Below are 72089 nucleotides of genomic sequence, written 5' to 3'. Positions count from 1 at the left end.
CAACAAATAGAAATTAACAACACATCTTTTAATTCTAATAAGAGAATGCAGTCTTTGAAAATGAACCAAACATATCTTTGGCATCTAAGGCTAGGTCATATTAACTTGAGTAGGATTTAAAAGTTAATAGCCGATGGACTTTTGGGTTCATTGATGGTGGAAAACTTTTCAACCTGCGAATCTTGCTTGGAAGGAAAAATGACCAAGATACCTTTTAAGGCACAGGGGTATAGAGGCAAAGAAGTGTTGGAATTGGTTCATTCTGATTTGTGTGGGCCTATGACTATCCAAGCGAGAGGTGGTTTCAAATATTTTGTCTCTTTTATAGACGACTATTCGAGATATGAGTACATTTACTTGATACGCTACATGTCTGAGTGCTTTTAATAAGTTCAAAGAGTACAAGGCTGATATGGAGAAACGTCATGGTAAAAGTATCAAGACACTACGGTCAGATCGTGGTGGTGAGTACCTCTTAGGAGAGTTTAATTCTACTTATCAGAGGTCGGTATTCAATCCCAATTATCTGCACCTGGTACACCCCAACAGAATGGTGTGGCGGAACGAAGGAATAGGACTCTTATGGAAATGGTTAGATCGATGATGAGTTATTCAGAATTACCAAATTTATTTTCGGGATATGCTCTGGAAACAGCTGCATACACTCTGAACTTGGTACCTTCTAAGTCAATACCCTCTACTCCCACAGAATTATGGAATGGGCGTAAACCTAGTCTAAGACACATTCAGATTTGGGGTAGTCCAGCACATGTGTTGAAGGGAGATGCTGATAAGTTAGAATCACGTACAGAAGTTCGCTTGTTTGTGGCTTATCCTAAAGGAACGAAAGGTGGTTTGTTTTATAGTCCCAAAGATTAGAAGGTCATTATTAGCACCAATGCCCGATTTTTAGAAGAGGATTATGTAATAAACCACAAGCCCATGAGTAAAATTGTTCTTGAGGAAATAAGAGAGGACACGTCTAATTTAGTACCAACGGTACAAGATGAGATAACACAAGAAATTGCAGCGTAACACGTGTCACAAATGATGCACAATTACAAACAGTGTCTCGTCGTAGTGGGAGGTTGTTCAGCAACCTGATAGATTCAAGTTTTTGGGAGAGTCTTCAGACTTGATCCCTGGTGAACATGAACCTGATCCCTGGACATATGATGAAGCACTCCAAGATAAAGATGCAGCATCTAAGCAAAGTGCAATGAACTCTGAAATAGAATCTATGTATTCTAATCAAGTCTAGGAGCTTGTAGAACCACCAAATGGTGTAAAAATTATTGGATGTAAATGAGTCTACAAAAGGAAAAGAGGGACAAACTGGAAGGTGGAAACCTTTAAAGCGAGGCTTGTTGCGAAGGGGTACACTCAGAAAGTGTTAGAGTGTATACTGAAAGCCTAAGCTTTTGTAAACATTTATTTTGAATAAAGAATCACATTTGGTCAAATTGTCTACATTTTGTTGTAGTTGTTCAATTAATTTATATTATAGATAACATAGTATGTGGTGCCACATACAGAAGATGATGTTATCAGTACCTTATAAATTATAAACAGTAGCTCACGACCAAAATGGAAAGGAACAAACCATTGGAAAGTCGTAGTGTAATTAGGAATTAGTTTATCTTCACTATATAATTATACTAGTACACTTAGAGTGTATTGAGTAGGACCATTAGAGGTCGTTTCTTTTATACTGACTTTATAAAGGAACAAAGACCTCAGTTATTATGGAAGTGTGTGCTCTTAATCCTAATATAATAACAAGCACATATATTTGATATTTATTTCTTTAATTTATCAATGGGTGAGATTTAGTTCGATAAATCAATAAGCCCGATAAGTTGGGAAATGATATCACTTATAGTGTGTGTTGTTGATTATAGAAGGAAACTATGTCCTAGTAATCTAGGTTGATAATGTCCCCAAGATGAGCTCATAAGGATTGTCATGTTAAACCCTGCAGGTGGACTTAGTCCGACATGACGATAAGGTTGAGTGGTACTATTCTTGGATTAAGATATTAATTAAATGAGTTGTCAGTAACTCACTTAATTAGTGGGCATTCGACATCTTAAACACAGGGAGACTAACACACTCATAATAAGAAGGAGCCCAAAAATGTAATTTGGGATTGGTGCGATAGTTCAATAATAGTTCTCCAGTGGAATGAATTATTATTGATAAAATTAAGTTGTGTGTTCGGGGCAAACACGGGATGCTTAATTTTATCGGGAGACCAAAACCAATTCCTCCTCTCGGTCCCTATCGTAGCCTCTTATTTATAGAGTACTATACCCACCTTCATACCCATGATGAGGGGCCAAGCTAGCTTGTGGATCAAGCTAGTAAGCCTTGATTCATGGGTGGTCAGCCCAAGCTAAGGTGGCCGGCCCCCATTAAATTTAAAAGAATTTTAATTTTAAAATTTTCTTATGTGGAAGATATAATTTATTGGAGAGAATTAAAATTAAAATATCTCTTCTACAAAAGATTAAGAAAAGAGATTAGATCTCTTTCCTTATTTGTAGATAGGAAAGATATTTTATTTTTTCTCTTTGTAAATTATTCACATGTTAAAAAATTAAAATTATAGAAATTTCTTTTTATCAACCATGAAGGGATTTTAAAGGGAAATTTTATTTTTTAAAATTTCCGAAGACAAATAAGGAATTTTTAATTATTGATTAAAAATTATCTTGTTTGCTCTCCAAGAGGTGGCCGGCCATTACATAATTGATTAGGAAATTTTATTTAATTTTTCTTAATTAATTGATGACAAGGAAAATTAAGGAAATTTTATTGTAATTAAATTTCCTTATTTACCAAAGCTAAGGAATATAAAAAAGGGGGTTGGGGTGCCTTCATGAGATACAACCTCTATTATTCTCTCCCTCTTTTCCTTTGTGTTGTGGCCGGCCATCTTCTCTCCCTCTCTTCCTCTTTGTGGTGGCCGAAACTCTTCCTTGCTTGGAGCTTTTGTGGTGGTCGGATACTACTTGGAGAAGAAGAAGAAGAAGGAAAGAAAGCTTGCATCCCTTGGAGCTTAGTTGGTGGAAAAAGTTCTTCATCCTTGGATTTTGGTGCTTGGCCGAAACTTGAAGGAAGAAGAAGAAGGTGCTAGGTGGTCCTCATCTTGGAAGATCGTTGCCCACACAACGTCCGAGGTTAGAAGAGGAATACGGTAGAAGATCAAGAGGTCTTTCTAAAAGGTATAACTAGTATTTTTCCTTTCCACATCATACTAGTTATTTTTGGAAATAATACCAAATACAAGAGGCTTGCGATTCTAGTATTTCGAAATAGTTTTCGAATTTATGTTTTTTTTTGTTTTTCTTTTCCTTGTGATTTGATTGTTCTTTTCTGTTGACCTAGAGTTATTCAAGGAAATTAAATATTAGTTTTCCTTAAAAAGCTTTGTCTAGTCGGCGGTGGTTGTTCCCATATCCAAGAAGGTCATGTGCCTTGCCACGTCAGCACTGGAAATCGATTTTAGAAATTAATATTTAATGGAATTAATAACCTAGGTGATTTGGATCGAACGTGTTAAGTTCCGCAGGAGATCCAAGTCTAAACCTAAAAGAACAAATAGATTAAACTTTGAATCAAACGTGTTAAGTTCCGCAGGCGATCCAAGTTTAATTTAAAAGAACACATGGTAGCTAGGAAAAGGTTCAGACCTTTGTACAAAATTTTTGTACAGTGGAACCATTAGGTTTTCCGAGTAGCAACCAATAGAAAGAGGGAATCGATTATGAGGAAACCTTTTCGCCGATAGCCATGCTCAAGTCTATCCGGATTTTTTTATCTGTTGCTGCTCATATGGATTATGAGGTTTGGCAAATGGATGTCAAGACAACTTTCCTTAACGGAAGTCTTGAAGAAAACATCTATATGAAGCAACCAGAGGGACTCATTATGAAGGGCAAAGAGCATCTTGTATGCAAGCTCAATCGGTCCATCTATGGACTGAAGCAAGATTTGAGATCTTGGAACATCCGGTTTGATGAAGTGATCCAGTCTTATGGATTCATTTAGTATCCGGATGAGTCTTGTGTATACAAGAAAAGTGATAAAAATGTGATGGTATTTCTTGTACTATACGTAGATGACATTTTTCTCATTGACAACAATGTTAAAGTGTTGTCAGACATAAGGGTATGGTTGTCCAAGCAGTTTGATATGAAGGACTCGGGAGAATGTGGACATATTCATGGGATCAAAGTAATAAGGGATCGCAAGAAAAGAATGTTGTGCTTATTCCAAGCTTCATACATCGATACTATCCTAGCTCGTTTTAGCATGCAAAACTCCAAGAATGGTTTTCTACCTTTTCGGCATGGAGTACCTTTATCTAAAAAGATGTGTCCTAATACATCAAAGGAGATAGAGGAGATGAAGGCAGTTTCTTATGCTTCGATTGTAGGAAGCCTAATGTATGTGATGCTATGTACGAGACCGGATATCTGTTTTACCGTGGGCATGGTTAGCATATATCAAAGTAACCCAGGACCGAGACATTGGACTGCCGTAAAGCATATATTAAAGTACCTGAGAAGAACTAGAGATTATATGTTGGTTTACCAGGCAGATGATTTGTTCCCTGTGGGTTACACCGGATTTCCAATCAGATATAGACAGTAGTAAGTCAACCTCGGGGTATGTGTTTACTTTGAGAGATGGAGTCATAACATGGAGGAGTGTTAAGTAAAAATGCTTTTCAGACTCCACCATGGAAGATGAGTATGTGGCAGCCTCTGAGGCAGCCAAAGAAGCTGTATGGCTCAGAAACTTCTTGATGGACTTAGATGTGATTCCTGGTTTGTCCAAAATTATCATAATTTATTGTGATAATAGTGGTGCAGTAGCAAACTCGAAGGAACCACGAGCCCTTAAGGCAAGTAAACACATTGAGTGCAAGTACCACCTGATACGAGACATCGTAAAGCGAGGAGAAATTATTGTCGCCAAGATTGCTTCAGCAGATAACCTGGCAGATCCTTTTACTGAGGTCCTTCAGGCGAGAGCTTTTGATGGACATGTTGAGGGGATGAGAATCATATGTATGACATCATATATGACAACATAGTCTTTTAGTATAAGTGGGAGATTGTTGGGATGTATACTATAAGTCTAACTTTTGTATGAACATATGTTTTTGAGATATTTTGAAATGAGAATCACTTTGGTCAAATGTCTGTATTTTATATTTATATATATGTTGATGCAGTTGTCCATTTAATTTACATTGTAAATAACATGGTGTGTGGTATCACACAGAAGATCATGTTATCGATTTTTTATAAATTATAAATAGTAGCTCACAACCAAGATGGATAGGGACAAACCATTGGAATGGTTGTAGTGTAATTTGATATTAGTTTCTCTTGACTATATAATTACACTAGTACACTATGTGTGTATTGACCTGGACCATTTGAAGTTGTTTGATTTATACTGACTATATAAAAGAACAGAACATCTATTATTATGGATGTGCGTACTCTTAATCCCGATATAATAACAAACACATATACTTAGTATTTATTTCTTTAATTTATCAATGGGTGAGATTTATTCATTAAATCAATAGGCCCGATAAGTTAGGAGATAGTATCATTTATATGGTGTGTTGTTGATTATAAAGGGAAAATTGTGTCATATTTATTTAGGTTGATGATGTCCCCTTGAGGAGCTCATAAGGATTATCATGTAAACCTTGTAGGTGGACTTAGTCCAACATGATACTAAAGTTGAGTGGTACTACTCTTGGAGTTAGATGTTAATTAAATGAGTTATCAGTAACTTATTTAATTAACGGACATACAATATCTTAAACATAGAGAGATTAACGCACTCATGATAAGTAGGAGTCTATATTGTAATATAGGATTGGTATGGTAGTTCAATAATGACCTTTTAGTAGTATGAGTTATTATTGATGAACTTAAGTTGAGTGTTCGGGTCGAACATAGGAAGCTCAAATCCATCAGGAGGTCAAAACAAATTCCTCCTCTAGGTCTCTGTTGTAGCCTCTGTATATAAATTCTCGTATCCACCCTTCCATAACCGGGTTTGGTTTAACTTGGTTTGGTTTAACTTAACTTGGTTTGGTTTAATTTAACTTGGTTTGGTTTAACTTAACTTGGTTTGGTTTAACTTAACTTGGTTTAGTTTAACTTAACTTGGTTTGTTTTAACATAGTTTATTTAGATTTTTTCTAAACAAAATTTTGTTAATTTTTTTCCTTGTAATCGACGACAAGTCTATAAAAGGGAGTAGGATGTGGCTCCTAAAACCTAACTTTCTTATTCTCCACAATCCCTTCCCTCCTTGTGGTTGCCGCCCCCTCTCCTCCTCCTAGGGTCGGCGACACAATCCCCTCTTCTCCTCCTCCTTGTGGTCGGTGCCACCTCCACCAAGGGTCGCCCCCCTTCTCCTCCTCCTTGGGCGGACACCCCTTTCTCGTCCATCTTCTTTGTGGCCGGTGGCTTGAAGAAAGGGAAGAAGAGGGAAAAAAAAGCAAGAAGAGGAAGAAGAGAAAGAAGAGGAAGAAGAAGAGAAGGAAGAGATTTAGAAGGTGCCTCATCCTAGAGACTCCCTTTGTGGCCGGCGGTTTGGAAGAGAAGAAAAGAAGGGTGGTGTTGTCTTGGTAGATCGTCGCTCATATGACGTTCAAGAAAAGGAGAGGAATACGGCAGAAGATCAAGAGGTCTTTAGCTACGAAGAAAGGTATAACTAATGCTTTAATTCCGCTGTGTAATTGGTTTTGTTTTCTTCGTATCGATTTTGGATATCGATTTTGAATGCCAACACAAGAGGTCAGCGATCTTGTACTTCGATCAAGGTGTGCTTTGATCATTCAAGAACTTGCTTGATTGATCAAACACATGTCTAATCGAACGTGCGGGTTGCTATGAATAGTTATGTGCTCGTACAAATTTTTGTACAGGGGATTTACACAGAATAGAATTTCTAGCGCCAACAAGAGCATGCTCACTTATAACTCGCACTGGGGCGAGAGTCTGGAGCTCGACCAGGAGGTCATTAATCGCGAGAGCATGCTCGCTTATAACTCGCGCTGAGGCGAGAGTCTGGAGCCCGACCGGGAGGTCATTGGTCGCGAGAGCATGCTCGCTTATAACTCGCACTATGGCGAGAGTCTGGAGCCTGACCGGGAGGTCGTTGGTGATACTCCGGTCCAAGACCAGTTGCGATACTCTAGTCCAAGACCAGTGGTGATATTCCGGTCTGAGACAGGTGGCGATATTCTGGTCCGAGATCAGTGGCAATATTCTGGTCCGAGACCAATGGCGATAGCTCGACCCCGAACGAGGGAGATAACAGATCTGATAGCTGGTCCGAGACCAGTGAAGGCTACTCAACCCCGAACGGGGGAGATAATAAATCTGATAAGCTGGTTCGAGACCAGTGAAGACAGCCCAACCCCGAATGGGTGACATAAGAAATCTCATAAGCTGGTACGAGACCAGTGAAAACCGCTCAACTCCGAATGGGGGAGATAAGTCATGAAGTCCATTGAAGCAAAGCATGTAGTAATATGAGGGAGAACAACCTTTATCATACCTGATCGTGAAGTGATGTCGACCGACTGAAGATCTGACTTGATCCCTTGACTCCGAAATGCCCGTAAAGTCAGGGAGAGAAATAGTGTTGATCTCGTGACTCCCAAATGTCCGCGGAGTCTAGGAGAGAATAATCCTGAGCCTTGACCGTCAAAAGGAGTGAAGCTCATAGCAATATAAGGGAGTAGAGTCCGTAACAAGAGAAAGAAGCAGAGCACCGTAGGTGAAGGGAGTATGGCTTGTAGACATAAGAGGCTGCAAAATAGGTGGAGGCTGCAGAGCACATAGTAATAATAGAATGAAGCTCCTATAGCATTAATAGGATGCAGAACCCCATGGTGAAAGGTGTAGAGCCTGTAGCAGTAAGAGGATGTAAAGCCTGAAGAGTGCAGAACCTGTAGCAGCAAGAGGATGCAGAGTCTCATGGGGAAGGGTGCAGAGCCTGTAGCAGTAAGAGGATGCAGAGCCTCATGGCGAAGGGGCAGAGCCTAGAACACACATGATCGGGGAGCCGGGCCCTTGGTCCCTGATTGGAGAGTAAGACCCCTAGCCTGTAATCAAAGAGTGAGCCCCCTAGATCCTGATCGAGAAGTTGTACTACGAGTCAATGATCGGGGACCTGTGTCCCTAATGTATGAGCGGGGAGCTGTGCCCCTAATGTCTGATCGGGGAGTTGGACCCCTAGCGTTCGATCAATAATCGAAGGCCCTAGTATTTGATCAAGAAACTAAGAGCTTACTCTCTTATCAGGGAGCTATAGCAGCCATTATAACCGTAAAAAGGAAGCAAAACATGTAACGTACTTGATCGGGGAGTCGTGCCAACCGGCTAAGGATTTCCTCGGTCCCTTGACTCCCGAATACCCATGGAGTTAGGAAAAAATATAATAGAAAAACTAACCTGTCTGCTAGCTAAAGCTAAAGCTCCAACTCAATCCCTTGACTCCCGAATATCCGTGGAGTGAGGTAGAAGATAACATGCTCGTCGAGATCCTCCGGGACTGTGATAATAGCAGAGAACCTCCCGACGTCGTCCATCTTCACGTTCCAGAATAGGTGGAGAAGATTCCCACAGACGACGCCAAATTGATCCTGTCCGGAATCTGAGTCAAACGGACCACCGGGTGAGGTGGATGGAATGTTGACCGAGTCACGATGTCCCGAAGGGGGTGTTGGAATGTATACTAAAAGCCTAGCTTTTTGTATAAACATTTACTTAGAAATAAAATCATATTGGTCAAATATCTACATTTATAAGTTAAGTGTAGTTGTTCGATTAATTTATATTGTAGATAACATGGTGTGTGGTGTCACATACAGAAGATCATGTTATCAATTCCTTATAAATAATAAACAGTAGCTCACGACTGAGATGGAAAGGAACAAACCATTGGAATAGTCGTAGTGTAATTAGGTATTAGTTTATCTTGACTGATAAATTACACTAGTACACTCTGAGTGTATTGAGCAGGACCATTAAGGTAAGTTCTTTTTATACTGACTTAATAAAAGAATAAGACCTTTAGTTATTATGGAAGTGTGTGCTCATAATCCTAATATAATAACAAGCACATATATTTAGTATTTATTTCTTTGACTTATCAAAGGGTGAGATTTAGCTCGATAAATCAATAGACCCGATAAGTTGGGAAATGATATTACTTATAATGTGTGTTGTTGATTATAGAAGGAAACTGTGTCCTAGTAATCTAGGTTGATAATGTCCCCAAGAGGAGCTCATAAGGATTGTCGTGTTAAACCCTGCAAGTGGACTTAGTCCGACATGACGATAAGGTTGAGTGGTACTACTCTTGGATTGAGATATTAATTAAGTGAGTGTTGGTACGGGAAGCATCCGACGATCGAACCCAAGTTTTGATAATGGCAAAGGGTTCAAAGTTAAGTTTTGTTGTTATCTAACATGTTGAATGAGTGTTTTAGAAAAGTCCTAACTACGGTTAGGCAAAGGTGAAAGTCCTAGGGGGTGGTAACCCTAGGTGGAGGAAAGTCCTAGTTGTGGTTAGGCAAAGGGAAAACCCTAGGGGGGCGGTAACCCTAGGTCATAGGGGGTGGTAACCCTATGCGGAAAGTCTTGGCAGGTTGATGGCTTCAGGCAAAAGTCCTAGGGGGTGGTAACCCTAGGTGGAAAGTCCTGGTGTCGCGAACCAGGTGAAAGACTGGACTAGCCGGGGAAGCGGATGTCTAGCAGAAAGTCCGGAAGCATCGTCGATCTGGAGGATCGACTGGCAACAAGTAAATCTCCTGAGTGGAGTAGGTGAGGACGCGTTCCCCGCAGAGGGAACAGTAGACGTCGGGTCGACCTAGGGTTTCCGGTCGGAAACTCGAAGTCAGACTCGGACAGTCCGAAGACTGTCATTATCACATCTATTATGTTTTATGTGCTAACTTTGTGCTGCAGGGTATATTTGGGACTAATGTATCTTGCATGGACCAAAGTGCAAAGATTAACCTCGGATGAACAATGTCCGAGGCGCCTCCATGGAGTTTGGAGGCGCCTCGGGTACAAAAGCTGACCTGGCAGCGAAACAGGGTTGAAGGTGCCTCAACTGGCTCTGGAAGCGCCTTGGAAGGCGCCTTGAAGACCCTTGAAGGCGCCCTCAAAGGTGATAAGCGCAGACTGGTCAGCGCTCATCTGCACGGTGGACTCGGAACTATGAAGGCGCCTTCGGAGGCTTCTAAGGCGCCTTGGATGCCCTTTATAAGGGGACTTCGAGCAGCATTGAGGTACAACAACTTCCAAGCTTCCATTCTTCTATTTTCTGCTCAAGTATTGCTTCCGAAGTGCTGTTGCAACATTCCGACGACCCGGAGCTCAGATTTCTTTCCTACTACTGTTGTCGGTATAATTTTAAATTGCAGTTACATTTGTAATTAGATTGTAATATTCATACGAGCTTATAGTTGTTGCCCATGGAAAGCGATCAAGGATCGCGGGCTTCGAGTAGGAGTCGACCTAGGCTCCGAACGAAGTAAACGACCATGTTCTTGTGTTTATTTCCTTTATTCCGCTGCTTTAATTACTCTACGAACGTTTTACGATTCCGATAATCGAACGATTTAGCCGCGAGCGCTATTCACCCCCCCTCTAGCGCGGTCTCGATCCAACAATTGGTATCAGAGCGGGGTCGCTTTGAACTGGTGCAACCACCATTCAAGCATTTTTCGTGGCTTTGTCGTTTGTATAGGGTAAAAATAAAACCTTACGCCTTTAGTTTTTTCCCTCCAAAATTATTTTCGAAAAATTCATTTTCATCCTTTCACGGTTTATTAGTATTGATAAAATATTGAATTTGGCAAAATTTGAAGTTAAAAGTAAATTTCAACTTAAGTTAAATAAAAATAGATGGAGGATCCAGACTTGCTGGCACCCCCAACTGAACTACCCGACAGGGTAACTGAACCTAATCTACCCGAAATGGGTAAAACAAGAGTAGATTACCCGGAAGGGTAATTAAGGTTAGATCAAAACGGGCTAGGTTTAACTTGACCCACGGTACTGGTGAAGTTTTTGGATGATAGTACGTTAGGGAAGCTTGGGCATCGCATGTCTAGGAAGATATGGTTTCGACCTGGTGCATTTGGCCAAGTGGAATTGACCGAAGCTACCCTTAAATGAATCCTAACCAGTTAAACCAAGGTTTAGTATTAAGTTCAATGGGTAGGACTATTTGGAAAACCTCGAAAGCATGGTTACTTTAATGAGTTCCTTGTGACTCATCATAGCCTAGAAGTTTATCCAAAGAATGCTTACTTGTTGAACCCAAAGCTAAACCTGAATCTAACACAAAGTTAAACAAAACCCATAAATTGAACCTCAATTCATCTCACAAAAATTATAGGATTCCCTGATTGAAAATTTAGATTGGGTGAGATGACTAGGAAATTAAATTATTAAAATTGACATAACTTAAATCAAGCTAATTAAAAATTAAATTATTTTCACTTGAATTATTTTCAAATCTAAATTATTTTAAAACTCAGTTTCTAAATCATTCTAGATTGTCTAAAATTATTTTTCAAAGATTAATTAACTTTAAAATTATTTTTTTTAGATTAATTAACTTTAAAATTATCTTTCAAAAATTATCTATCAAATTCAATTAACTTTAAAATTATTTTTAAAATTACTTCAAAAAAATTTTAAACTCAATTTCAAAATTATTTTCAAAGTTACTTTAAAAGCCTTTTAAACTCAATTTCAAAATTAATTTCAAAATTATTTAAAAATCTTTTCAAAATTACTTTCAAAATTATTTTAAAATCTTTTCAAAACTTAATTTCAAAATTATTTTAAAATCTTTTCAAAATTAATTTCAAAATTATTTAAAAATCTTTTCAAAATTATTTAAAAATCTTTCCAAAACTTAATTTCAAAATCATCTTAGAATCTTTTCAAAATTACTTTCAAAATTTTTTAAAAATCTTTTCAAAATTATTTAAAAATCTTTTCAAAATTAATTTCAAAATTATTTAAAAATCTTTTCAAAATTACTTTCAAAATTATTTTAAAATATTTTTCAAAACTTAATTTCAAAATCATTTTAAAGTCATTTCAAAATTAATTACAAAATTATTTAAAAATCCTTAAAAAATTACTTTCAAAATCATTTTAAAATCTTTTCAAAATTATTTTAAAATCTTTTCAAAATTATTTAAAAATCTTATCAAAATTATTTAAAAATCTTTTCAAAATTATTTAAAAATCTTTTCAAAATTATTTAAAAATCTTTTCAAAATTATTTAAAAATCTTTTCAAAACTTAATTTCAAAATCTTTTCAAAATTATTTTCAAAATTATTTAAAAATATTTTCAAAATTAATATCAAAATTATTTAAAAATCTTTTCAAAATTAATTTCAAAATTATTTAAAAATATTTTCAAAACTTAATTTCAAAATCATTTTAAAATCTTTTCAAAATTAATTTCAAATTTATTTAAAAATCTTTTCAAAATTATTTAAAAATCTTTTCAAAATTATTTTAAAATCTTTTCAAACTTAATTTCAAAATCAATCTAAAATCTTTTCAAAATTAATTTCAAATTTATTTAAAAATCTTTTCAAAATTACTTTCAAAATTATTTAAAAATCTTTTCAAAATTAATTTCAAAATTATTTAAAAATATTTTCAAAACTTAATTTCAAAATCATTTTAAAATCTTTTCAAAATCATTTTAAAATCTTTTCAAAATTACTTTCAAAATTATTTTAAAAACTTTTCAAAATTAATTTAAAAATTATTTAAAAATCTTTTCAAAATTATTTAAAAATCTTTTCAAAATAAATTTCAAAATTATTTAAAAATATTTTCAAAATTAATTTCAAAATTATTTAAAAATCTTTTCAAAATTACTTTAAAAATTATTTTAAAATCTTTGCAAACTTAATCTCAAAATCATTTTAAAAATCTTTTCCAAATTAATTTCAAAATTATTTAAAAACTTTTCAAAACTTAATTTCAAAATCATTTTAAAATCTTTTCAAAATTACTTTCAAAATTATTTAAAATCTTTTCAAAATTAATTTCAAAATCATTTTAAAATATTTTCAAAATTAATTTCAAAATCATTTTAAAATCTTTTCAAATCTTTTCAAAATTACTTTCAAAATTATTTAAAAACTTTTCAAAATTAATTTCAAAATTTTTTAAAAATCTTTTCAAAAATAATTTCAAAATCATTTTAAAATATTTTCAAAACTTAATTTCAAAATAATTTTAAAATCTTTTCAAAATTAATTTCAAAATCATTTTAAAATCTTTTCAAATCTTTTCAAAATTACTTTCAAAATCATTTTAAAATCTTTTCAAAATTTATTTCAAAATCATTTTAAATCTTTTCAAAACTTAATTTCAAAATCATTTCAAAATTATTTGAAAAAAAAACTTTCAAAATCATTTTAAAAATCTTTTTAAACTTCATTTCAAAATTATTTGAAATAACTTTCAAAATCATTTTAAAAATCTTTTTAAACTTCATTTCAAAATGATTTGAAAAATCTTTCAAAATCAGTTTAAAAATATTTTTAAACTTCATTTCAAAATTATTTGAAAAATCTTTCAAAATCATTTTAAAAAAAGCTTTTTAAACTTCAATTCAAAATTATTTGAAAAATCTTTTAAAAATCAGTTTAAAAATATTTCAAAACTTAATTTCAAAATTATTTGAAAAATCCTTGAAAATCATTTTAAAAATCTTTTTAAACTTTATTTCAAAATTATTTGAAAAAACTTTCAAAATCATTTTAAAAATCTTTTTAAACTTCATTTCAAAATTATTTGAAAAATCTTTCAAAATCAGTTTAAAAATCTTTTTAAACTTCATTTCAAAATTATTTGAAAAATCTTTCAAAATCATTTTAAAAAAAAAAACTTTTTAAACTTCAATTCAAAATTATTTGAAAAATCTTTTAAAAATCAGTTTAAAAATCTTTCAAAACTTAATTTCAAAATTATTTGAAATATCCTTCAAAATCATTTTTAAAATCTTTAAACTTTAGGGCTCTGATACCTGATCAACACCAATTAGATAATTTGATTGTTATTTAAACTTAACTTATGCTTGGACTTAAGGACCAATTGAATAAACTTAACTCATGCTAAGTCCCTTTTTCACTTAAGCTATATTTTCAAAATTTAATGTTTGCAAAAGGCTCAGCTAAGTGACTCATATAGCAACTTTCAAACTTAGCCATCTTTATGAATTTTTGCTGAGTTACCTATTAGATTCATTCTATACTTAGCTAAAAGTATTAAAAGCATATTCCTTTACTTGCAAAATTTAACTCATGACTTTCAAAAAAAAAAAATTCCAAGTAAAAAGAGCCTTCAAAATAATTTGCCTCCAAAATTCTTTAAAATCTAGCTAAGTTTTTCTAAACTTAGTTACATATTTTTTTTCTCTTTTCCTCTAAAACCAACTAAGTTTACAAAGAGGCTAAAGCCATCCTTCAAGTCATCCATAAATTAGCCTTTTTAACTTAGGAGAAAAATAACTAACAAATTTTTCAGTTACTAGCTAAGTGTTTCACAAGCATTTTTCCAAAGACTAAAACTATTTTTTTCTAAAAACTTAAAACATGCTTTCCAACTGGCTTATTTTTTGATATATGGCAAAGGGGGAGAGTAGGAAATTCAAAATCATTAATTCAAAATCATTTAAAATCAAAAGTAAAAATCAAAAGTAAAAAGTGTTTTATTAAGGGGGAGAGTAGGTAATTCAAAAGTAAAACTTTATTTAAATTCAAAAAGGAAACCCTGTATTAAGGGGGAGCTTCACAAAAGTTTAAGTGTTAGCTTAAGTTAGACGTTCATTTGAATTTATGTACTTAAGTTTGCTCACTTAAAACTTTTTAACATACTTATGCATTTGTTTTTACTTAACTTTGAATTTGGGTTGCCATAATCAAAAAGGGGGAGATTGTTGGTGCGGGAAGCATCCGACGATCGAACCCAAGTTTTAATAATGGCAAAGGGTTCAAAGTTAAGTCTTGTTGTTATCTAACATGTTGAATGAGTGTTTCAGAAAAGTCCTAACTGCGGTTAGACAAAGGTGAAAGTCCTAGGGGGCGGTAACCCTAGGTGGAGGAAAGTCCTAACTGTGGTTAGGCAAAGGGAAAACCCTAGGGGGCGGTAACCCTAGGTCATAGGGGGTGGTAACCCTATGCGGAAAGTCTTGGCAGGTCGATGGCTTCAGGCAAAAGTCCTAGGGGGTGGTAACCCTAGGTGGAAAGTCCTGATGTCGCGAACTAGGTGAAAGACTGGACTAGCCGGGAAGCGGTGTCCCAGAGTCCAGGGGGTGGTGAAGGCAAAAGTCCAGTCGATCTGGAGGATCGTACTGGCAGCAGGTAAATCTCCTGAGTGGAGTAGGTGAGGACGCGTTCCCCGTAGAGGGAACAGTAGGCGTCGGGTCGACCTAGGGTTTCCGGTCGGAAACCCGAAGTCAGACTCGGACAGTCTGAAGACTGTCATTATCACATCTATTATGTTTTATGTGATAACTTTGTGCTGCAGGGTATATTTGGGACTAATGTATCTTGCATGGACCAAAGTGCAAAGATTAACCTCGGATGAACAATGTCTGAGGCGCCTCCATGGAGCTTGGAGGCGCCTCGGGTACAAAAGCTGACCTGGCCGTGAAACAGGGTTGAAGGCGCCTCAACTGGCTCTGGAGGCGCCTTGGAAGGCACCTTGAAGACCCTTGAAGGCGCCCTCAAAGGTGATAAGCGCAGACTGGTCAGCGCTCATCTGCACGGTGGACTCGGAACTATGAAGGTGCCTTCGGAGGCTTCTAAGGCGCCTTGGATGCCCTTTATAAGGGGACTTCGAGCAGCATTGAGGTACAACAACTTCCAAGCTTCCATTCTGCTGTTTTCTGCTCAAGTATTGCTTTCGAAGTGCTGTTGCAACATTCCGACGACCCGGAGCTCAGATTTCTTTCCTACTACTGTTGTCGGTATAATTTTAAATTGCAGTTACATTTGTAATTAGATTGTAATATTCATACGAGCTTATAGTTGTTGCCCATGGAAAGCGATCAAGGTTCGCGGGCCTTCGAGTAGGAGTCGACCTAGGCTCCGAACGAAGTAAACGACCGTGTTCTTGTGTTTGTTTCCTTTATTCCGCTGCTTTAATTACTCTACGAACGTTTTACTATTCCGATAATCGAACGATTTAGCCGCGAGCGCTATTCACCCCCCCCTCTAGCGCGGTCTCGATCCAACAATTGGTATCAGAGCGGGGTCGCTTTGAACTGGTGCAACCACCATTCAAGCATTTTTCATGGCTTTGTCGTTTGTATAGGGTAAAAATAAAACCTTACGCCTTTCATTTTTTCCCTCCAAAATTATTTTTGAAAAATTCATTTTCATCCTTTCACGGTTTATTAGTATTGATAAAATATTGAATTTGGCAAAATTTGAAGTAATATTTTTTTAGATATTTTTTAATAATATTTTATTAATATTTTATTATTCTTTCTCGAAACTGGTGAACTTCTATTTCTATCCTTCCATACCGCACTGCTAATCCAGGATCAAGTCCTGGTACTTTTTTTTTTGCTATTTTTTGTGTGCAAGGTTCTTTTAAAATGACATTCCAAGAAGGATTCTGCACTGTCCGACCGCCGCTCTTTTCTGGCGAGGACTTTGGATACTCGAAGAACCGGATGGAATACCACCTTAAGACGCAAGTCGAGATGTGGATCATCATCCAGATCGGACTCGAACTTCCACGTGACGACACCGAAGAACTTATCTCATGCATCAACTGGGATTCTAGCACAATGAAAAAAGTTGAAGCCGATGCCAAAGCAACCTGCATGCTACAATGTGGCCTAACCAATGAAGAACTGAACCGCATCGGCCCCTTCACAAGTGCAAAAGAGTTGTGGCAAAAGTTGATGGAACTACACGAGGGCACTTCCGACGCTCAAGTAAGTAAGCATAATTTAATAAATGATTTATTTGAATTAGATGAGCAGAATAATACTACTTCGGCCGAGGAAGGTATTACGATGGTTGCAGGTACAAGTAAGACAGAGGAAAAGATATGGTCCGAGTCTTCAGATGAATCCGGGTCCGACGAAGAAGAATCAACGAGCTTCCTCGCTCTACCAGTACTAGCAACCGTGGTGGAAACTGAGTCTGAGTATGAGACAGAAACCGAGAGCGAATCCGGGACTGATTCTGATCGAAGCCATAAATCCGCATTCATTTCCGAAGGACCAAAACCCACTGTAAGTTCACTACTCGCAGAATTTCAATTAGATAACTTGCATGAATTATTACCTTACTTAGTAAAAAAGTTGGCTAAATCCAACGTCCGGGTTAAGTCGCTCCAAAAGGAGGTAATAGCCCTTAAGGAAGCGACTGACTCGAGCTCTTTAACTGAGTCAGTTCAAATTGAAAGTTCAACTCAAGTCCAACAACTTGAGGAAGAAAATTCCAATTTGAAAGCTCAAATTAAAGAACTCAAGGACACGTTGGAACGGTTGTAACGCCCGAAAATTCTCAAAATAATTATTAGAAATATCCTAGTATTTTTCTGGAATTTTAGGATATTTTTACAGAATTTTTAGAGTAGTGGAAGTAGCAAAAATAAATAGAAAACGAAAATAGTCTACGCAGGAATTGAACCCGAGACCTATTGGGTCCTACGACTTATAGCGGACTCTAGTAACCAAGTGAACCCAGCAGGGCCGTGCTGAAAGGAAAGGGAATCAATTAAATTTATATTAGAGTTGGGCGAAATTACCCACTTAATATAAAAAGGGAGGAATTAAGTGAAGAGTTATTTTTTTAACGCAACTTCTCCTCTCCTCACCCTAACCTCACGTCGCCTTCTCCCTCCTCTTTCTCTCTCGGCGCACCAAGCCCCCAAGGGCTAGGGTTTCATCCCAAAGGCTCTAGGAGCATCTTCCGGTGACGACTCCGACACGAGGGCGCTCCCCTCCGCGAGAGGAACGCATAGACGCGAGAAGATCATTGAAGGGATCGTCTCCTCCGGAAATCTAGCGATTAGAATCGTAAGAAAATCCGAACAGGAGGTGAGAAATCCCTCACCTGCAATATAAGTAGCTCTCGTGTGAATTTCATGTAGTAGTTTAGTAATATGTAGACTACCGACACAGAGGATGTGAATTAGAGCATACCAAGTGTTCGATTTAATTTGTTTAGCATAGAAAAATGCAACCTAGGCATTTTAGTGGCTTAGATAAATGCAATAGAAGCATTTCATAGCTTATTGAGTCTTGCTCCAGCTTTTACAGGACCAGATGTCCAATGGGTGGGCTCCCACAGTCGCCTCTAGGTTTAGATAACCTAGTTCTGGGTTTAGACAACCTAGTAAAAGCAAGACAAGTATTATTAGCTTATGTTCAGTATTTTACTTTCTCAGTGGCACTGTACTGGATTAGATATCCATTGGGTTGGACTCCCATAGTCGTCCTTAGGTTCAGCTAGCCTAGTAACCCTACTAGATTCGGAATTTGCAACCCCGGGTTTAGTTAGGGATGCGCGCATAGCAAGTACAGTTGTCAGGCCCAAACAGCAGCTTGATTATTATTTTAATCTATTATGAATATAGTTTTCAAACATCACAAAATAGTTATGTGAACTCAGTACAGCTTCAGCATCAGATTAGTATTAGCTTAGCTCAGTTTTATATCGGTGTAGCTTTCTGTTGATACAACCTGATAGTTTATGATTAGCTCTATTACTATGATCAGTTTTGCTTTCTATGTGTTGTATGTCATGCCATGCTTAGCATATTTAGTATGTATTTCAAGTAGCATGTTTTAAAAACATAATATTGCATCGAATGCATGTTTTAGTGAGGTAGATGGTTTCTTACTAAGCTCTCAAGCTTACAGATACTATTTTCCTTATACTACAGATAAAGGTAAAGGGAAGATGGACTAGCGGAGGCTGGAGGATAATGCTGCAAAGATGTGTGTGGATGGAACTTGGAATAAAGATCTTAGGGATCTAGCAAGTTTTGTTTAAATCATTGGAACTTTTTAGCATTTTACCATGTTTCGCACTTTAGTATGTTTAAATTCCATGAACTAGTAAATTATGCACTCTACCATGCTTAGAACATTAGTTATGTGATGTTAGAATGTTTCCCAGTCATTTTAGAACTTGTATGTGTGATTGAGGCACGAAACAGTGCTGAAATCAGACTTCTGGTACGAAATCAGAAACCCCAATCGATCGGCTGATCGATTGGAGGCTTCTCAATGGATCAGCCAATCGATTGAGAAGTTCGTACCACGAACAGTAGGCCTCTGGATCGATCAGCCGATCGATCTAGCAAATTATGTCGTGAACAGAAGGCTCTGGGATCGATCACTGGATCGATTGGCCAGTCTGGATCGATCAGCCGATCGATCCAGAATATTGTCCGAGCATAGTAGCGTGCTGGATCGATCACTGGATCGATCCAACCTAAGCCCCACATACAGTAGCCACCTGGATCGATCAATGGATCGATCCGGCCATTCCAATCGATCCGTGGATCGATTGGGAGGCCTGATATCAGCAAGAAACTCTTAGTTAAGTTCCTTGACCATTGGGGGATGTAATATATGTCATGAATAGTTTAGATTACACCCCTTAGCACATGTAGAACCAAGAAATGATAATAGTTTAGCAAAATTTTAATTAGTACAGCTTCCGCACTTAGATTTAATGATGGTCATGGAATAGTTAGCACAGCATAATGTAACGATCGGCCTCACAGCCTAGTAGGGGGCGGGTCGTTACAGAGTGGTATCAAAGCAGTTTCCATACTTTCTACACACACATCAGCATTGAACCTGCAGCTTCCAAGTAAGAACACCTCTCACCTTATTTATGTTTCCTGTTTTCATGTTAGAAGTAAATGAAGCATGTTTATTTATGATAGTACCTAACATGATAACCATAGATATGCAGTTATGATTGTATTAGTTATGTATGTCCTCTATGTCTCTAGAATGGCACGAGGACGCCCAGCTAGAAGGGCACCAGCTACTGAGCCCCAGCATGAGGCAGGCAGTTCAGTGCCTCTCCCAGACCTTACAGCATTAGTGGCTCAATTACAGCAGCAGCTAGCTGAACAGCAACAGGAGATAGCCACCTTAAAGGCTAATCAGCAGAATACTCCCACAGTCACCCCGGAACCAAACTTAGCAACGCCAGTAGTCTTAGAGGTTCCACCAGCTCAGCATACAGCGAGCAACAGAGGCAAAGAGAGAAGTCTATCCGATCCAGTGGCAGAGAGTCAAGCCGAGAACTTCTCAGGCACCGGTGAACCATGGGATGCTCAAGCTGGTTCAAAACATCGGAAATACGATGGAGCTTCGGGTGGCGAACATGAGAAGGTGAAGTCGCCTCCATGCATCGGCGGAGATGCACGCATGTGGTGGGAGAGAATTAGAGCGAAGCGCCCAAAGAACCGGATGACATGGGTCGACTTCGAGAAAATTCTCGAGGAGTTCTTTCACATGGGGGTCACAAACCGCCACTCTGACGAGTTCACGAGTTTCGTCAGGGCAACCTATCAGTTGAGGAAGCCGTGAAGAAATTCATATGCCGGCTCGTCATGCCCTGAACTAGTCGCCACGAGAAAAGAACGAGTCCGGTTGATTCTCAAGATGCTGAGGCCGGAAATAGCGATGAATGTGGCTGGCGGCGTTCATAGGCCGCAAACCACCGAAGAACTAGTCAGCAGTGCTCTGACCACCGAGCACTACCAGAATAATATCAAGCAGCAGAAGCAAGTCCTCTCAGAGCCCAAAGGGCATGGAGGCTCAGGTACTCAGAAACAACCGGGTCGCAGCTCTAACTGGAAAGGGAACTCCAGCAACAAGCGCAAACCAAGGAGTTACCCAAAGGGAGGACCAGCCAGCAAACAGCCTAGTTATCCCAAATGTGCTACTTGTGAAAAATTTCACCCAGGAGTTTGTCGCAAGGGCACACGAGGATGCTTTGAATGTGGACAAGAAGGGCACATGGCCAAGCAGTGTCCGAACAAGGCCAGCTTTCCTCCACCACAGCTGATCCAGTACGAAGCCAAGCCAGCACAGTTGCATCGGATGCAGGCCGCTTTAGATGGTCCCCACATCAGCCAGGGCAGACTAGAAGCCCCTCCAGCTACGACCAATGCGAGGATCTATTCACTGACCAGAGAGGACGTAGCAAATGCCTCGACAGTTGTTACAGGTTAGATTAGTATTTTACAACAAAGTACAACTGTCTTATTCGATACTGGGGCAACCCATTCTTATATATCCAGGGCATTTGCAAAGAAATTAGCGATACCTCCAGAGGTACTCAGTAGTCAGTTTCTGACGACGTTACCTTCAGGAGAAATTATGGCATCCATGCACTGGCTCAGAGTAGTGCCAGTCATTATAGCAGACAGAGAACTCTTTTGTGATCTGATAGTGCTAAATATGACTGACTACGATGTCATCCTTGGAATGGACTTCTTGATCAGATACGGTGCCTCCATCGAGTGTCGTAAGCAGAAAGTTGTATTCCAACCTGAAGCAGAAGCACAGTTCGAGTTCGTCGGAGAACCAAAGAGAAAGCCCAAGAAATTTCTCTCAGCTATGAAGGCACAGAGATTAATGGATTCAGGATGTACGGAAGTTTTAGCACACGTAGTCAGTACCAGTCAGGACGAGGACCGACAGCTAGCAGAGGTCCGAGTCGTATGTGACTACCTAGCAGTCTTCCCTGAAGAGTTACCAGGCTTAGCACCAGACAGGGAGATTGAATTTGAGATAGAACTCATTCCCGGTACAAATCCTATCTCCAAAGCACCTTACCGCATGGTTCCAGCAGAACTGAAGGAACTTCATGAGCAACTACAGGAGCTGCTTGACAAAGGTTTCATACGCCCTAGTCACTCACCATGGGGAGCGCCTGTATTGTTTGTGAAGAAGAAGGACGGGAGCATGCATGTATAGATTGCAAGACCTGAACCAAGTCACGATTAAAGCAGTATCCTCTTCCGAATAGATGACCGCTCGATCGCCTAAAGGAGCGGATGTTCTCTAAGATAGACCTCGGATCGGGATATCATCGGTGAAAGTTAAAGAGGATATACCCAAGACATTGAGGACGGATCACGGACATTATGAGTTCGTAGTCATGCCCTTTGGTGTGACAAATGCTGACTACTTTCATGGACCTCATGAGCAGGGTATTCAGAGAATACTTAGATAAGTTCGTTATCGTATTCATCGATGACATTCTTATCTATTCAGAACTCGGGAAGAACACGAGCACTTGAAAATAATCTGCAGACCCTTGTGAGAACGGTTATGCCAAGTTCACAAAATATGAATTTTGGTTGGATCAGGTGTCTTCCCGGGTCACATCATCTCAAAGGATGGTATTATGGTAGACCCCGAGAAGATAGAAGCTGTGAGAAAAGACCCAAGAACGCTAAGCGAGATCATAAGCTTTACGGGATTAGCGGTTATTCGAGAAAATTGTAGAGGACTTCTCCAGATAGCCTCCCCAGCGGCTCTCACCGGAAGAGCAGGAAATATCGGTGGATGAGGGTGTGAGAGCGACTTTGAGTTAAAGAAGATTGACCAGTGCACCTATTCTAGCTCTACCCGATAACACAGACAGCTTTGATATTTATAGTGATGCCTCTAAGTTGGGACTAGGAGCAGTGTTGATGCAAGACGGCAAGGTGATTGCCTACGCCTCCAGACAACTCAAGGATTATGAGAAGAACTATCCTACTCATGACCTTGAGCTTGCAGCAGTGGTGTTCGCTCTCAAAATTTGGAGACATTACTTGTATGGAACTCAGTGCAGAGTGTATACAGATCATCAGAGTCTGAAGTACTTCTTCACTCAGAAGGATCTGAATATGCGTGGCTAGAGCTGGTCAAAGACTATGATATAGACATCCTCTACCACCCAGGAAAAGCAAATAAGGTGGCAGATGCACTTAGCAGGAAGTCCAGTGCCACCTTGCTATCTCTAGCAGCCATGTCACCGCCCCTACAGAAGGAGATCACAGAATTTGGTCTTGAACTCATAGTTGGACAGCTCTCTACTATGACGTTAGAGTCTACCTTGCTTGGTGATCTCCAGACAGCTCAGGAACAGGATCCTGAAATTCAGAAAAACAAGCAAGGATTAGCAGAAGCAGACAGTGGAGAATTCAGAGTATCCGATAGTGGGGTATTGTACTTTGGTGACAGATTATGTGTTCCAGATCAGGAGGAACTACGCAGGAAGATTCTAGATGAGGCTCACAAGACTCCTTATGCGATGCATCCTGGCTCCACCAAGATGTACCAGGACTTGAAGAAACGTTTTTGGTGGCCCGGGATGAAAAGAGACATCGCTAGATACATTAGCACCTGTCTGACTTGCCAGAGAGTCAAGGTAGAACATCAGAAACCAGGAGGAGTTCTGCAGCCTATCCAGATTCCAGAGTGGGAGTGGGAAGACATTTCTATGGATTTCATAGTGGGATTACCCAGAACCACGAATGGTTTCGATACCATCTGGGTAATAGTCGACAGATTGACTAAATCAGCCCACTTCTTAGCTATTAGGATATCCTACTCCATGGAATAGCTAGCACAGTTGTATCTCAAGGAGATCGTTAGACTACATGGACTCCCAATAACCATTATCTCAGACAGAGACAGCAGATTCACATCACACTTCTGGGAGTGTGTACAGTCAGCGTTGGGCACGAAGTTAAAGTTCAGCACAGCTTTCCATCCTCAGACAGATGGTCAGACGGAGCGAGTAAATCAGGTACTCGAAGATATGCTCCGAGTATGTGCCCTAGACTTCAGGGGAAGTTGGTGCAAATATCTGAGCTTAGCAGAATTTGCATACAACAACAGCTATCAGGCCACCATCGGCATGGCACCTTACAAGGCTCTCTATGGGCGGAGGTGTAGATCTCCAATCTGCTGATATGAGAGTGGTGAACAGAAGGAACTAGAACTTCAGACAGATCTAGTGGCAGATACCACAGCAGCTATACAATAGATCCGCTAGAGGATAGAGATAGCTCAGAGTCGCCAGAAAAGCTATGCGGATACACGACGCAGACCCTTAGAGTTCTCAGTTGGGGATTCAGTGTTCCTCAGAGTAGCTCCCATGAAGGGAGTAATGCGTTTTGGGAAGAAGGGCAAACTAAGTCCCAGATATGTGGGACCATACCTTATCAGCAGGAGAGTTGGCAAGGTAGCATATGAGCTAGAGCTACCACAGGAGATGTCAGTCATCCATAATGTATTTCATGTCTCTATGCTGAAGAAGCATATCCCAGATGCCACTCAGGTGATTGAGCCCCAGTCGGTACAAGTCCGCGAAGACCTCAGCTATGACAGTCGGCCTATTCAGATAATAGACTGAGCAGTTAAGAAATTGCGGAACAAGGAAGTACCATTAGTCAAAGTTATTTGGCACAGTCACACAGCAGAAGAGGCAACTTGGGAGACAGAAGTCAGTATGAGACAGAAGTACCCAGAGTTATTCTAAGTTCGAGGATGAACTTTTTATAAGGTATTGGGGATTGTAACACCCGAAAATTCTCAAAATAATTATTAGAAATATCCTAGTATTTTTCTGGAATTTTAGGATATTTTTAGAGTAGTGGAAGTAGCAAAAATAAATAGAAAACGAAAATAGTCTACGCAGGAATTGAACCCGAGACCTATTGGGTCCTACGACTTATAGCGGACTCTAGTAACCAAGTGAACCCAGCAGGGCCGTGCTGAAAGGAAAGGGAATCAATTAAATTTATATTAGAGTTGGGCGAAATTACCCACTTAATATAAAAAGGGAGGAATTAAGTGAAGAGTTATTTTTTTAACGCAACTTCTCCTCTCCTCACCCTAACCTCACGTCGCCTTCTCCCTCCTCTTTCTCTCTCGGCGCACCAAGCCCCCAAGGGCTAGGGTTTCATCCCAAAGGCTCTAGGAGCATCTTCCGGTGACGACTCCGACACGAGGGCGCTCCCCTCCGCGAGAGGAACGCATAGACGCGAGAAGATCGTCGAAAGGATCGTCTTCTCCGGAAATCTAGCGATTAGAATCATAAGAAAATCCGAACAGGAGGTAAGAAACCCCTCACCTGCAGTATAAGTAGCTCTCGTGTGAATTTCATGTATTAGTTTAGTAATATATAGACTACCGACACAAAGGATGCGAATTAACGCATACCAAGTGTTCGATTTAAATAGTTTAGCACAGAAAAATGCAACTTAGGCATTTTAGTGGCTTAGATAAATGCAATAGAAGCATTTCATAGCTTATTGAGTCTTGCTCCAGCTTTTACAGGACCAGATGTCCAATGGGTGGGCTCCCACAGTCGCCTCTAGGTTTAGATAACCTAGTTCTGGGTTTAGACAACCTAGTAAAAGCAAGACAAGTATTATTAGCTTATGTTCAGTATTTTACTTTCTCAGTGGCACTGTACTGGATTAGATATCCATTGGGTTGGACTCCCATAGTCGTCCTTAGGTTCAGCTAGCCTAGTAACCCTACTAGATTCGGAATTTGCAACCCCGGGTTTAGTTAGGGATGCGCGCATAGCAAGTACAGTAGCAGCTTGATTATTATTTTAATCTATTATGAATATAGTTTTCAAACATCACAAAATAGTTATGTGAACTCAGTACAGCTTCAGCATCAGATTAGTATTAGCTTAGCTCAGTTTTATATCGGTGTAGCTTTCTGTTGATACAACCTGATAGTTTATGATTAGCTCTATTACTATGATCAGTTTTGCTTTCTATGTGTTGTATGTCATGCCATGCTTAGCATATTTAGTATGTATTTCAAGTAGCATGTTTTAAAAACATAATATTGCATCGAATGCATGTTTTAGTGAGGTAGATGGTTTCTTACTAAGCTCTCAAGCTTACAGATACTATTTTCCTTATACTGCAGATAAAGGTAAAGGGAAGATGGACTAGCGGAGGCTGGAGGACAATGCTGCAAAGATGTGTGTGGATGGAACTTGGAATAAAGATCTTAGGGATCTAGCAAGTTTTGTTTAAATCATTGGAACTTTTTAGCATTTTACCATGTTTCGCACTTTAGTATGTTTAAATGCCATGAACTAGTAAATTATGCACTCTACCATGCTTAGAACATTAGTTATGTGATGTTAGAATGTTTCCCAGTCATTTTAGAACTTGTATGTGTGATTGAGGCACGAAACAGTGCTGAAATCAGACTTCTGGTACGAAATCAGAAACCCCAATCGATCGGCTGATCGATTGGAGGCTTCTCAATCGATCAGCCGATCGATTGAGAAGTTCGTACCACGAACAGTAGGCCTCTGAATCGATCAGCCGATCGATCCAGCAAATTATGTCGCGAACAGAAGGCTCTGGGATCGATCACTTAATCGATTGGCCAGTCTGGATCGATCCAGAATATTGCTCGAGCACAGTAACGTTCTGGATCGATCACTGGATCGATCCAACCTAAGCCCCACATACAGTAGCCACCTGGATCGATCAATGGATCGATCCGGCCATTCCAATCGATCCGTGGATCGATTGGGAGGTCTGATATCAGCAAGAAACTCTTAGTTAAGTTCCTTGACCATTGGGGGATGTAATATATGTGTAGAACCAAGAAATGATAATAGTTTAGCAAAATTTTAATTAGTACAGCTTCCGCACTTAGATTTAATGATGGTCATGGAATAGTTAGCACAGCATAATGTAACGATCGACCTCACAGCCTAGTTAGTAGGGGGCGGGTCGTTACAACGGTTCACCTTGGGCTCTAAGAATCTGGATCTGATTCTTGGAAAACAGCGAGCCGTTTACAACAAAACTGGACTTGGATTTAAAACTAAAATAAAATACAAATCATATTTATCGCTAGTTAATAGAAATAATAGAAAAATTATCCAAGCATGGGTGCCAAAATCCAACTTGGTTAATCACGTTGGAACTGGTCACTATTGGGTCCCCAAGGATCAAGTCGATTACCTTGATAGACCATATCGAGGCTATGATCCAGGGGGAGCTAATAGAAAAACAATATTAGCTGCTTTAAGGATCGCAGGCTATGGTCACTATTGCCCATGGAAAGCGATCAAGGATCACAGGCCTTCGAGTAGGAGTCGACCTAGGCTTCGAACGAAGTAAACGACCGTGTTCTTGTGTTTGTTTCCTTTATTCCGCTGCTTTAATTACTCTACGAACGTTTTACGATTCCAATAATCGAACGATTTAGCCGCGAGCGCTATTCACCCCCCCCCCCCTCTAGCGCGGTCTCGATCCAACAGTGAGTTGTCAGTGACTCATTTAATTAGTGGACATTCAACATCTTAAACACATTGAGACTAACACACTCATAATAAGAAGGAGCCCAAATGTAATTTAGGATTGGTGCGGTAGTTCAGTAATAATTCTTTAGTGGTATGAATTATTATTGGTGAAATTAAGTTGGGTGTTCGGGGCGAACGCGGGAAGCTTAATTTCATCGAAAGACCAAAATCAATTCCTCCTCTCGGTCCCTATCGTAGTATCTTATTTATAAAGTATTATACCCACCTTTATACCCATCCTAAGGTGGCCGGCCAAGCCTTGCTTGGAGCCCAACCAAGGGGTCGGCCAAGTTAATCCTTGGATGAACCAAGTGGTGGCCGGCCCTAGCTTGAGTCCAAGCTTAGGTGGCCGGGCACAATAAAATTAAAAGGATTTTATTTTTTAAATTTTTCTTATGTGGATTCCATGGTTTTAAAAGAGAGTTTAAAATTTAAATCTTTCCTTTTATAGCTTTTTACAAAAGATTGAGAAAGATTTGATATCTTTCCTTATTTGTAGATTGAAAGGAAGATTTTAATTTTGATAAAACATTCCCTTTTTGTAACCATGTTCATGATTTAAAAAGAGAGTTTAAAATTAAATATTTCCTTTTATAAGTTTCTACAAAAGATTAAGAAAAGATTTGATATTTTTCCTTATTTGTAGATTGTAAGGAGATTTTAATTTTAAAGATAACTTTCCTTTTTGGAAATCATCCACATGTTTTAATAGAGAAATTTTAATTTATATATTTCCTTTTATAACCAACCATGAAGGGATAAATTATTAGAGAAATTTTTATTTTAAAATTTCCGGAAACAAATTAGGAAGTTTTAATTCTTGTTAAAACTTTCCTTGTTTGGGATTATGAGGTGGCCGACCATATGATTTAAGAAAAGGAATTTGATTTTAATTAATTAAATTTTCCTTTTCATGGCAAAGAAAATAAGAAATATTTTATTTAATCTTTCCTTATTTGCCAATACCAAGGATTATAAAATAGGGGGTAGGGGTGGCTTCATGGCTTAGATCTCTATTCTATTTTCCTCCTCTTTTCCTTGGTGGTGTGGTTGGCCCTTCTAGTTCTCCCTTCTCCTTTTTCTTTCTTCTCCTTGGTCGAAACTCTTCATCCTTTGGAGCTTGGAAGGTGGCCGGATATTGCTTGGAGAAGAAGGAGAGAAAGGAGGCTTTGTTTCTTGCATCCCTTGGAGCTTGGTGGTGGTGGCCGAACCTCTACATCCTTGGAGGAGTTTTTGGTGGCCGAAACTTGGTGAGGAAGAAGAAGGGATTGGGTGGTTCTCATCTCAGTAGATCGTTGCCCACACAACGTCCGAGATAAGAAGAGGAATACGATAGAAGATCAAGAGGTCGTTGCATACAAAGAAATGTATAACTAGTAATTATTTTCCGCATCATACTAGTTTTTCTTTGTATGAATTCCAAACACAAGAGGCATATGATTCTAGATTTTCGGATTAGATATTTGAAGTTGTGTTTCTTTTGTTTTGTTTTTTGAATTTGTGATTCAATTGTTCCTTTTGGTTAAACCTAGAGTTATATAAGGAAATTAAATATTAGATTTCTTTAAAAGGCTTTGTCTAGGCGGTGGTGAATGATCCTATACCCAAGAAGGCCTAGTGCCTCGCCATGCAGTCCTGTAAGCCAATTTTAGAAATTATTATTTAATTGAATTTATAACATAGGTGGATTTGGATCAATAATGTTAAACATCGTTTGCGATCCAAGTCTAAACCATTAAGAACAGATAAGTTAAATTTGGAATCAATAATGTTAAGTTCCGTTTGCGATTCCAAATTTAATTTCTAAAGAACACAATAGGTTGTTAGGAAAGGTTCGACACTTGTACAAAATTTTTGTACAATGGAACCGATACGATCTTCCTAGGACCAACCAACAGGGGGGTGTGCTGAGATGGCTTCTGTGTTGACCAAGTCGTCAAAAGTCCTCTGGTCAACGCTACCTGCAGCCAGCAACCGGGTTGCCCCGGTCCCTGGTACCCCGAGGCTTAAGGCAGATCCAACGAATATATTAATAACAGACTAAGCTATAAAATAATGAAATGTGTATAGAATATGAACGGAAAACGTACCCTGGCTCAGGGGGCGCCTTCGGATGAGACGCTGCTCGAGTTATAGTGACCCGGAAGTGTAGATGACTATGAGCAAGCTGGAGAGCTGGATCTAGTGACGAGGAGTCGGACGCGGTGGCACGAAACTTGATGTAACCTTGGCACGCAGGCCAAGTTATGACATCGACGCGTAGGCCAAGATAAGACATCGGCACGTAGGTCGAGATGAAATATTGGCACGCAGGCCAGGATATGAAATCGACATGCAGGCCGGAGTACAACAGACATGCCCAAATAAGGTAACGACGCGAGGATCGGAATGTAGCCTCGGCTCGAAGACCGGAACACAGTAAAGATGGAGCATGATCATATCGCAGTCCTTTGGCGGCGAGGGCCTGGAGACCCGACCCACATCGATGACACACGACAATGCGGACGATCTAGAGGTGGCCTAAGATGACGCGATACGAGAAGCAGCGCTGCGGCATCCTGGAGGAGACTGTTGGTGAGACAACGCTTGGTCGTTCGGCAGTCCGAAGGGTGGTGCTCGGCGGCTGTGGGCACCGGTGTACCAAGGGAGAGGGAAGCGGCAAGCATGGCAGCGACGTGTAGGAGAGAGGAGGTGGCGACCGGCGTCGTTGGCGCAAGAAGGGGAGGAGGCTGTCAAAGGTGGTCGTCGCCGACTATCGGGTCGGAGGCAGCGAGGGTGGCCTCTTCTGCATGGTCTTCCCGGCGGCGAACCAAAAACGAAGAAGCCCCTGGTTCGTGGTGGCAGCGACGAAGACGTCGAACAGAAGGTCCACCGGCGGCAAATTATCTACATTTATTACGAAAGCCTAAGCTTTTGTAAACATTTATTTTGAATAAAGAATCACATTTGGTCAAATTATCTATATTTGTTTGTAGTTATTCAATTAATTTATATTGTAGATAACATAGTATGTGGTGTCACATACAGAAAATAATGTTATCAGTTCCTTATAAATTATAAACAGTAGCTCACGACCAAAATGGAAAGGAACAAACCATTGGAAGGTCGTAGTGTAATTAGGTATTAGTTTATCTTAACTATATAATTACACTAGTACACTTAGAGTGTATTGAGTAGGACCATCAGAGGGCGTTTCTTTTATACTGACTTTATAAAGGAACAAAGACCTCAGTTATTATGGAAGTGTGTGCTCTTAATCCTAATATAATAACAAGCACATATATTTGATATTTATTTCTTTAATTTATAAATGGGTGAGATTTAGTTCGATAAATTAATAAGCCCGATAAGTTGGGAAATGATATCACTTATAGTATGTGTTATTGATTATAGAAGGAAACTGTGTCCTAGTGATTTAGGTTGATAATGTCCCCAAGAAGAGCTCATAAGGATTGTCATGTTAAACCCTGCAGGTGGACTTAGTCTGACATGACAATAAGGTTGAGTGGTACTATTCTTGGACTAAAATATTAATTAAATGAGTTGTCAATAACTCACTTAATTAGTGGACATTCGACATCTTAAACACAGGGAAACTAACACACTCATAATAAGAAGGAGCCCAAAAATATAATTTGGGATTGGTGCGGTAGTTCAATAATAGTTCTCTAGTGGAATGAATTATTATTGATAAAATTAAGTTGTGTGTTCGGGGTGAACACGGGATGCTTAATTTTATCGGGAGACCAAAACCAATTCCTCCTCTCGGTCCCTATCGTAGCCTCTTATTTATAGAGTACTATACCCACCTATACCCGCCTTCATACCCATGTTGTAGGGGCCGACCAAGCTAGCTTGACGATCAAGCTAGGGCCGGCCAAGCCTTGGTCCATGGGTGGCCGGCCCTAGCTTGAACCCAAGCTTAGGTGGCCGACCCTATTAAATTAGAAAAGAATTTTAATTTTAAATTTTTCTTATGTGGAAGATATAATTTATTGGAGAGATTAAAAATTAAAATATCTCTTTTATAAGTTTCTACAAAAGATTAAAGAAAGAGATTAGATCTCTTTCCTTATTTGTAGATTGGAAGGATATTTTATTTTTCTTCTTTATAAATTATTCACATGTTGAAAAATTAAAATTATAGAAATTTCTTTTTATCAACCATGAAGGGATTTTAATTGGAAATTTTATTTTTTAAAAAATTTCCGAAGACAAATAAGGAATTTTAATTGTTGATTGAAAATTACCTTATTTGCTCTCCATGAGGTGGTCGGCCATGACATGAAGGATTAGGAAATTTTGTTTAATTTTTCTTAATTAATTCATGTCAAGGAAAGTTAAGAAAATTTTATTGTAATTAAATTTCCTTATTTGCCAAAGCTAAGAATTATAAAAGAGGGGGTTTTGGGAGCCTTCAAGGTGAACAACCTCTATTATTTTTTATCCCTCTTTTCTTCCTTGGTGTGGTCGGCCTCATCCTTTCTCTTCTCTCCATCCTTGTGGCCGAAACTTCCTTTACTCTTGGAGATCAAGTGGTGGTCGGTTTCTAGCTTGGAGAAGAAGGAGAGAAAGCTTTCATCCCTTGGAGCTTGGTTGGTTGAATCTCTTCATCCTTGGAGGTGCTCTTGTTGTGGCCGAACCTTGTAAGGAGGAGAAGAAGGTGCTTTGGTGGTTTCTCATCTCGGAAGATCGTTGCCCACACAACGTCCGAGGTTAGAAGAGGAATACGGTAGAAGACCTAGAGGTTTTTGCTTGCAAAAGAAAAGGTATACTAGTATTTAATTTCCGCATCATACTAGTTTTATCTTCATGTAAAAATACCAAATACAAGAGGCATGCGATTCTAATATTTCGAATTTGTTTTCGATGTTGTGTTCTTTTGTTTTTCTTTTCCTTGTGATTTGATTGTTCTTTTCGGTTGACCTAAAGTTATTTAAGGAAATTAAATATTAGCTTTCCTTAAAAGGCTTTGTCTAGGCGGTGGTGGTTGTTCCCATATCCAAGAAGGTCATGTGCCTCGCCATGCAGTCCTGGAAGCCAATTTTGGAAATTAATATTTAATGGAATTAATAACCTAGGTGATTTGGATCAAATGTGTTAAGTTCCGCAGGAGATCCAAGTCTAAACCTAAAAGAACAAGTAAATTAAACTTTGGATCAAACGTGTTAAGTTCCGCAGGCGATCCAAGTTTAATTTAAAAGAACACATGGTAGCTAGGAAAGGTTCAGAACTTTGTACAAAATTTTTGTACAGTGGAACCATTAGGTTTTCCGAGTAGCAACCAACAATTGGTATCAGAGCTAGGGTTTTGCCTCTGTGTATTTGGTATTAGTTTAATTATGCACATGTCATACATAATTTAGGCAGATTAATAGTAGGATGTGCTAACTTTGTGGATGCAGGATCCAACTATTATGGCTTATAGTTATTATGTGTGTGATTGGACCCTTGGACATGTCAAGGGTATTTTATTGTGTGTGCATGATTGTATTATAAAATACAGCAGAAGCTGTATTTAGTTTTATTAGGATTTTATTTTTGGATCTAGTTACATGTACATTCCTTTTATGGAATATAGGATCGATGGATGTAAATTTTATTTTATGTTCGATCTAGTTTACATGTACATTCCTTCGAGGAATATAGGATCAAAAAATATAAAATTCTATTTATGTCGCGGATCGAATCTTGCAAGGCGTGGAACCTTTTGAGGATCAGAGACGCAGCGGAACAAGGAGCAAGATGGATGCGACAACTAGACCCGGTGGCGGTGGCCAAAGATGGCAGCAGCTAGGGTTGGCGACACACGGAGGACAACAATAGATAAAAGCCATAATAGTTAAAAATTAGTTTTTCTATTTATTGTTTTTATACTGTGTTGTGTGTGCATGTTAGTATACATGTTTAGTAGGCTAGTATAGTCAAAATCCCTCATTTTAAATAACTAAGTGGGAGAGGGATTTTAAATAAATCCCATGGTCTCCATTACTGGTTTGTAAGTGATACAAACAAACTTGCGCGTTGGCTCTGAGTGCGTTCCTCCATATCGGATGAGTTTGTTTGTGGATCACTAGAACAAACTTCCATTTTGGATGACTATAGGAAGTTAATTAAGAGTGTGTGATCTTCCCCATCGGAAGGGGCACAATCTTGTTAATGGACTTAGTGTCAAGTAATGGTATACACTTAGGCACGTCTAATAGTATCCTCCCCATCGGAGTCACTGCTATTATTCATGTGACCAAAGGAAACCAACTATTAATTTTATTTGTCAAAAAGTTAAGTTGACAAGATAATAAAATTAATGGGTTAAACCCTCCTTTTACAAATGTTGAATTTGTATACGTCCACACTATCGTGACATATAAAATTCACAGTGTTTTGAGGTGTTGGTTAATTTAAAATAGTATTGTTTGAGGAATCAATATTATTCTAAATTTAGAGTTCTGACCAAAAGTTATTTGTAATTCTTAGGATGACTTTCAACCCACTGGCCATCATACTAAAAGAGAACAGACTTACTGGTCCTAACTACATAGATTGGAAAAGGAACCTGGACATTGTTCTTACTGCTGAAAGCTATAAGTTTGTACTGACTAAACCTTGCCCTGATACACCCAATGGTGAATCTACCCAAGAGGAGATTGAGTATCATAGGAAATGGGTAAAAGCAGATGAGATGGCGCGGTGTTACATTTTGGCTTCAATGTCAAATGTATTGCAACATCAGCATCAAGATTTACCAACAGCCTATGATATTATGAACAATCTCAAGGAACTCTTTGGTCACCAGGATCGGGCCTTTAGACAAGAAGCCATGAGAAAGATAATGACCGCCACCATGCAAGAGGGTACTCCCGTGAGGGATCATATCCTAAAGATGATGGCTTATCTAAATGAAATACAAATCCTTGGAGAAGAAATTGATGGGGAAACCCAGATCGATATGATCCTCCAAACGCTACCTAGAAGTTTTGAGCAATTCCGCCTGAATTACAATATGAATAAAAGGGTATATTCATTAGCGGAACTACTGACAGAACTACAGGCAGCAGAAGGTTTGTTTCGTCACAATTCTCATATTCACTATGCTGAAAATGGTTCTACTTCTAAACCGAAAGGAAAGAAGAAGAAGAAACAAGTTAGCTCAGCAAAGAAGGTGAATAAATCTCAGAGTACAGGACCTAAAGCTGGAATGAAGAAGCCGAAGGGCAAGTGCTTCATCTGCAAGCAGTCAGGGCATTAGAAGGCGGACTGTCCTCGTAGGAATCAAAACAATAAAGGTATATCTCATGCTCTAGTTGTTGAAACATGTTTAGCGGTGTTATCTACCAGCACCTGGTGTGTAGATACGGGAGCCACTGATCATGTCTGCAATTCCTTGCAGGGGTTCCAGGAAACCCGACGACTAACTGAAGGAGAGATTACCGTCTACATAGGCAATGCTACTAAGGTGGCGGCTGTTGCAGTGGAGACGTCTACTTATCTTTTAATAGAAATAGAAATTTGGTTTTAAGAAATTGTCTTTATGTAACCAGTTTTAGAAAGAATTTAATTTCAGTTTCTAAACTGTTTTTGGATGGATATTCAGTTTCCTTTAGTAACGATGTGGTTATTAAGAGAAATAAAGTGATTATCTGTTCTGGTGCATTGGTTGGCAATTTATATACTTTAAATCCAATTTCTCCCACGAAGCAAAATATGAAAATTAATAACACATCTTCTAACTCAAATAAGAGAAAAGAACCATCGAAAATGAATCAAGCATATCTTTGACATCTAAGGCTTGGTCATATTAACTTAAGTAGGATTCAAAGGCTTATAGCTGATGGACTCTTGGGTTCATTAGAGTTGGAAAATTTTCCAACTTGTGAATCTTGCTTGGAAGGTAAAATGACCAAGAGGCCTTTTAAGGCCAAGGGGTATAGTGCCAAAGAAGTGTTAGAATTGGTTCATTCTGATTTGTGTGGTCCTATGTCTATCCAGGCGAGAGGTGGTTTTGAATATTTTGTCTCTTTTATAGATGATTATTCAAGATACGGATATATTTACCTAATGCGCCGCAAGTCCGAGTGCTTTGATAAGTTCAAAGAGTACAAGGCTGATGTGGAGAAACGACTAGGTAAAAGTATCAAGACACTACGGTCTGATCGTGGTGGCGAATACCTCTTAGGAGAGTTTAGGAATTACTTATCAGAGGCTGAGATTCAACCCCAACTGTCTGCACCTGGTACACCCCAACAGAATGGTGTGGCAGAACGAAGGAATAGGACTCTTATGGAGATGGTTAGATCAATGATGAGTTATTCAGAATTACCAAATTCGTTTTGGGGATACGCTCTGGAAACGGCAGTGTACATTCTGAACTTAGTACCTTCTAAATCAGTTTCTTCTACTCCCACAGAATTGTGGAATGGGCGAAAACCCAGTCTAAGATATATTCGGATTTGGGGTAGTCCAGCACATGTGCTGAAACCAGATGCTGATAAGTTAGAATCTCGTACAAAAGTTTGCGTGTTTATAGGTTATCCTAGAGGAACAAAAGTGTTGGTGCAACCTTAGGTCAAGGTTGACCTGGTTGACCCGACTCGAGTTGACCTGACTCGAGGTATATTTTGATGTTTGACAAGAATAGAGAAGTTGTATTTTGATGTTTGACAAGAATAGGAACTTGGGAGTGTGGGCGCAACCTTTGGTCAAGGTTGACCTGGTTGACCTGATTCGGGAAAGTCCAAGTATGGAGACTTGGCACGGGAAAAGTCCAAGTATGGAGACTTGGCACGGAAAAGTCCAAGTATGGAGACTTGGCACGGAAAAGTCCAAGCAGGGAGCTTGGCACGGGAAAAGACCAAGCAGGGAGCTTGGCACGGGGAAAAGTCCAAGTATAGAAGCTTGGCATGGGAAGTAGAGAGGGCTCGGTAGCTCGTTCTCTGAACTGGATGGAGTCGGAGAGGGCTCGGTAGCTCGTTCTCTGGACTAGGTCAGAGAGGGCTCGGGAGCTCGTTCTCTGGACCGGACAAAGTCGGAGAGGGCTCGGTAGCTCGTTCTCCGGACTAGGTCAGAGAGGGCTCGGGAGCTCGTTCTCTGGACCGGACGTGGAAGTCGGAGAGGGCTCGGTAGCTCGTTCTCCGGACTAGGTCAGAGAGGGCTCGGGAGCTCGTTCTCTGGACCGGACGAAGTCGGAGAGGGCTCGGTAGCTCGTTCTCCGGACTAGGTCAGAGAGGGCTCGGTAGCTCGTTCTCTGGACTAGGTCAGAGAGGGCTCGGGAGCTCGTTCTCTGGACCGGACGTGGAAGTCGGAGAGGGCTCGGTAGCTCGTTCTCCGGACTAGGTCAGAGAGGGCTCAGGAGCTCGTTCTCTGGACCGGATGAAGTCGGAGAGGGCTCGGTAGCTCGTTCTCCGGACTAAGTCAGAGAGGGCTCAATAGCTCGTTCTCTGGACCGAACGTGGAAGTCGGAGAGGGCTCGGTAGCTCGTTCTCCGGACTAGGTCAGAGAGGGCTCGGTAGCTCGTTCTCTAGACCGGGAAGGCTTTAGGGTTTTGGGCTGGGAAGCTCTAAGGCATTGGATCGGTCTGGTGACCGATCCAGTGATACTCTGATTGTCTGGATCGGTCTGGTGACCTATCAGTAACCAAACAGAATGTTTCTGTGGGTTAACTGATCGGTCTGTAGACCGATCAGGAAGCGATGGACTTCAGAGAGCGATAGGAGGGGATCGGTCTGTGGACCGATCCACCTATAGTCTGATCGGTCCACAGACCGATCAGACTTCGAAGCCAACTCTCTGTGAGAGTTGGTTGATCGGTCTGGGGACCGATCAGCCTAGGGCTTGATCGGTCCACAGACCAATCAGGAGTCTCCCAGACCGATCAGGTTGGAACCTGATCGGTCCAGGCCTAGCCGTTGCGACACAACGGCTAGATTTCTGTGTTGCTCTTTGTCTTCTTCGCAAGTGCAGGATATAAGGCTGCTACAGGAGAAGAAAGATCACTCAAGAAACAAAGTTCCTCTTTCTCACGAGACTGTGATTTGAGCTTTGCTGAGCTCTGTGTTTCTGAAGCTTCGTGTGAGCTTCCCTCGGCTGGTTTGCTGATCAGTTGCTGCTGGCATCGTGAAGTTGTTGCTTCATCGAACTCCAGTCGACAAGAAGGCAAGCAAAGTGTTGTTACATTCATATTCTTCTTGTTTTCTTGCTCTATCTTGTACTCCTTTATTGCTGTTGCAAAAGAGTTTGTGGCGAGGTTTCTCCACCCATAAGGAGTTGTTGTTAGCCGGTTTTCCGGGGTCTCATCCACCGACGGATTGATAGGCTTCGTCCACCTTACGGACACGCCGAGGAGTAGGAGTATCATCTTCGAACCTCGTTATATCGTCGCGTTTGAGGTTTGATCTTCTCCACTTTCGTTTCTACATTGTATTTCCACTGCGCTAACCTAAATTGTAGGAAGAAACGATAATTTAAGGTCGGCTATTCACACCCCCCCTCTCTAGCCGCTATCCGAAGGTCCTAACAAGTGGTATCAGAGCAAGGTCGCTCTTCGTCGGATTAACACCCGAGGGAGCACGAGCTAGAGAATGGATCTACTTAGAGAAGACATCATGATTCCACCCTTCTACGATCGCGACGACTTCGCGTATTGGAAGGTAAGAATTAAGTATTTTCTTATGACTAACCTAGTGAATTGGAATTGTGTACGAGTAGGTTTTACTCCTCCGGTGGATAAAAAGGGAGAACCTCTCGAGAAGAAGAAGTGGACGAAGGAACAAATCCACCAATCCACAATCAACGACGAGGTAACGAAAATCCTTGAATTTTCATTACCTAATGATATCTTGTGTAAGATATGTGGATACAACGATGCCAAGGAGTTGTAGAACAACTTGGCTAAGTTCCATGAGGAGAGCTCCAATTCAAGTCATGAAGAGGAGTCAAGTGAGCCAAGTAGCTCACATCATGGAGGTATGGAATTAGAAGTTGAGGGCTACTCAACATCTGAGGAAGAAGAGGAGAAGAGTTCTTCTTCAAGATTGGAGCAAGAAGAAGAAGCCTCTACCTCCGGAAGGGATGAAGAAGAGAGCTTATGTTCATCCTCAACCCTAGGTAACTCAAGCAACTTAATTTCAAGTAAATTACATATAATGTGCTTTGAGTGTAGGGAATATGGGCATTACAAGAGCAAATGTCCAAAGAGGATTAGGAAGACTCCACCGGCACCAAAAGTCAAGGAAGCCGGAGTCCCGATACGCAAGGGCAAGGAGCACGTGGTGTGCTTCCAATGCAAGCAAAGGGGACATTATAGGAGTCAATGTCCGAGGGGGAGGCAACCTCACAAGGACAAGAGACCAAGCACATCTATGGGGGGAGCTAAGGCAAACCCTAAGGTATCTTTTAAGGCACATTATTGCAATTCTAATAAGAAACATGCTAGTAGCTTTATTGCAATTGCCAATGATGATAAGCATGATAACTATAGAAACCGATACATGTGTTTAGGTGTCAAACATGTTAGTCTAGATAAGGACAATACTAGAAATGCCAACCCTAGAATTAACTCATCTAAGGTTAAGGAAAACCTAGATAGGAATCCCAAAACAACAAGACATATGCCTAGGAATACCTCAAAGAAAAATGACAAATTAAAACTTGAGGTATTAGAGAAGGAAAATCAAGTCTTGAGGTCAAGACTTGACACCTTAGAAAAGACTCTTAAGAATTTGGAGAAGTCAACTCTAGGGTCTAAGGGTCAAAAGTAAAAGTCCAAGGACATGAGAGGTTTGAGTCACAAACCTAAGTCTCAAGTGGTCAAGCCCACTTACCATAATGTTCCATTCGATTATGGAACAAGACCTAGGGCTAGGAAGACCATCACCAAGGTCACAAGGGGAGTCACCCCTAGAGTTGATCTTGATGAGTCCCAAATGACCAAGGCTTTAAAGCCTAGGAGGGTCATTAGGAGGGTTGCTAGGGAAGTCATCCCTAGTGAATATTTAGTGAACCTAATGAGCTCAAATAGGTATTGGGTTCCTAGGAGCGTGATTCCATCACGCTAGATGGGTTAGGGTGTGCCAACCTTAATTGGATAGGTAGTTAACCTACTCATGGCAAAAGGTGTCATTTTAGGAATATTCAAGGTGTAATCAAGCCTTGAAAATGAAATTAAGAACTATTCCTAAGGTGATTAGGATGTGCCAACCACATTTGAGGAGTTTACTAAGATCAATCTAATTGGCACATAGTGATCTAAAAGTCTTTAGTATATGATTTTAGGTCTATTACACTTAGGAATATAGAATTTGTGGCAAAATGATCAAAATTATCAAAAATGGCAACTAAGGCTAGAATTAGGTATTTTCTATACCTTTATATGTTATTTGCCATATATTGTTTGCCATATGCCATGTCATGACATCATATCTATTTTATTATCATTTGAAATGTCATGATAATGCTTAGGTTAGTTATATGTCATGCCTTATTTAAGTTTCATACTTTATGACATGACATTATGACATTGGCACATGTTTTCACTTATGATATTATTTTATGTCATGTCATCATCTCTTGCATTTATGATCAATTAAATTGATTTAAGGATAAAAACTCAATTTGATATGGAAATCAAATTGTTGTTTAGAAAATGCATGAGAACTTAGCTTAAGATGACCTAAACCCATATCTCATATCAAAATTGACTTGGATGTGTTTGATACACCTTAGATGTGTGTGAGATATTAGGATTATGAGTTAGGATCAAGGTGCATAGCTCTTGTACCTAGATGAGCCCAATTCTAAATTGAGGATCATAGGGAAAGTTTGTGTACAAGTCATGTACATTTAGCCCTAAGATTGTGGTCCTAAATTGAATGGTTTAAAATCATTTCAAAATTGATTTGAAAAACCTTGATGAAGCTTTTCTAGTGATAGCATTCATCATTGAGCAAGTTGATACAAAGATGGATTAACCTTGAGCTATTTCAAAGTTTTTCGAACTTTGTATCAAGATTTGAAAATGGAAGTTATTTTCATAGAAAACTATTTTTCCATGATAATATATGTTATGAGGAATGTATCCTCAAAATTTTACAATTTTTGGAATTTTCTGTAATTTTTTAGGGGTTTCTGAATTTCGGGAAGAAAAAATTCAGAACTCTTATCAGAGAGTTGTGGACCGATCAGAGAAGAGCCTGATCAGTCCAGAGTAGTGTGGATCGGTCACTGGACCGATCCAGGGAATTCTGATCGGTCTAGTGACCGATCCAATAAAGGGCTGAGCGTGCCAAAATGCTGATTTTCGACTGATTGTCTGAAATTTCAGCTGTGGAAGTTGGTGTTTTAGATTTCTAAAGGGTTGAAACTCTCCAAGACATTGTTGGTGCAATGGTCAAGGGGGAGTTGACCTTTAGGGGGAGTTTTACCTATTGGTCAAAGGGGAGTTGACTTTTAGGGGGAGTTTTTACTCGATTTCTGAGGATGAGTGATATGGGATTATCACTAAGTTGATTGTTGTCTTTAGTATCAAGGGGAAATTAAGGGTTTCAATGAAAGGTATGGGACTTTCATTAGGAAGAAACTCTTAACCTTGATTCACTCTTTTTGATGTGTGTCAAAAAGGGAGAGAAATGTCTAGAGAATCTTCAAGGAAGAACATTGGAGTTTGGGGAGAATGTTCAAGGAAGAACATTGATTGAAGAACTATTGGAAAACCTAAGTTAGGTTATCGGGTTAACCTAACTTGATTATGGTTTTTGTCAAACATCAAAAAAGGGGAGATTGTTGGTGCAACCTTAGGTCAAGGTTGACCTGGTTGACCCGACTCGAGTTGACCTGACTCGAGGTATATTTTGATGTTTGACAAGAATAGAGAAGTTGTATTTTGATGTTTGACAAGAATAGGAACTTGGGAGTGTGGGTGCAACCTTTGGTCAAGGTTGACCTGGTTGACCCGACTTAAGTTGACCTGATTCGGGAAAAGTCCAAGTATGGAGACTTGGCACGAAAAAGTCCAAGTATGGAGACTTGGCACGGAAAAGTCCAAGCAGGGAGCTTGGCACGGGAAAAGACCAAGCAGGGAGCTTGGCACGGGGAAAAGTCCAAGTATAGAAGCTTGGCATGGGAAGTAGAGAGGGCTCGGGAGCTCGTTCTCTGGACCGGACAAAGTCGGAGAGGGCTCGGTAGCTCGTTCTCCGGACTAGGTCAGAGAGGGCTCGGGAGCTCGTTCTCTGGACCAGACGTGGAAGTCGGAGAGGGCTCGGTAGCTCGTTCTCCGGACTAGGTCAGAGAGGGCTCGGGAGCTCGTTCTCTGGACCGGACGAAGTCGGAGAGGGTTCGGTAGCTCGTTCTCCGGACTAGGTCAAAGAGGGCTCGGGAGCTCGTTCTCTAGACCGGATGTGGAAGTCGGAGAGGGCTCAGTAGCTCGTTCTCCGGACTAGGTCAGAGAGGGCTCGGGAGCTCGTTCTCTGGACCGGATGAAGTCGGAGAGGGCTCGGTAGCTCGTTCTCCGGACTAAGTCAGAGAGGGCTCGGTAGCTCGTTCTCTGGACCGAACGTGGAAGTCGGAGAGGGCTCGGTAGCTCGTTCTCCGGACTAGGTCAGAGAGGGCTCGGTAGCTCGTTCTCTAGACCGAGAAGGCTTTAGGGTTTTGGGCTGAGAAGCTCTAAGGCATTGGATCGGTCTGGTGACCGATCCAGTGATACTCTGATTGTTTGGATCGGTCTGGTGATCGGTAACTAAGCGGAATGTTTACGTGGGCGGTGCAGACCGATCGAAGCGATGGACTTTAGAGGCGATAGGAGGATCGGTGCGTGGACCGATCTATAGTCTGATCGGTCCACAGACGATCAGACTAGCCAACTCTGCGAGAGTTGGTTGATCGTCCTCACCGATCGGATGAGCTTCGCTGGTCCCCGATCAATCTCACCGATCGGGCGTGCTCAGGCCTAGCCGTTGCGACACAACGGCTAGATTTCTGTGTTGCTCTTTGTCTTCTTCGCAGGTGCAGGATATAAGGCTGCTACAGGAGAAGAAAGATCACTCAAGAAACAAAGTTCCTCTTTCTCACGAGACTGTGATTTGAGCTTTGCTGAGCTCTGTGTTTCTGAAGCTTCGTGTGAGCTTCCCTCGGCTGGTTTGCTGATCAGTTGCTGCTGGCATTGTGAAGTTGTTGCTTCATCGAACTCCAGTCGACAAGAAGGCAAGCAAAGTGCTGTTACATTCATATTCTTCTTGTTTTCTTGCTCTATCTTGTACTCCTTTATTGCTGTTGCAAAAGAGTTTGTGGCGAGGTTTCTCCACCCATAAGGAGTTGTTGTTAGCCGATTTTCTGGGGTCTCATCCACCGACGGATTGATAGGCTTCGTCCACCTTACGGACACGCCAAGGAGTAGGAGTATCATCTCCGAACCTCGTTATATCGTCGCGTTTGAGGTTTGATCTTCTCCACTTTCGTTTCTACATTGTATTTCCGCTGCGCTAACCTAAATTGTAGGAAGAAACGATAATTTGAGGTCTGCTATTCACACCCCCCCCCTCTCTAGCCGCTATCCGAAGGTCCTAACAAAAAGGTGGTTTATTTTATGGTCCTAAAAACCAGAAGGTCATTGTTAGCACCAATGCCCAGTTTTTAGAAGAAGACTATATAATGGATCACAAGCCCAGTAGCAAAGTTGTTTTAGAACAACTTAGAGAGGACACGTCTACTTTAGTACCAACAGTACAAGATGAAGTACCACAAGAGACTGCAACACGTGTCACACATGATACACAACCACAGACGATGCCTCGTCGTAGTGGGAGAGTTGTGAGGGAACCTGAGAGATTCATGTTTTTGGGAGAGTCTTCGGACTTGATCCCGAGTAAACATGAACCTGATCCCCGAACATATGACGAAGCACTCCAAGATATAGATGCAACATCTTGGCAAAAGGCAATGAATTCTGAAATAGAGTCTATGTACTCTAATAAGGTCTGGGAGCTCGTAGAACCACCTGATGGTGTAAAAGCCGTCGGATGCAAGTGGAACTACAAAAGGAAAAGAGGGACAGACGGGAAGGTAGAAACCTTCAAAGCTAGGCTTGTTGCGAAAGGGTACACTCAGAAAGAGGGAATCGATTATGAGGAGACCTTTTCACCGGTAGTCATGCTTAAGTCTATCCGGATACTCTTATCCATTGCTGCTCATATGGATTATGAGATTTGGCAAAAGGATGTCAAGACAGCTTTCCTTAATGGAAGTCTTGAAGAGAACATCCATATGAAGCAACCAGAAGGGTTCATTGAAAAAGGCAAAGAGCATCTAGTGTGCAAGCTCAATCGGTCCATTTATGAACTGAAGCAAGCTTCAAGGTCTTGGAACAGCCGGTTTAATGAAGTAATCCATATTTATTCAGTGTCCGGATGAGTCTTGTGTATACAAGAAGTGTAACGGAAACGTGGTGGTATTTCTTGTACTATACGTAGATGATATTTTGTTAATTGACAACAATGTCAAGGTATTATCGGACGTAAGGGTATGGTTGTCCAAACAATTTGATATGAAGGACTTAGGAGATTCTGCACACATTCATGGGATCAAAGTTATAAGGGATCGCAAGAAAAGAATGTTGTGTTTGTCCCAAGCTTCATATATAGATACAATCCTTGCTTGTTTTAGCATGCAGGATTCCAAGAAAGGTTTCTTACCTTTTAGGCATGGAGTAGCTCTATCTAAAGAGATGTCTCTGAAGACATCAAAGGAGATAGAGGACATGAAAGCAGTTCCTTATGCTTCGGCTGTAGGAAGCCTAATGTATGCACGTGAGACCTGATATCTGTTTCTTAGTGGGCATGGTTAGCGATATCGAGTAACCTGGACAAGGACATTGGACTGTGGTAAAGCATATATTAAAGTACCGAGAAGGACTAGAGATTATATGCTAGTTTACCAAGCAGACGATTTGCTCCCTGTACGGATTTTGATTTCCAATCGGATAGGGACAACAGTAAGTCTACATCATGTTATGTGTTTACTTTAGGAGGTGGAGCCATTGCATGGAGGAGTGTTAAGCAGAAATACGTTTCGGACTCAACCATGGAAGCTGAGTATGTAGCAGCCTCTGAGGCAGCTAAAGAAGCAGTATGGCTCAGGAACTTTCTAATGGACTTAGATGTGATTCCTGGTTTGCCCAAAATCATCACAATTTATTGTGATAATAGCGGTGCAGTTGCAAACTCGAAAGAACCACGAGCTCATAAGGCAAGTAAACATATAGAGCGCAAGTACCACCTGATACGAGATATCGTGAAGCGAGGAGAAGTTGTCATCGCCAAGATTGCATCAGCAGATAACCTGGCAGATCCTTTCACTAAGGCCCTTCTAGCAAAAGCTTTCGATCGGCATGTGGAGGGAATGAGAATCAGATGTATGGCAGCAGATATGGCAGCTTAGTCATTAGTATAAGTGGGAGATTGTTAGAGTGTATACTGAAAGCCTAAGCTTTTGTAAACATTTATTTTGAATAAAGAATCACATTTGGTCAAATTATCTACATTTGTTTGTAGTTGTTCAATTAATTTATATTGTAGATAACATAGTATGTGGTGTCACATATAGAAGATAATGTTATCAGTTCCTTATAAATTATAAACAGTAGCTCACGACCAAAATGGAAAGAAACAAACCATTAGAAGGTCGTAGTGTAATTAGGTATTAGTTTATCTTAACTATATAATTACACTAGTACACTTAGAGTGTATTGAGTAGGACCATCAGAGGACGTTTCTTTTATACTGACTTTATAAAGGAACAAAGACCTCAGTTATTATGGAAGTGTGTGCTCTTAATCCTAATATAATAACAAGCACATATATTTGATATTTATTTCTTTAATTTATCAATGGGTGAGATTTAGTTCGATAAATTAATAAGCCCGATAAGTTGGGAAATGATATCACTTATAGTGTGTGTTGTTGATTATAGAAGGAAACTGTGTCCTAGTGATCTAAGTTGATAATGTCCCCAAGAAGAGCTCATAAGGATTGTCATGTTAAACCCTGCAGGTGGACTTAGTCTGACATGACAATAAGGTTGAGTGATACTATTTTTGGACTAAGATATTAATTAAATGAGTTGTCAGTAACTCACTTAATTAGTGGACATTCGACATCTTAAACACAGGGAAACTAACACACTCATAATAAGAAGGAGCCCAAAAATATAATTTGGGATTGGTGCGGTAGTTCAATAATAGTTCTCTAGTGGAATGAATTATTATTGATAAAATTAAGTTGTGTGTTCGGGGCGAACACGGGATGCTTAATTTTATCGGGAGACCAAAACCAATTCCTCCTCTCGGTCCCTATCGTAGCCTCTTATTTATAGAGTACTATACCCACCTATACCCGCCTTCATACCCATGTTGTAGGGCTCGGCCAAGCTAGCTTGAGGATCAAGCTAGGGTCGGCCAAGCCTTGGTCCATGGGTGGCCGGCCCTAGCTTGAACCCAAGCTTAGGTGGCCGACCCTATTAAATTAGAAAAGAATTTTAATTTTAAATTTTTCTTATGTGGAAGATATAATTTATTGGAGAGATTAAAAATTAAAATATCTCTTTTATAAGTTTCTACAAAAGATTAAAGAAAGAGATTAGATCTCTTTCCTTATTTGTAGATTGGAAGGATATTTTATTTTTCTTCTTTATAAATAATTCACATGTTGAAAAATTAAAATTATAGAAATTTCTTTTTATCAACCATGAAGGGATTTTAATTGGAAATTTTATTTTTTAAAAAATTTCCGAAGATAAATAAGGAATTTTAATTGTTGATTGAAAATTACCTTGTTTGCTCTCCATGAGATAGTCGACCATGATATGAAGGATTAGGAAATTTTGTTTAATTTTTCTTAATTAATTCATGTCAAGGAAAGTTAAGGAAATTTTATTGTAATTAAATTTTCCTTATTTGCCAAAGCTAAGGATTATAAAAGAGGGGGTTTTGGGAGCCTTCAAGGTGAACAATCTCTATTATTTTTTCTCTCTCTTTTCTTCCTTGGTGTGGCCGGCCTCATCCTTTCTCTTCTCTCCATCCTTGTGGCCGAAACTTCCTTTACTCTTGGAGATCAAGTGGTGGCCGGTTTCTAGCTTGGAGAAGAAGGAGAGAAAGCTTTCATCCCTTGGAGCTTGGTTGGTTGAATCTCTTCATCTTTAGAGGTGCTCTTGTTGTGGCCGAACTTTGTAAGGAGGAGAAGAAGGTGCTTTGGTGGTTTCTCATCTCGGAAGATCGTTGCTCACACAACGTCCGAGGTTAGAAGAGGAATACGGTAGAAGACCTAGAGGTTTTTGCTTGTAAAAGAAAATGTATACTAGTATTTAATTTCCGCATCATACTAGTTTTATCTTCATGTAAAAATACCAAATACAAGAGGCATGCGATTCTAGTATTTCGAATTTGTTTTCGATGTTGTGTTCTTTTGTTTTTCTTTTCCTAGTGATTTGATTGTTCTTTTCGGTTGACCTAAAGTTATTTAAGGAAATTAAATATTAGCTTTCCTTAAAAGGTTTTGTCTAGGCGGTGGTGGTTGTTTCCATATCCAAGAAGGTCATGTGTCTCGCCATGCAGTCCTGGAAGCCAATTTTGGAAATTAATATTTAATGGAATTAATAACCTAGGTGATTTGGATCAAACGTGTTAAGTTCCGCAGGAGATCCAAGTCTAAACCTAAAAGAACAAGTAAATTAAACTTTGGAACAAACGTGTTAAGTTCCGCAGGCGATCCAAGTTTAATTTAAAAGAACACATGATAGTTAGGAAAGGTTCAGACTTTTGTACAAAATTTTTATACAGTAAAACCATTAGATTTTCCGAGTAACAACCAACAACCCCCTCTCTTTCCCTCCTATTTTCTTCCCCTAAACCATCTCCGTATCAGTATCCACTAACAAACCCCATAAGATTAAACAATCATTTTGGAGTATAAAATGGCAAGAACAAGATTCTCAGGTGATATGTTGACCTTCTAAAAGCCGTATTGAGAAAATCGGACCGGTCCGATCGGTTGAATCGTGAACCAATTCTTGATCTGATCTGGTTCATCATTAAACTCAAAGAAAATAAATAAATCTGTCAAAACCATTAAAATCGATCAAAATCATTTAAAATCAGTCAAAATCAATTAAAATCATTCGAAATCGATTAAAATAACAGATTTAAGTAGGATTGACACATGATTTCTAATTATTGAAGCATGACTCCAATTTCTTAACCGTAAACCAATCATCCAGCAAGATCTCTGACCATGAACAGTGAACTGACTTTCTTTTTTGGTCAACCACTCTGGAGCTAATAAATGCCCAGCACTGATCGCATCCTTTCATCACCGAAAGAGGGCTAATAATATTTTGATCTCGTTCTCAGCATTCTCTTCTGCCATTCAAGAATGGAAACCATTGTGGCACAAAGAATGGAAACCATCCCTCTTCTTACTCCCTACAAGATGGGGAAGTTTGACCTCCCTCACAGGTCAGTTAGATTCTTTCTTGCTCGTGTTACTGAATTATCTAGGATTATTTGTGTTACTGATCATTATATTTTTGTTCAAACAGGATCGCCATGGCCCCAATGACAAGATGCAGATCTTACGGCAACGTTCCTCAGCCTCATGCTGTTCTCTACTACTCCCAGAGAGCCACCAACGGAGGTCTCCTGATCACAGAGGCAACAGGGGTCTCAGACACTGCTCAAGGGTAGACTTCTATCCCCAATACCATTGATCAATTATATTCGCCCATGTTTAATCAAGTGATTCACAATTCATTTGCAGATACCCAGAGACTCCTGGAGTGTGGACGAAAGAGCAAGTGGAGGCATGGAGGCCAATTGTGGATGCTGTTCATGCAAAGGGCGCAGTGCTCTTCTGCCAGCTCTGGCACGGTGGGAGAGTTTCCCACAATGGTTACCAGCCGAATGGTCAAGATCCAATCTCCAGCAGCGACAAGCAGATTCCGATGGAAGCGCTGCCCGAGGGCAACGAAGTCTACTCGCGTCCTCGCCGGCTGAGCACCGAGGAGATCCCTGAAATCGTCGACTGGTTCAGGGCCGCCGCCAGGAACGCCATTGAAGCTGGTACGTCAATTCTTCGAGCATTTTGATTGCTGAATCCGAGCGCCGTTAATTAAGCCTTTCGCTGGATTCAGGCTTCGATGGAGTGGAGATCCACGGAGCCAATGGCTACTTGGTCGAGCAGTTCCTGAAGGACAGCTGCAACGACCGCATCGACGAGTACGGCGGCAGCATAGCCAACCGCTGCCGGTTCGCGTCGGAGGTGGTGGAGGCGGTGGCCGACGAGATCGGAGCCGACAGAGTCGGGATCCGGCTGTCGCCGTTCTTGGACTTCATGGACTGCTGGGACTCCGAACCGGAGGCCCTCGCCTTGCACGTCGTCGAGGAGCTGAACAAGCACGGCATCCTCTACTGCCACATGCTCGAGCCGAGGATGGAGATGGTGGAGGGCAAGTTGAAGATCCCTCACAAGCTGCTGCCGATGAGGAAGGCGTTCAAGGGGACCTTCATCGTCGCCGGAGGGTACGATCGCGAAGAGGGCAACAAGGTCGTGGACGAGGATTACGCCGATCTGGTGGCGTATGCTCGGCATTTCTTGGCAAATCCCGACTTGCCGAAGAGATTCGAGCTCGATGCGGCGCTGAACAAGTATGACAGGAACACCTTCTACACTCAGGATCCGGTCGTCGGATACACCGATTACCCTTCCCTTGAAGATTCTTCCTAGATTATTCGTGCCAGTTCAGTTCTGTTCTGTTCTGTTCCGTTCCGTTCCTAATTGTTCTAATAAAAATGCAGCCTGCGTGCTGTCGTCGTCGTCCCTTCAGTTTTATTAAGTATTAATTCTCGGATTTAAAGATGGATTTTGACAGGCTTGGCCTTCTTCTCCTTTGGCTGGATGCCGGCGACTGCAACGGGGGCAGCGGCAACGGCACTCTCCGGCATCGTCTTATTCTTCGGCACAAACTTATGCGACTTGGCAGTCTCCGGCAAGGGGGTTAAGCCAAAGCAGGAGAGGAAATTGCAGAGAGAACGGCTTCTCTTCTTCCCAGCATCAATAACTGCCATTGATGCACAAATAGGAAGAAGGAAATATGTTATGGATGCATGATGGATCTCTCCATGAGGATCGAAGGGTGGTTGTGAAGAAAAGAAATAAGGAAGAACAAAAAGGATTAAATTTGCTTAAATTGAAGAAAATTGTCTGGAGAAGAGGGAAACAACTGCCAATAACAGGCGCAGTTTGGGGTCTTCGCCGGCACGTCTCTCTTTATTTTTAATAAGGGGACTATGGCTTTGATTAGCAGATATTTTTCACTTGCCCCCTTCTCAAAGTTTGTGAACATTACATTAAAGTGCACCAATTGGTTAGCGTCAGCAATAAATTAATAGAAAAAACAATTTAGGCGGAGATGCTGGAGCCTGGATGACGTTTACGAAACTTAGGGGGCCCAAAAACAAAATTATAAAACATAGGGATATTTTGAAAATCATGCCACGCAATGGAAAATCGGAACGAATTCTCCGGTCAAACTGGAAATTATTTTTCATCGTGATTTCTACGCAGTTGGTTAATTTAAGTGGTATCAAATGTGGAAATCAATTTAGGAATTAAATAATTACCGACGAAAATTAAATATTTTTGATCAAATCTGACTAAATTTAATTATACATAAAATTGATCATTTTTTATCAAACTTTTAGTTTAATGGCATGGGATGAATGGAAATAATTCAATCCCTCATTAACTTGATAAAAATTAATATTAAGACATAATTTAACTCAAATCAAATACAAAAATGTATAATCGATATGCTGACGTCTCCCTCACGGCATCATTGACATATCTCGAGTTGCAAATGTCAACTTTCTATCTTCCGTTTTTTAATGTTGGAGCGTTGACTTTGACATGCCTAACATTTCAAGTCAACCAATTAGGACATCAAATCAGTTTATTTCAATTTCGACTGCTTACAATAGATTAAGACATTATTCTTCCTCTCCTCGTTCATATTTATCTAATACATAAGTAAGCACTAGTATTGGCATAATTTAGCACGAGTATTTCCATAAAATTTATCCTAATAAAAATTATATATTGACAATGAATTGAATAAAAAATAAACTTTGATAAAAACTTCGATTTAAAAGAGCATCGCATGCACTAACAATCAAGTTCAGGTCCTTCCATCCAGTGACGTAGTCAGAATTTTTTATTAGGAGGGACAATTTTCAAAAATTTCAAATATCTATGTAAATATATTTTTATCATTCATAAGCCTAAATTTCAAATTTAAGGAGTTGAAACAAACTTAAATTTGAAAACTTCGACCATGACCCTTGATTCTAGTTGAAATAATAATATGTCGATCCTCAAATCTTATATATAACTCAAAGTTGAAAAATCATTTGTTATCTCACTTTTTTATAATATTTAGTATTTCTACAAATGAGACCTTCATTGTAATCTAAATAATCATCCTAATTATTAACCTAATAAAATAAAATTTATACTTTACAACTCTTCTTCAATTAATGAAACATTAAAGATGAAATGAATAATTTACTCCTCTTGGAATATCATTGCTTTTGAGCAAAATAGAGAAGAAAATATAGAGATGAAGAAGCAAAAGAGGATAATTGTACCTTATTTATTAACAACCTTAGACTAGTTTCAGTGAGTTTGCCAATGACACAAAGAGAGTAAGGCAAAAAAAAATATGACTATTCTTGTGTTACCAATAAAATCTTAAAAACACGAGAAGAGGAAGAAGATGTGAAAGCTGAGGGCTACTCTTGTTGTCGAAAGAGGGCACTAGCTGATGCTGCATGTCTTGCTTATCGGAGAAGAAAAGAGAACTCTTGTGCTCGAGATGAGGAGAGGAAAAATGGTAAGTTTACTACTATTGGAGAAGAAGCAAATGGGGAAGAAGAGGTAGAGAAAAAATAAAAGAGATGGATGGACGGAGTGGTGACATGAGGTAAAACAAGTCAGGATTGCAACATGCTTATAAAGAAAAAAGTGAAAAAAAAAGAAATAGAAAGTTTATTAAAAAAACTATCCTAATTTGTTTTAAATCGATCGACCTCGTTTAAACCTTAAACTTGGTTCAGCTATTACTTAATTAAATCAACTCCATATCAATTCTTTTTTGACCCAACATAATCCTTATTTCCGCATCTACCTATTGGAGTTAGTTCGAACCTGATTCAATTTTAATTTAGCGTTTTCACTTCTTGTCCTACGATTTAGTTCATCCATTTATTATTATATATTTTATTTTTAAAATTCAATACTTAATATTTTAAGTCGTGATATTTCCTAGTAAAAGTGTTATAATGGATAGCTTAAATCGTGAGCTTTTCAAATATGTGATCAATTGTAATTTTTGACAATGAATAGTGATGAATCAACCATTCAAAGTGATGATGAAAACTTTCAAATATATAATATTAATATTTTAACAAAATGTGAGAGGGGCGGTTGCACCCCCCTCTCGTCCATGTGGCTACGCCCCTACTTCCATCCTTCCTAATTTTTTCTTGATCCCTTCATTAATTTATACATCGGATCACAGTCAGAATCCGATTAAAATTAACTATGATCTTCCCTAGGTTTATCTTCCAATCTAGATTATAGTTTGGATCAAGTCATGCGACTATATGGCACCTACCAGGGTGGTCTACCCACCGCCGTTGACCTTCGGCTGCTTGTCTCAATTCAAACTATAACCTAGATGAGAAGGTGAAACTAGAAAAGATCACAGTTAATTTGGGTCAGATTTTGACCGTGATCCAATGTACAAATTACAAAAGAGACCAAAAAAAGATAAAATTATGGACTAAAGGATCTTATCTCCTAACAAATATTTATTTGACAAACATTTTTGAATAATACATTAGAAATCATATTATCTTAATTTAATAATTACTTATTCATTACCCAAAGATATTAAAAATTAGGTCATTATTAATTGATGCTAATTTAGATATAATTTAGTTGTTTTTTTATTATTTTTAAAATCAAATCAGGTTTGATTATTTATTTCTTTATTTTTGGGAAATTCTCAGATCGAATGTCCTTTGAAGGATTGGGAAATGTTATTAATTCAAAGAGAATAATCAAAATGTTGACAATCTTATATTTTCAACAAAATAAGAACAAAAATGCAGACAATTGACAATTTTTATTGATTCAACAAAAAAAAAAAAAAAGCATAAAAGGAGTAGAAAAGTCCATGGAGCGGGAGGGCGGCCGCCGCTGCAATTATTTAATATAAAATTATTTCTTTAAAACTAAAACACTCGATGAGATCATGTTGACGTCGTTTTTGACAATTCATCAATTAAGAAATTAATTTTGAAAATGCCCAAGACAAAAAGTTAAAAGGAGGTTTTTTTTATTCGAATTGCCAAAAAAATATTTATTTATTACCAAAATAGTATTTTAGTCCATCTTAATTTATTTTATTTTCAGAAATATCTTTATTTTTTACTATATATAGTAGTTATGAGAACTTAATAGTTATCATCCTATAATTATTATAATATAATATTGATAATAAACAAACTATCTGCAATTCATAATTATCACAATATAATATTAATCAGTTAGTATTAGGAATTGTCACAATATAATATTAACGGGTGAGATATTTTATACCCATTAAAAGTTGATTCTAAATATTATAATAATTATGGATATAATATTAACGAGCGAACCCACTAAAAAATTGACCACAAATATTATAGTAATTATGAATATAATATTAACAAGTGAAACATTTTACAACTACTTAAAAATTTACCCTAAATATTATAGTAATTATGTGTCAATTATGGACTATAGTTAAGGTATTTATGTTGTAATAGTTAACGTTGTAATAAAAAAAATATTTTTTAAAATATAAATATGCTATGGTGAGTTAGAATGAGTATAATATTTTTTACTTCAATTCTCTCATGCAAATATTGTTATCTAATTATCCTCATATTTTTTAAGTAAAAATATAAAAAAAATGAGTATAATTTTTTTTTAATTCAGTACTTTTAACTAAAATTGAATATATTTTTTTATAAAATTGAGTATGATTTTTTTCGCGCTTAATATAATTCTTCTTAAATTTAATATTATTTAAAGAGAATTTAGTATAGTTTTTATCCAATTGAGCATCATTTAAAGAAAAAATCTAGTATATTTTTCTTTCAATTGAGGTAGAGGTAGAAAAGGAGTCGCGCTTAATTTAATAAAAAATATATAAGATTCTATATTTAATGTACTAAATTTAAGAAAAATTATACTACTTTTTTACTTAAAAAATAGGAGAGGTAATTAAGTAATTTGGTGTCCATTATATTTGATTAGAGAGTAGGAACAAAGTTTTTTTTTTTTGGAAATGGGGACTACAAGTAAAGTTTAAATTGTGAAATTGCATATCCACTCGTAAATTGCAATCATATACTAGAATAGATGGAAAAAAATCATGCTCAATTTGATAGAAAATATATTAGGTTAAATTTATAATAAATTATATTAATTTTTAGATTTTTTAATTAAAAAAATATGAGAGGTAATTAGGTAATTTGATATTATTTTTGATTGAGGAGTAGGAATAAAGTTAGTTTTTTTTTTTTTTTTATAGATACGGGAATTGTAAAATTTAAATTATGATGGGCTGTAGGTAAATTTTCTTATTTTTTAAACTAAAATAAGAATAGTAAAAAAAAAAAAGCTGATTTTTTATGAGCAAAACGTTTCAACTTTGATCACTCGTGATCAAATCACATACGACTGCAAGATCCAATTGTGACGTTAACTTTGCATGCATCCATCCTGTACTTCTCTCATGTCCACCAGTTTTATTATTTTAAATTCACAAAAAGGAGATAAATATCTTCTTATCTTAAAAAAAAAAAAAACTGGTATTGATTCTCCGAATATATTCTGAGCTGGGTGCTGTTTGAAGATGCAACTAAACAAAAGAAAAAACTTTTTTTAATTAAATCATGCTTTGTATCCACTAACAACCCCATAAGATTAAACAATCATTTTGGAGTATAAAATTGCAAGAACAAGATTCTCAGGTGATACGACGGCCTTCTAAAAGTGTCCAGATACTGTGGCCAACTAAGCCAAGTCCAAGTTCTTAACCCATGAAGTAAACAAAATAAAAACCAATAATCCTGCAGGATCTCTGACCATGAACAGTGAACTGACTTTCTTGTTTGGTCAACCACTCTGCAGCTAATAAATGCCCAGCACTGATCGCATCCTTTCATCACCGAAAGAGGGCTAATAATATTTTGATCTCGTACTCAGCATTCTCTTCTGCCATTCAAGAATGGAATCCATTCCTCTTCTTACTCCCTACAAGATGGGGAAGTTCGACCTCCCTCACAGGTCAGTTAGATTCTTTCTTTCTTTCTTTCTTGTGTTACTGAATTATCTAGGATTATTTGTGTTACTGATCAGTATATTTTTGTTCAAACAGGATCGCTATGGCCCCAATGACAAGATGCAGATCTTACGGCAACGTTCCTCAGCCTCATGCTGTTCTCTACTACTCCCAGAGAGCCACCAACGGAGGTCTCCTGATCACAGAGGCAACAGGGGTCTCAGACACTGCTCAAGGGTAGACTTCTATCCCCAATTCCATTGATCAATTATATTCGCCCATGTTTAATTAAGTGATTCACAATTCATTTGCAGATACCCAGAGACTCCTGGAGTGTGGACGAAAGAGCAAGTGGAGGCATGGAGGCCAATTGTGGATGCTGTTCATGCAAAGGGCGCCGTGCTCTTCTGCCAGCTCTGGCACGTTGGGAGAGTTTCCCACAATGGTTACCAGCCGAATGGTCAAGATCCGATCTCCAGCAGCGACAAGCAGATTCCGATCGAAGCACTGCCCGAGGGCAACGAAGTCTACTCTCGTCCTCGCCGGCTGAGCATCGAGGAGATCCCTGAAATCGTCGACTGGTTCAGGGCCGCCGCCAGGAACGCCATTGAAGCTGGTACGTCAATTCTTCAAGCGTTTTGATTGCTGAATCCGAGCGCCGTTAATTAAGCCTTTCGCTGGATTCAGGCTTCGATGGAGTGGAGATCCACGGGGCCAATGGCTACTTGATCGAGCAGTTCCTGAAGGACAGCTGCAACGACCGCACCGACGAGTACGGCGGCAGCATAGCCAACCGCTGCCGGTTCGCGTCGGAGGTGGTGGAGGCGGTGGCCGACGAGATCGGAGCCGACAGAGTCGGGATCCGGCTGTCGCCGTTCTTGGACTTCATGGACTGCTGGGACTCCGAACCGGAGGCGCTCGCCTTGCGCGTCGTCGAGGAGCTCAACAAGCACGGCATCCTCTACTGCCACATGCTAGAGCCGAGGATGGAGATGGTGGACGGCAAGTTGAAGATCCCTCACAAGCTGCTGCCGATGAGGAAGGCGTTCAAGGGGACCTTCATCGTCGCCGGAGGGTACGATCGCGAAGAGGGCAACAAGGTCGTGGACGAGGATTACGCCGATCTGGTGGCGTATGCTCGGCATTTCTTGGCAAATCCCGACTTGCCGAAGAGATTCGAGCTCGATGCGGCGCTGAACAAGTATGACAGGAACACCTTCTACACTCAGGATCCGGTCGTTGGATACACCGATTACCCTTCCCTTGAAGATTCTTCCTAGATTATTCGTGCCAGTTCAGTTCAGTTCTGTTCTGTTCTGTTCTGTTCTGTTCCGTTCCGTTCCTAATTGTTCTAATAAAAATGCAGCCTGCGTGCTGTCGTCGTCGTCCCTTCAGTTTTATTATGTATTAATTCTCGGATTTAAAGATGGATTTTGAATGATAGAAAACCTTCGAACAAAGATTTTGATCTCTGTGATTAGTTTTTATGGTTATAGAACAATGCATCGATCATCAAAATAGCTATTTAAATCTAAATTTTAAAAACTATAAACACTAGTTATTGAAAAGGTCCGTTCCTTTTTACAATTTTTTTTAGAGGTTTAAAATATTTTTAGTTGCGATACCATATTTGTTTAAAATATTTAAGAGGAGGTTTATTTTTATTTTTATTTTTAAAAAAAATATTCATAAAAAGTGTATTTATATTACTTTTTGCCCGGTCCATGTGAACCAACCCGGTTTATTATAAAAGAAATGCTTAGGGCCACGGATTCAGGCCAAAAGCGTCCCCAACCTACCGTCGCCGCCCCGTCTCGTCTACCACCGCTGGCCCAAAACCTAGTCCTCCAATTGCAGGCACCCAACTCATATATCATCGCTGGCCTGAAACCTAGCCCTCCAATTACCGCCGCCCCTGTCGTCGTCGATCTGCGGCGGCACCGCCGTTGAATTGCCCGATGCTCTTGTATTCTTCCTCGAGGAGTTTACTTTTTTTTTTTTTTTTTTTTTTTTTTGAGGAAGATCCTTCTCTCGTTTCTCGTCGATGTTTTCTTAGAAATTCCTCTTCTCGTGAAGCAATTTTAACAGAGCAAACTGCACACACTATGTCTGATGTACTACTAACCCATAAGTGATTATGTGTGCAGATCATGTAACCGGTGATGTGCTCAACTATAAAGAAGCCGACAATCGCTCAGCATACAATCATGTAAAATGGTGCATGACACTAAAACATGTAATTCCTGAAAATATCAACCTCCATATAATATGTATCAAAAGGAAAACTGAGTCCATAACAATGATCTAGGTATACATGTCAGGTAATAAATCTAGATATACATGTTGATAATAAAACTAGGTACACATGTCAGATAATAAATCTAAGTACACATGTCACGTACATCTAGTAGCTAGGTCTATACTCGATAATGCATTGTATGTCACTACTACTATGAACATAAATACACATGGCAAGAATCAAGAAGCATAAACATAAATGCATAACAGATAACAATATGACATACTACGGGTATCAAGTAGTGACATACCAAGCAAATATAAACATAACCAGTACTAGTAGTTATAACCTATTACGCATATCAGAATGACAATATCAAAAGTAATAAGTCAAAAGTACCCGCCTCAAAAAGAATGTTGTATCAGATAGATTCCACGTTGAGATGCTCATCTCGAATCAAAGTCCTGCCAAATCATATAATGTACAGTTTAACTAATCACATATACAATAACTAGCTAAACCTAAACCCAATCCTAACCCGATTAGGTAACCATATTTAATTCCACCTAATGATCCGAATCCAATCAAACTAATCCATTATCTCTTATCACTATAAATTATTAGCCTACCAATAAGAGTCAATCCACTATATAACTCAATTATATATCAATTAATCCTCGATTAACAACACAATCATCCATATGATCAATTTCTAACCAATTCATTAAACAATTCAATACTAATTAATCAACTTCCATGATCAATTAACCTATCATTCATTTCATTGTATCCACCACTAAACATAATAGGGAAATGAACAAACCAACCTTACCTAAAATCGGAGACTCTGCTGTTATCACACAGTCAGAGATACTTACTGCCGAGAAATGGTGAATCGCTCTCAACAAGTGATGTTCGAATCGACAATGGAGCTGCTGATCTATGACACAAACACCCCAAATCATCAATCACAATTACATCAGATTTGATATACCTAAACATTCCATAATCAAATTAAGATAAACAAACTTGAATCAATTCTAACAACTCACCCAAATCTCAGATGCTCCCCTGTTGGTTCACTGTCGGAGGAATAGCTGTCGAAATTTACGACCGGAGGAATATGAAGCTACTGTCCAACAGACCAAACACCCTCAAGACCAAGGGCCGACTGTTGTCCAACAAATATGATGCCCCAAGGTCAGCAATCCAGCATCCAACCCCTAAATCTGCTGCTAGGATTAAGTGATTACCTCAGGTATAGCAATAGGGTAGTCCGATGATCAATGAAGAAGATTCAATGGAAAGAACTCGATGGAGAAAGCTCGGGGTATGAGGGAGTGCAGTGGCCACTTGTGTCCTAGACTGCTAGCAAAGGTGCCTGGCAGCGACGGAGATGCTACTCACTGCCGGCATAAGAAGAGAGTCAAATAGAGGCATCTTGTCATCCGTCACGCATAGGGACTGGCTGATCGTCGTTGCATCCAAGGTTGACCCGAAGATTGACGCTCGCAGGGGTGCCTTGGTGAGAAGGTGGCTCGATGAGAGGGGATCGGGGCTGGTAATGAAGGGGCAGTGGTAGTTCAATGGTGCCGGCGAAATCGGGTGGCGGTGTCAACTATGGCATCACGGTAGAGATGATGAGAGTAGAATAGGGATTCATCAGTGAGGAGGAAAATCGCTGATGAAGGCTAGGGCACGAGGCAACATCGAAGAGCAGTGTTATGAGGACACTGTGACTAAACCACACCATTGCTTGGATTGGCGACCAACGATGGCCGGTGGCGTCGATCGACATAAGTAGAGGAGGAGAAGGGTGGTGGCAAATCGGGAGGGGAGAAGAAGGGGGATCGGTAGGAGAGGAAGAGGTACGGCGGTGAGAGGAAAAGAAAAAAAAAATAGCTTTTATAATTCTAACTTAGGTTTAATTAATTAAATCCTAAGTTGACTCCTTAATTAACTCTCACTAAATGGATATTCCAAATAGGTTTTTCCCAAATCTATAAATTCATCCCCTTAAAATACGTCATACGAGCTCCGAAAAATTTTCATAAAATTTTTAAAAATTTCTAAAAATTCTATTAAGGTTTATTCGTCTATTAAACCTTATTATACTATTATTATTTTGTTACGGTATTTTACACTTAATTTCCTAAAATAAGCTCTCAGGAATTGGACGTTCTAAATCCATACAAATAAACCAAACAACCCTAATTACATGGTATATTCAATACATCAATATATTACCTTATGAATTATTATTTTTAAAAAGGGAAAAAAATGTTAAGCCATAAAGCTCACTGTCATTAAGCTGGACTATAGTTCGATGCCAGCGAATTCGACAAAAATTAGGTCTTTGTATTCGTAGTTGGGCCTTGCCTTCTAATCCTTCGCAATGAGGCTCTCCGGCGTGGCCTAATCGGGTAGCTCATGGGGTGGGCAGGCACGAGATCACGAGTGAAGAAGGCAACGGTGATGATTTATTGTGTAAGCGTGTGCATGAGACGTGAAAGAAGACGCTATTTAGAACCCAGAACTTAGATTTTTAATAAATAAAATTCATTTTCTAAGAATATAATCATTTTAAAATATAATATAATAAAATATAATAAAAATTCCTTTCAAATTTTAAAAAAATCTAAAATTATATATATATATATATATATATATATATATATATATATATATATATAATCATATAAATTTATTTTCTTATTAACTATTAATTATATTATTATTTTCCTAAATAAATTTAATTAGATTAAATTTTAATTATTATCCTCCTATATATATAATAGATTTATTATTTATTATTATTATTATTATTATTGAACCGGTAGTAAGAAGGGGCCCCCGTCTAGAGTGAGGGCGATGACACATGGGAGAGCAAAGTCAATGGTCAACGATCAACGCCGTGAATATCTGGCCGAGTGGACGTATGTGTGTCCGATTCTGAATTACAGCTCGGTCTGAGGTCGAGTTTTTGACGCTCAAAAGACTCAAGCCTGACTCTAGAAGGAAGGAGTGAGGGCCAAGCGCCCCCCCCCGGTCGGCCGAACGGGGAACGCAACCTCGATCTGGCAAACATGGCTTCTTCGCTCGGTGAGACGGAGCCGAGACAGTTGGATGATCGGCCGAGTGGACATCACGCTCGGCCCGGCCATGATAACAACTATGACTTGACTGGTCGAACGGCTACCCTGCTCGACCCGATAGCAGACAAAAGGAGCAGCTGGGAATATCTTCCTAGGGATTAGTGTCGCCGGCAGGCTGCGTGGGGGGCGACATGGTCAGACAGAGAATCGTACAATGAAAGTTTCCACTATCACATTAGAAATATGCTCGAACCATTGAGGTATGGCGTCAGACACGCTTTTCTGACACATCCATTACAGGTATGTTTTGAGGAACGTGCATGCCTCGAGGAATGTGCACGCACCTTCAGGGAGCCCTATATAAGGACCCCCAGACTTCGACAAAGGTAAGCTCACTTCTTTACTGTAGCTACAGTTTTTGTTTCTTCTTTGCTCTGTTTCTTTCTGCCGGAGATCTTAATTGAGCGTCGGAGGGCCATCGCCGGGGAACCTCTCCCCGACTCGGCATTGTATTTGCAGGTCCACGTCATCGGGAGATCTACGCCTTTCTTCAACTAGTCAACAGGAGCGCTACCTCCCCAACATCCATCGACTTAGCCCACGGACAGGATCAAATTTGGCGTCATCTGTGGGAACGCACCTGGATCCGAGTTGAAGAGATGGAAGAAGCTGGACGTCAACACACGATGACGCTCTCTCAGGAAGAACTCGACACGCTCATCCAGGCGAGAGCAGCCAAGATAGTAGAACAGCAACAGAAGGCATTAACCGATCGGCTAACGCAACAAGCAACTTCGGCGTCTGGAGGTCGAGCGGCGCAGGAAGACCGACCGGAGTAGCTCTCTATTTGGGGTCAAAACAAGGGACCAACTGGCACTCAAGTAGAAGCGCCACCCGCCCCGATACCATTTCATCGCGCTCTGTTCCAGACACCGTCTGAGATTGCGCAAGCAAATCGAGACCGGTCTTCATTAGATGAAGCTCCCGCGCGGGACGCGAGAAAGGGCAAAGCGCCCCGAGTTGAATCATCCCCCGAGCGGATCAACCGCCAATTCACCGAGGCGATTCTGCAAGATTCTTTGCCAAGGCATTACGCTCCCTTGTCAATCAGAGAGTAGAATGGAACAACCGACCCGGACGATCATCTGGGTAAGTTCGACAATGTTGCCACTCTACATCAATACACAGATGGAGTCAAGTGTCGAGTCTTCCTCACTTATCCGGCTCGACACAACGTTGGTTTCAGAGATTGCCCGACGGGTCGATTCATAGCTTCAAGGACTTCCAAACGATTTTCCTCCGCCACTTCGCGAGTAGCAGGCACTATCAAAAAACAAGCGTCAGTCTGTTCTCTATGAAGCAGAGGCCGAGAGAGACTCTGCGGGCCTACATTCAACGCATTAACCAGGCGGCCATGGACATCCCCATGGTCTCGTCTAAAACTATGATGCATACCTTCACCCAAGGGCTCATCGATGGGGGCTTCTTCCGCTCGCTCATCAAGAAGCTGCCCCACGATTACGATCATATGCTGAAGAAAGCCAGTGAGTATATCAACGTGGAGGAAGCTCATGCAGCCTGAAGGAAAGAAGCGCTTACAAAACCATCGGTGCACGCCGAATGAAGGCCGCCGATCAGCCATCAGCCTCCGAGAGTGCCCCGAGCCGATGTGGCATGACCACATCAGGAGGCAAGGCCACACGTGGCTGCCGAACGGTCAAGGCCCAAGGGAAAGGTATGGACTCATATGTTCTGTACCTTCCATCAATCGGTAACCCATAACACCCGCGAATGTTACGAAGTCCCTGCAGTCACTCAGCCGACTCCCAGGAGTTATCGCCGACCGATCGCCTTCCCCCGAACTGCGATATAGGCGGCCAAGTACCGGACGGCGAGAGGAGACCAGGCGGTCACCCGAGCGGCAGCATCATCACCAAGCAAGAAGTGACGACCGCACCCAAGCCCCGCACGAATGAGTCATGCACTCCGCTCGGGAGGAGGAGAACCGAAGCAACGCCGCTCGGGATGAGATCAATATCATAGCTGGTGGACCAACCAACGGAGACACCAACCGAGTTCGAAAGTCATATGTTAGGCGATTGGAGATCCATGCTGTGGGATGCAGCCAAGAGAGGGTGAGCAGGCCCAAAATCAGCTTTAGCCCCAGGGATCTTGATGGGATTGAAGTGTCACACGACGACGCCCTCATCATCCGTGCGATAATAGCCAACTACACTATTCTTCCCATATTTATTGACACAGGGAGCTCGGTCAACATCATCTTCAAGAAGTCCTTCGACCAGTTCCAGATCGATTGGGCTGAGTTGCTACCGATGACGACTCCTTTGTATGGGTTCATCGGCAATGAGGTCCAGCCGATCGGTCAGACAAGGTTGACCATATCACTCAGAAAGGAGCTGCTCCGGAGGACCAGGACTAACACCTTCATCGTCGTGGACGTCCCATTCGCCTATAACGTCATTCTGGGCCGACCGACCCTTAACGAATTTCAGGCGGTAGTATCTACCTATTGCCAGAAGATTAAGTTCCCCGTGGAGGATCGGGTCGGGGAAGTCAAAGGAGATCAACTGGCTGCTCGATGATGCTACGTCGAGATGGTAAAGGCAGAGGCTAAGTCCGCTCGGAAAGTTCCCCAACTCGAGGTAAATGCCATAACCGAGAAACCTCCTACTTTAGTTTATGAAGAAAAAGAAGAGGTGCAGATACACCTTGGTCGGTCAGAGGCAACGACCTTCATAGCGTCCGATCTGCAAGCTGAGCGGAAGGCCAAGCTGATTAGATGCCTTCAGCAAAATCATGATGTCTTCGCCTGGTCCACACATGAACTACCCAGCATTTCCCCGAGCGTATCACAGCATGAGCTTCACGTCCGACCGGATGCTAGGCCGGTGAAGCAGAGGAAAAGGGACTTCAGCGCTAAGCAAAATCAGATCATCCAAGCTGAAGTAGAGAAGCTACTAGAAGCCGACCACATCCGAGAGGACCAGTTCCTGAGCTGCCTTGCGAATGTGGTGTTGGTCTCGAAGCCTGACAACAAGTAGAGGGTCTGCATCGACTTTCGAGACCTCAACAAGGTCTGCCTGAAGGACTTCTACCCACTGTTGAGGATCGATCAGATGGTGGACTCCATAGCTGGGTATGAGCTGATATGCATGCTGGACGCATATCAGGGGTATCATCAAGTGCCGCTCACCTGGGAAGATTAAGAGAAGGTGAGCTTCATCACGGGGGATGGCACCTACTATTACAACGTGATGTCGTTCTGACTAAAAAATGTTGAGCTACCTACCAGCGGCTCATGAATAAGGTGTTCCGGGAGCAGATCGGACGAAACATGGAAGTATATGTTGACGATATACTCATCAAGTCCCTCCGAGATGCCGATCTCTATGCAGACATAGAGGAAACTTGTCAGATGCTCCGCGCATACGAAATCAAGCTGAACCCGAGCAAATGTTTCTTCGGCGGAAAGGGTGAAAAATTTCTCGGTTATATCGTCACCGAACGGGGCATCGAGGCAAACCCCAGTAAGGTAAGGGCGTTGCAAGATATGTCGCCGCCAAGGAGTCTGAAGGAAGCTCAGCACCTCACCGGTCATATAACTGCCTTATCTCAGTTCATCTCCAAGTCTGTCGACTGGAGCCTTCCTTTGCTCAAGATACTGTGCCGAGCTACCAAGTTCCAATGGGATGAAGAGTGCGACCATGCATTTGAAGAGCTAAAAGCATATCTAAATTCCTTGCCTGTATTGGCTAAACCAACTGCCGGCGAGCCGCTTCGCATTTATTTGCCCTCGATCGAGCACGATGTCGGCTCGACGTTGGTACGGCAGAACGGCGAGGAACAACCAGTGTATTTCCTAAGCCATATTTTAAAAGATGTTGAATCTCACTACATTGGTCTTGAGAATCTTGCCTTTGCTTTAGTGCTCGCCGCTCGAAGACTTCGCCCATATTTCCTCGCGCATACAATCGTGGTGATGACCAATAGCCCTCTGGGAAGAATCCTCCTCAATCCAGAGGCGTCCGGGCGGATGATCAAGTAGACAACGGAGCTTAGTGAATTCGACATATAGTATCAGTCTCGAACGACCATCAAGGCACAATCTTTGACGGACTTTGTCACTAAAGTACAGAATCTCGAGCCAAAAGCTACTTGGAGGATATATGTGGACAAATCGTCCACTCGGCAAGGAAGCGGAGTCGATGTACTACTGATCTCCCCCCCCCCCAGGGAAAGCGGATGCATCTATCTATTCGGCTAGAATATCAGGCAACTAACAGCGAGGCCGAGTACGAGGCACTCATAGCAGGCCTGTAGGCCGCTCGGCATGTCAGAGCGATCAAGGTCTTGATTCACTCGGATTCCCAATTAGCCGCTCATCAACTCACGGGGGCATTCGAGATAAGCAACACTCGACTCAAGCTCTACGCCGAGGCCTTTGTGAAGCTAAAGGTCAACTTTCGGGAGGTGGTTATTCAGAAGATACTCCGAGCGGAAAACCAAGTTACACACGAGCTGGCTAACCTAGCTAGCTCCATATCGCTGATTGTTATATTGCAGCCGATTGAGCAGGTATCTCTGGTGGCGCACATCGACCGAATGGAAGAACTCACCTTCCCAAACCATTGGAGGACACCGCTGATAGAATTCTTGCGATCGGGAACTACGCTGTCCAATCAGGAGGAAGTCCACCTATTGAGAAGGAGGGCAGGAAGATTCATGCTGATTGGGGATCAATTGTACAAGAAAGCTTTCTCCCGACCCCTACTCAAATGCGTCGGGCCAGAGGACATCGACTACATTCTGCGGGAGGTGCATCAAGGAACTTGCGGAGGACACCCAGGCGGTCGGTCATTGGCTAGAAAGATACTGCTGGTCGGATATTTTTGGCCAACCCTCCAAGCAGATGCCGCTCAGACAATGTCCACCTACTTGTCCTACCAGAAGTACCACAGCCTCTCGCACCGAACCACAGAGGAGATGAAGGCGGCCATAGTATTCTGTCCGTTAGACCAGGGGGGCATGGATATAGTGGGGTCCTTCCCCATGGCGACCGGCCAACGAAAGTTCCTGCTCGTAGCAGTAAACTACTTCTTCAAATGGGTCGAGGTCGAGCCGCTCGTGAGAATAACCGAGCAGATGGTTAAGAAATTTATCTGGCAACACATCATATGTCAGTTCAGAATCCCGCGTCGGCTCGTCTCCAACAACCGAAGATAGTTCGTCGGACAACATCTCAAATAATGGTGTGAAGGATACGGGATTCAGCAGGCCTTCACCTACGTAGCATATACCCAAAGCAACGGACAAAATGAAGTCACCAATCGGGAGATTCTGCGAATCCTTCGAGTTTGACTCGACCATGTCGGAGGCAGCTGGACAGACGAGCTTCCTGGCGTGCAATAGGCGATCCGCACGATTCCAAAGGAGGGGACGGGAGTGATCTCGTTTCACTTGGTTTATGGTGGCGAAGCAGTCGTCCCCGTTGAAGTCGGAGTTGAATCCGATCAGGTGCAGCAGTATAGCGAGGACAACGCCGAGCAGAGACTCCTGGAGCTGGACTTGGTGGATGAGGCGCGCGGCAAAGGAGCCGTTCGGCTGACAACCTACCGACAGAGGATGCGCTAGAACTTCAACAGACGGGTAATACCTGGATTTTTTTCAGGTCGGCGATTTCGTATGGAAGAAGGTGAAGTCAGTCGGCGATGTCACCAAGTTGGGGGCTCCTTGGGCCGGACCCTTCAAGGTCGTGGAAAAGCTTCGGTCGGGCGCTTATTACCTAGAGGACGAGAACAGGCGGAGGCTAGAGCGTCCATGGAGTGCAAACCACCTCCAGCCGTACCAAGCTGGATGAAAGGTGCGCTGATGTAACTAATGCCATGTAATCTCCATTTTTTCTACGTCCTTCGACTGCAGGATTAAAATCTAAAACAAGGGTTTACAAAGTTATTGCCGAGCGGCTAGCCCGCCTTGAAAATCGTCGAGCGGCGATGTTAAACCCCAGAGTCGGAGCGGCGAGTATAAAATCCCTACCTTGAAGACCGTCGAGCAGCGACATTAAACCCCAGAGTCGAACGGTGACTATAAATATCAGCTCTGAAGACCGTCGAGGGACGACGTTAAACCCCAGAGTCGGAGCGGTTACTATAAAAATCCCGCCTTAAAGACCGTCTAGCGGCGATGTTAAACCCCAGAGTCGAACGACGACTATAAATATTCGCTCTGAAGACCATCGAGTGACGACGTTAAACTCCAGAGTCAGAGCGGCGACTATAAAAATTGCGCCTTGAAACTGTCGAGCGGCGACGTTAAACCCCAAAGTCGAACGGTGACTATAAATATCCGCTCTGAAGATCGTCGAGCAGCGACGTTAAACCCCAGAGTCGGAGCAGCGACTATAAAAACCCCGCCTTGAAGACCATCGAGCGGCAATGTTAAACCTCAGAGTCTGAGCGGCGACTATAAAAACTCTGCGTTGAAGACCGTCGAACGGCGACGTTAAACCCCAGAATCGAACGGCGACCATAAAAACCCCGCCCTGAAAACCGTCAAGCGACGACACTAAACCCCAGAGTAGGAGCGGTGACTATAAAAACCCCGCCTTGAAGGCCGTCAAGCGGCGACGTTAAACCCGAGAGTCGAACGATGACTATAAATATCTGCTCTGAAGACCATCGAGCGATGGCGCTAAAACCTAGAGTCGAGCGACGACTATAAACCCCAGGAGATATAACCCTAGCGGATATTTCAATAAAAGCATGGTCGTAAAAGCCGATTGGAACTACACAGCCAGATACTTAGCAAATAGATGGCATAGCAAACAGATGGCATGAGAAGAATGCAAAAGAATTTCATTAATAATAGGTCACTGCCAAATGGCAGGAATACATTCAAAACCTTACAAAAATGTTCTCTACTGACCCCTCGCTCACTCGATGTATTCGAAGGTCTCCTTAGGAATGGATTCAAGGAGCTGGATGCGGTTCACGTCTTTATCAGGCAGGGCCTTGGAGACATGGTCATTCGCCTTAAGTTGCCTGAGCGTTGCCTCGATCACCAACTCAAATGATCGGATGATCCGATCGACCGCCTTTGCCATGAATTGGTCCAAGCGAAGGTACTGTTGCTTCAGGACCGCGAAGCGACTCGGCTCGGCCTCTTGATAGGTAGTCAGAGCAGCACGAGAGGCCGCCAGCTCCTCTTCAAGACGCTTCACTTGACCCTGTAGCTCCGCCTCCTTGGCCGAACGACTCTCCCGCTCGACAACCAGGAAGTCCTCCGCCTTCTTAAGGTCTTCGGCTAGCTGTCGGGCCTCCTTGTTTTTCTCTTCCAGATCGGCAATGGCCCGTCGTTTCCTTGTGGAGGCCAGATCAAGTTTCCGGTCGTAGGTCTTCAATTGTGTCTCGATCTGGCCCAGTCTACTGGCCTGCTCAGCTGATTTTTGCTGCTCCACCGCCAGAAGTTGTTGGGCACTTTCCAGCTCGACCTACATTCGGGCGGTGGATCGTTGCGGTAATGGATCTTCGTCCACTCGACGCCGATTGAGCGGAGGCGAAGGGGCCGGAAGCTTGAGCAGGAGGTACTGGCAGAATGGCGGACCGCTTCACCTTTCACCTAGCTGGTGGAAAAGAGGTAATCGGCTGAACGGCGAGTGACTCTGATAGCTCAGCCACAGACAGGTCCGCTCGGAGGAAATGACCTCCCCTGTTGTGTGGACAGCTGGAGACGAGGCGCCTCCAACAGAAGTTTGGACGGCTAAGGTGGCGGAACGAGAAGGCGCGTCTGTCCGACATCTTTTGCGGTTGAGCGGTACTTCATCACCCGAGGACCCTGAGCCCTCAGCAGGAATAGAGGGTGGCGCTTCTCGGACCGATCTTGGGTTGGCCGCCCCTCCTACACTGGGTGTCCGCTTGGCGGCCCCATCGCCCACGGTTGCTGTCTCCATAACCGTGCCCTCTTGCGAGCCTACAGGAGTCAAGCCGAGCCACTTCATCTCCTTGGCCGCGGCTGCTTCAAGCTCGGCTTGCTTGGCCTTCATAATGTCGGCTACGCGGTCGCGCATCATGATATCAGCTGCAAAAGAAGAAGAGAAAATCAGTTAAACACAAAGAAAAACCAAAGGAAAATTTCTTACCAATGTCGCTCGGGAGGCTCGTTCAGATCGGGCTCAACCCGAACATGTACAAGACACCTTTTGGCAACAACTTGTGGATATCAAATTTCAGGTCGCCGAGCATGTTGGCCGCGTGAAGGTACTCCGGCCGAGTCTTATACCTTGTCTGCTCGGGCGGAGGTGGTAGGGTGATCTGCCATTGAGTTCGGAAGGGGGGCAGCTCGGGGAGTCATAAGTAGAAAAAATAATCTTTCCAATGCTTATTGGAAGAAGACATTTTATCGAAAAAGACCAAGCCGATCCGAGATTGAAAAAGAAAGGTGCCCAGCTCGGATTGTTTGGAATAATAAAACAAATGGAAGGTCTGAGGCCTTAGGGGGATGTTATGCAATCGGAACAGCACTACTACGCCACACAACAGACGAAAAGAGTTGGGAACGAGCTGGGCGAGCGGGATTCGAAAATAATTACAAACTTTGATTATAAACGGATGGAGGGAAAACCATAGACCAGCCATGAACTGGTCCCGGAAGAAGCAGACAGTGCCGGTCAGCGGGTTATTTGGCCGATCGGACGGTCTGGCCAGGACAATCTCGTGGTCAGGCGGGATGTCGAAAGCGTTAATAAGGTGTGCCGCATCGCTCGCATCAAACCTGGTCTTCATGGTGGTATACCAGAGATTAGGGGTGGGGTCGACTGGCTGGGAAGAACTGGCCATGATCGGAAAATGAAGAGGTAGAAGGATTCGTTAAAGAGATCGCCGGAAAAAGAGAGCAGGATCGACAGGAGGTTCACCAGACAAAATGGCGGAATGACAGAAAATGCTAAAAGGCGAGAATGGAAGATGAAGGAGCAAAAGTGGAAGCTTACAGGAAAGGGAAGCGCTGGAGTAGAAAGTTAGGGATCGCCGGAGCACTGAACGTGGACAGTCGCCGGAGCACATCAACACAAAGGCAGCAACAATGAAACAGAAGTTGGCGTAGCGGCTTTCTAAAGATCGGGTTCGGTCGAGCGAAGCCGTCCGATCTAGGTCACAAGAATCTACGCACGCATCCAACCGTCGAATTTGAACCACCGCACGTCACATCACCTCTGACGCGTCGATCGCGTGGTGACGGCAGCGACGCCACGGGGCATTCACCTATAAGGGCGCATTTAATGAGCTCCATTACCGGGCATGGTCGCGTACTCGGTTCAATGACGGTGATTTGCACGAATTCCGAGGAGACCCGGATAACGTCAACTTTGACCGCCCGCGGACCAGGACCCGGAACGAGGAATTTTGCATTAAGTACCGGCATACTCTTCGTTGAGCGGTGGCGGGGAGCCGATCGGACTCTCTTCAGCAGCACGACCGAGCGGTCGACGGAGCACTAGACTAATTTCGTCCAGTCAGTCGGACTTTCAACCTCCTTCGACTAGACTTGAAGGGAAGCATGTGATCCGGTAGTAAGAAGGGGCCCCCGCCTCGAATGAGGGTGATGACACGTGGGAGGTCAAAGCCAATGGTCAACGATCAACGCCGTGAATATCCGACCGAACGGACGTATGTGTGTTCGATTCTGCATTACAGCTCAGTCTGAGGCCGAGTTTCTGACGCTCAGAAGACTCAAGCATGGCTCTAGAAGGAAGGAATGAGGGTCGAGCCCCCCCCCCCCCCCATGGCCGAACGGGGAACGCAACATCGGCCTGGCAGACATGGCTTCTTCTCTCGGCGAGACGGTCCTGGGACAGTTGGACATCACACTCGACCCGCCATGATAACAGCTACGACTTGACTGGCCGAGCGGCTATCCCGCTCGACCCGATAGCAAACAAAAGAAGCAACTGGGAATATCTTCCTAGGGATTAGTGTCGTCGGCAGACTGTGTTGCGGGCGGCATGGTCAGACAAAGAATTGTACGATGGAAGTTTCCATTATCACGTTAGAGATATGCTCGGACCATTGAGGTATGGCGTCAGACACGCTTTTTTGACACATCCATTACAAGTATGCTTTGAGGAACGTGCACGCTTTGAGGAGCGTGCACGCGCCTCCGGGGAGCCCTATATAAGGACCCTCGACTTCGACGGAGGTAAGCTCACTTCTTTACTGTAGCTACAGTTTTCGTTTCTTCTTTGCTCTGTTTCTTTCCGCCGGAGATCTTACTTAAGCGTCGGAGGGCCATCGTCGGGGAACCCCTCCCTAGCTCGGCATTGTATTTGCAGGTCCACGTCATCGGGCTTCAACCAGTCAACAGGAGTGTCACCTCCCCAACGTTCATCGACTTAGCTCTCGGACAGGATCAATTATTATTATTATTATTATTATTATTATTAATAATATGTTATTGTTGTTGTTATTGTTGTTAAGTATTTTAGATATATCCTCAAATGGTTATGATTAAATATTTAATATATGTTACTTTCATAATTCTTGAATTATCAATACTCTAAATATAAATTAAAAATTAAAATATTTCATTCAGTCAAAATTTTAAATATATTTTTCTATCTTATTATTATATAATAATTATATAATGATTATTAATTTTTTAATATATCCGTGTCATGCCCGTTTCGTAAAATGATTTTGAAATTGAAACGATAAAATCTACTATAATTACAGTGACTGTTCTGCCGATTCATAATTAGGGTAGGAAATCCATATTTGAGATTTTTTAGGAGATATCTGAGAATAAATTTTACATTTGTTTATTGATTCCTTATTTTTTTTAAGTCCAAAGTGGTTTCATATGCTATAATTACCACAATATATACCAAATATTCTCTCTATGAAATATATATAAATAACCAGATTAAAAATATATAGGCACATAAAAAAACACAAAATCATATTAAAAAGTAATAAAAACATAATATATATGTTATATTTTTGCATTTAAGAAATGCGAAATCTGTCAAAAAAAAAAAAAAGTCTATTTTTTTGGCATTTGCAGAACGTTTGGCATCCATCTATTTTTTTTTTTTTTTTTTTTTTTTAGCATTTGCACAATACGAAATAATTACGTTTCGCAGTCTTCAAATGCGAAACGCAAACAATGATAAATTCTTCAAAAATAACTCATTGTTCTCCAATTTTAAATAATTGATATATTTTAAGAATTTTCTCTGTGCTGACATGTCAAATGGAAGCAGCTTCCTAGAGGGAGCTTATTTTAATTAAGGTTGGAGGGGCTCCGCCCGTTCCTTATTAATTTTAAAAAATTAAAATAACTTTATATTTATTTTTTAAAACAATTCAATAAAATAGAAAAAGAACTCAGTGTTCAATGGCCCGTTGTTCAACGGCTATTTGTTTAAAAAAAATATTTATAAATATATCTTCAATATTTTTTTTTAAATTCTTCCTGCCATTTTCTATGTCTTCTTTTTAGATGAAAATTTAAATACTTTTTTCATAAATCTTTTGAATTCTCATATATGGAAGAAAACACATCTTTCTAAAATACTTGTATTCATCCAAATATCTAATATTCTCAATTTTCCTCACACACACAATACTCTCCAAATTTCTAAAATATTTTATATGTTCAAAACAATATCCTCTAAATTTTAAAAACTTTGATAAATTAGAATAACACTACCCAACTTTGTTTGGTATGTATTGACCCCAAGATTAATTGGCCATGGGAAGCCAATTTGGGATGTCATCTCTGTCGTAAATATTTTTTCCTCCTCAACCATCAATCATGCCTTCGAACGAATCAAGAAGGAATAGTATTGATGCATATATCAGCGT

At 40.9% G+C, this 72089-nt stretch overlaps 3 protein-coding genes across 3 annotated transcripts; all 3 read left to right on the top strand.

The window, feature by feature from the left end:
- Positions 1-47803: 47803 nt before the first annotated feature.
- LOC121992497 (putative 12-oxophytodienoate reductase 5) lies at positions 47804-49338 on the top strand. The gene is made up of 4 exons (XM_042546937.1): positions 47804-47941; positions 48025-48165; positions 48243-48544; positions 48616-49338. The coding sequence occupies exons 1-4, from the start codon at positions 47859-47861 to the stop codon at positions 49206-49208; spliced, it is 1119 nt and encodes a 372-aa protein (XP_042402871.1). The 5' UTR covers positions 47804-47858; the 3' UTR covers positions 49209-49338.
- Positions 49339-54721: 5383 nt separating this feature from the next.
- LOC121992496 (putative 12-oxophytodienoate reductase 5) lies at positions 54722-56336 on the top strand. The gene is made up of 4 exons (XM_042546936.1): positions 54722-54881; positions 54973-55113; positions 55191-55492; positions 55564-56336. The coding sequence occupies exons 1-4, from the start codon at positions 54823-54825 to the stop codon at positions 56154-56156; spliced, it is 1095 nt and encodes a 364-aa protein (XP_042402870.1). The 5' UTR covers positions 54722-54822; the 3' UTR covers positions 56157-56336.
- Positions 56337-63565: 7229 nt separating this feature from the next.
- Positions 63566-65862, top strand: LOC121991009. Its single transcript, XM_042545041.1, has 3 exons — positions 63566-64054; positions 64807-65376; positions 65641-65862. Exons 1-3 carry the CDS (start codon positions 63566-63568, stop codon positions 65860-65862), a joined length of 1281 nt encoding a protein of 426 aa, XP_042400975.1.
- Positions 65863-72089: the final 6227 nt, after the last annotated feature.

The sequence above is a fragment of the Zingiber officinale genome, chromosome 6B (assembly GCF_018446385.1).
Source record: "Zingiber officinale cultivar Zhangliang chromosome 6B, Zo_v1.1, whole genome shotgun sequence".
Classification (NCBI taxonomy): Eukaryota; Viridiplantae; Streptophyta; class Magnoliopsida; order Zingiberales; family Zingiberaceae; genus Zingiber; species Zingiber officinale.
The sequence above is the reverse complement of the archived record's forward strand: the minus strand, read 5'-3'. Positions and strand labels throughout refer to the sequence as shown.

Bases quoted from the DNA above. Each gene is read 5' to 3' on its own strand.
- LOC121992497 (XM_042546937.1), top strand. From the start codon at position 47,859: ATGGAAACCATTGTGGCACAAAGAATGGAAACCATCCCTCTTCTTACT. The intron at 48,166-48,242 runs GTAGACTTCTAT...ATTCATTTGCAG, and splicing joins GTCTCAGACACTGCTCAAGG to ATACCCAGAGACTCCTGGAG. The intron at 48,545-48,615 runs GTACGTCAATTC...CGCTGGATTCAG, and splicing joins CAGGAACGCCATTGAAGCTG to GCTTCGATGGAGTGGAGATC.
- LOC121992496 (XM_042546936.1), top strand. From the start codon at position 54,823: ATGGAATCCATTCCTCTTCTTACTCCCTACAAGATGGGGAAGTTCGAC. The intron at 54,882-54,972 runs GTCAGTTAGATT...TTGTTCAAACAG, and splicing joins AAGTTCGACCTCCCTCACAG to GATCGCTATGGCCCCAATGA. The intron at 55,493-55,563 runs GTACGTCAATTC...CGCTGGATTCAG, and splicing joins CAGGAACGCCATTGAAGCTG to GCTTCGATGGAGTGGAGATC.
- LOC121991009 (XM_042545041.1), top strand. From the start codon at position 63,566: ATGGAAGTATATGTTGACGATATACTCATCAAGTCCCTCCGAGATGCC. The intron at 64,055-64,806 runs GTACGGCAGAAC...CCGATTGAGCAG, and splicing joins ACGATGTCGGCTCGACGTTG to GTATCTCTGGTGGCGCACAT. The intron at 65,377-65,640 runs GTTAAGAAATTT...GGCGTGCAATAG, and splicing joins TGAGAATAACCGAGCAGATG to GCGATCCGCACGATTCCAAA.